The 72,089-nt window shown below is 35.3% G+C and overlaps 3 protein-coding genes and 1 long non-coding RNA gene across 5 annotated transcripts in view; 3 read left to right on the top strand and 1 right to left on the bottom strand.

Annotated features, from left to right (window-relative positions):
• The window catches only part of LOC114267518 (uncharacterized), a 17,163-nt gene extending 7,237 nt beyond the window's left edge, over positions 1–9,926 (top strand). Inside the window, exons 5-8 of the mRNA XM_082890515.1 lie at positions 6,522–7,274; positions 7,360–8,859; positions 8,970–9,568; positions 9,621–9,926. Of these exons, the coding sequence (XP_082746641.1) occupies positions 6,522–7,274; positions 7,360–8,859; positions 8,970–9,568; positions 9,621–9,926 (3,158 nt within the window). The remainder of the gene's footprint in view (positions 1–6,521; positions 7,275–7,359; positions 8,860–8,969; positions 9,569–9,620) is intronic.
• Positions 9,927–25,896: 15,970 nt separating this feature from the next.
• MAP1C (methionine aminopeptidase 1B) lies at positions 25,897–55,017 on the top strand. Of its 2 annotated transcripts, XM_082892645.1 has the most exons (11): positions 25,897–26,072; positions 26,264–26,345; positions 29,018–29,255; positions 32,158–32,214; positions 35,563–35,724; positions 35,801–35,842; positions 40,942–41,013; positions 41,268–41,347; positions 41,919–42,016; positions 52,101–52,148; positions 54,599–55,017. In XM_082892645.1, the coding sequence occupies exons 1-11, from the start codon at positions 25,934–25,936 to the stop codon at positions 54,742–54,744; spliced, it is 1,164 nt and encodes a 387-aa protein (XP_082748771.1). In that variant the 5' UTR covers positions 25,897–25,933; the 3' UTR covers positions 54,745–55,017. The 2 variants fall into 2 exon arrangements, with proteins under 2 accessions (XP_082748771.1, XP_028117438.2); XM_028261637.2 differs by lacking the exon at positions 32,158–32,214 and having other exon boundaries at positions 25,899–26,072.
• LOC145801385 (uncharacterized) lies at positions 50,758–51,188 on the bottom strand. Its single transcript, XR_014342781.1, has 2 exons — positions 51,086–51,188; positions 50,758–51,053 (listed from the first exon to the last, which is right to left on the bottom strand). It is a non-coding gene; the product is annotated as an uncharacterized LOC145801385 (long non-coding RNA).
• A 7,930-nt stretch (positions 55,018–62,947) lies between the features above and the next one.
• On the top strand, positions 62,948–66,653 carry LOC114315068 (transcription factor HHO3). The gene is made up of 5 exons (XM_028261636.2): positions 62,948–63,610; positions 63,774–64,075; positions 64,191–64,479; positions 64,600–64,676; positions 66,012–66,653. The coding sequence occupies exons 1-5, from the start codon at positions 63,457–63,459 to the stop codon at positions 66,375–66,377; spliced, it is 1,188 nt and encodes a 395-aa protein (XP_028117437.2). The 5' UTR covers positions 62,948–63,456; the 3' UTR covers positions 66,378–66,653.
• The last annotated feature ends 5,436 nt before the right edge of the window (positions 66,654–72,089 follow it).

Raw genomic sequence — 72,089 nt, 5'->3', positions numbered from 1 at the left:
GGCCAAGGACTGGTGAGGGGAAGAAGTTCCCTGGCGGGCTGGTGGATCAGATGGGCGAATTTCTGGCATTTTTCGCACTTGCGGACATATTTTTGCGCGTCGGCCTGCATGCACGGCCACCAGTATCCCTGCGAAATAGCTCGGTAGGCCAAGGATCTGCCCCCGATGTGGCTACCATAAATGCCTTCATGAATTTCAAACAAGAAGGCCTCCACACTATTCGGGTGCACGCATTTGAGATAAGGACCGGTGTAGGACTTCTTATACAACGCGCCAGATGGAGAGAGCCAAAACCGCTCTAACTTCACCCGGATTTTGTGCGCTTCTTTCTTGTCTGTTGGAAGAGTCCGGTCTCGGAGGAACAAGATCAAGGGGTCCATCCAGGAAGGGCCTAGCTCGGCGCAGAGTACATCCGTCTGCCCGGCGTTTTCAATGCTCGGCCGCGGAAGAAAGTCAATCAACAATGGGTTTGGAGACGTGCTATCGACCATGGAGGCGAGGCCGGCGAGTTCATCAGCCCGGCTGTTTTCTTCTCGGCCAATCCGTTGGACTCTGATTGCCTCAAACTGCTTGATATGGTCTCTGACCAGAGCTTGGTACTTCGCCATCCTGTCGTCCTTCGCTTCATAAATCCCTGAAACTTGATTAACCACAAGCTGGGAATCACTATATACCAGAAGCTCGGCAACCTTCATTTGAATTGCGCTCTTGAGCCCAGCAAGAAGCGCCTCGTACTCAGCCTCGTTGTTAGACGCCGGGAAGCCGAGTGTGATAGAATGCTCAATGGTTAGGCCGTCCGGGGATATAAGAACGATACCTAGGCCGGCGCCATGACGGTTGGACGCTCCATCAACAAAAAGCTTCCACATGTCCCCCACAAAAAGCTTCCAGCAGTCAGATGGGTCCTGAGAGTTGCGAAGGGCGATGGGATCACAACTGCTCGGCTGTGCGATGTCAAGTTTGGTGTTGACCGGTTCAAATTCAGTGCCCCTTGGTGATTCGACACCGGACTCAGCAAGTTGGTCCGTAATGCCCAAGTCCGTAGGCGAATCACCAGGTTGCGGTGTGAAGTCGGCCGCAAGGTCTGAGCTGCCTGGAACCATTACTCCTCCCCTTGAGGATTCGGCACCGGACTCAGCAAGTTGGTTCAGAATGCCCCAAGTCCGTAGGCGAATCATCAAGTTCTGAGCTGTGCGGAACCATGCCTTCCCCCCTTGGTGATGCCGTACCGGACAGAGTGGATGGGTTGGTGATAGACAACTCCGTCATCGCATCGCCGGGTGGTATTACCGTGCAAAGTGAGGGAACTTCGATGGTGCGCGCTAACTCCGCGGCGCGACCTTCTTCAGCTGGTTGTTCCTCGGTTGGCATTGGGTGCGTCTCATCATCTGCCTCGGCAATGTCAACCGGGCATACCGGATGAGTGCCAGGTGAGAACTCGGCAACAAAATCGGCCAAGGTTTGCGCTTTGATTGCGGTGCGCGGCTGGAACTTCACTTCGAACTGTCCCAACTCGACCGCCCACTTTAAAATTCGGCCTGAAAAGTCTGCGCGCTCAAACAAGGCCTTGAGGGGAAACTCGGTCAGTACGACGATGGGATGGGCGTGAAAATAATGTGCCAATTTCCTCGAAGCCATCATTAGTGCCAACGCAAGCCTTTCTAGCGGCAAGTACCTCGTCTCAGCCGGCAGCAAGGTCTTACTTACGTAAAAAATTGGGAGGTGCTTGATTCCTTCAGCCCGGACTAACACCGCACTTACTGCATGCTGGGAGACGGCGAGGTAAAGGTAGAGTTCCTCACCGGGCTCTGGTGTAACCAACAGCGGCGGAGAAGACAAGTAATTCTTGAGCTCGGCCAAAGCTTGGTCACACTCGTCATCCCATGAGAACTTTGACTTCAAGGCTTGAAAGAAAGGGCGGCAGGGATCTGATGACCGGCTTATAAATCGATTAAGCGCGGCGGCCATCCCGGCCAGATGCTGCACGTCCTTAGCCGAGCTAGGCTGCTTCAATTCTTGCACGGCTCTGATCTGAGTAGGGTCTGCTTCGATGCCTCGGTTCGTGACTAAGAATCCCAAAAATTTCCCGGACCCCACGCCAAAGGCACACTTCGAGGCGTTCAAGCGCAGCTTGTGCTTCTTTAGAATGGCGAACATCTCGGTTAGGTCGGTCAAATGGTTTGCCTCATGTCGGCTCTTTACCACCATATCATCGATGTAAGCCTCCATCGTCCGGCCGAGCAAAGGAGCAAACATTTTGGTCACCATCCTCTGAAAGGTTGCCCCGGCGTTTTTCAAACCAAAGGGCATAACTCGATAGCAGAAGAGTCCCCTTGGAGTCGTGAAAGAGGTGATCTCTTGGTCAGGCCCATGCATGGCAATCTGGTGATAGCCGCGGTACGCATCCAAAAAACTGAGCCGATTGTGTTCAGCCGTCAAATCCACTAGCTGGTCAATGCACGGCAAAGGGAAGCTGTCTTTTGGACAAGCTCGGTTGACTGTCTTGTAGTCAACACAAACTCGCCACTTTCCATTCTTCTTAGGTACCACTACCGTGTTGGAAATCCACCGAGGGTAGTGCACTTCCTGTATTGCTCGTGCTTCAAGCAAGTTTTTTACCTCCTCTGCTACTACCTCGGCGTGATGCAGCGCCGACCTCCTTGCTCGCTGGATGACTGGCTTTGCGCCAGGGAAGACATTGAGGTGATGGCAGATAAAACTTGGGTCAAGGCCGGGCATGTCGTAGGGCGACCATGCAAAGACTTCGATATTTGCCATCAAAAACTCAATCATCTCGGTTCTCTCCATGGCCGAGAGACTTGAACCGAGCAAGAAGAATCTGTCCGGCTGCTCGCAATCAATCCGCACCTCAACCAATTCTTCAACAGCCTTGTCCTCGGCTTTGGTGCCAACATCATCCAGGACACTCTGGTCCTCCGGTCCCTCGATCATTTGAACGAATCCTTTGGCAGCCCGGCTCCCGTTGACCGCCACGAAGCATTGCTTGGACATGACCTGATCACCCCAAATCTCCTCGATTGCCCCCATAGTCGAGGGGAATCTCATCACCTGGTGGTAGGTCGATGCTACGGCTTGCATGGCGTGAAGCCATCCTCTTCCAAGGATAAGGTTGTACGTTGAAGGGACTTGTAGCACCCAAAACTCCACTTGCTTGACCACGGATCCCGCTTTGACCGGCAGGATAATCTTTCCCAATGGCCACTCCGGCTGCGAGTTAAATCCAACCAGTGGCGAAGTGGCCGGAGCCAAGTCTGTCTCACGGAGTTTGAGCTGTTTGAACGCATCATAATACATGATCTCGACCGAGCTTCCCTGATCGATCAAGATCCGTCTAACATCAAATTCTTTGACGCGTAGTGTTACTACAAGAGCATCGTTGTGCGGCGTCTGGATACGCTCTAAATCTCTTGAGGTGAAACTTATCACGTCTTTCTCTTCTGTCTTCCCCCTCTTGATGGCAGGTTGCACTGACAACACTTCCCTCATATGCTCGGCCTTCTTGATCATGCCCCGGAGTTCGCAGACACGCTCCGGTTCCACGATTTCGTGGATGACATTAATAACTCCCTGTGGTGGTGCATCTCGGTCGTCCTGTCCCCTGGGATCGACCGGAGCCTGATTCGGTTTCACTCCGCCATCAATGTAAAGGTCCAGATGCCCGGCCGCAACCAGTTCTTCCAAGTGTTGTCGCAGAGGCAAACAATCCTCAGTCCGGTGGCCCCTCTCCCGGTGAAACGTACAACGATACCGCGGATTGTAGCCCTTTTGTCCATCGCCCAATTTAGCAGGAAACCGGACATACTCCTCGTCTCGGATTTCACTAAGTATGCGATAGATTGGAATCTTGAAGACCGTGGTTATGCCAGTCCTTGCCTTCATTCTTCTGTTTGCGTCCTCAACGTCATCTCGGGGATAATCATCCCGGTCATTCCGACGTCCTCTACCCCGGTTTTTTCGATTTGAACCTCGGTCTGATTCCTCTGCTCGGTCATTTGAGCGGTTGGACTCTTGCCCAACTGCGTGCACCTTGCCTGCTGTCTTCTTGTCTGTTCCGACCGGAGTGGCCTTCACGGTGGAAGCCGACGCATCATCCTCTACTCGGATGTGCTCATTGATGCGCTGCATGAGCTGGCCCATGGAGGTCGGTTGGTGCATGGTAAGCGAGTCCCGCAGTCTATGTCCGACCGGGAGACCGCGCTTATATTGCGTGAGAGCAAGGTTGACCGGGCAGTCTAAGATCTCGTTGAAGGTTTCCCAATACCTTGAATTGTACGCCTTCAGTGTGTCGCACGGTTCCATCTTGACACTTAGCAAGTGATCGACTTCCTTTGGTGTTTTTGTGTTGGTTTTGAAGCGCGTAACAAACGCCTCGGCCAACTGATGCCACCTTTGTATGCTCCCTTCCGGCAACCTCTCGAACCACTTTAGGCCCAGCTCGCCTAAACTTGACGGGAAGATTAGGCACATAAGTCCGTCATTGCGCCGATGTCCGGCCATAACCTGTCGGAAGTGGCTCACATGCATGTACGGATCGGTTTTTCCGTCGTAAAGTGTGAACTTAGGCTGGTGGAAGCCTGCCGGAAGCGGCGTTGTTTCTATTTCCAGGGAAAAGGGAGTGGCACTCAGCCTTGCCAAGTCTGTATCTTCGAATATTGGCATTGCTGGGCGGGGTGGAGGCATTCCGACCTCCTCGCTGCCGTGAACCCCGTAGGAGAGCCGCTGGAAAGCAGGTATTCTCTGAGCTTCGCGCCGGCGAGCCCGCTCCCTTAACACTGCCCGTAGATCCTCTGACTGAGCAGAATAAGAGTACCTCGACGTCGTCGCCGGACGTGAGGGTTTGTAAGTGCTGTCTTGCGCGCTAGACTTTTCTGCACGCATGTCGGAATCACCAACCTGGTAACTCCTGGTGATGGAAATTGACTGAGTACGTCGCTGACTCTGATCGCCTGACCGGCGGGATGGGGTGCGCTCACTGTGGTCTCCCACTCCAGCTACACCTTTCCCTTTGACATGCCGCTTTAGATCCTCCATCTCCGCCGCCATCCGCCTGATGACAGCGTCTTGGTCCCTTAACTTGCTTTCCAATCGCCTGGAGTGTGAGTCTCTCCGCCGGTGACCGTCTGGACTCCGTGAATGCCCATGACTCCTTCCGCGCTTATCCCGCTCGTCACCTGACTGTCCTCCAGTGGGCGTCCCCAAGTCAGCCATTGGATGGACGGCAGGTGGTCCCTCTCTCCTTCGGGTATACTCCGGGGTGGCTCCATCGATGGCGGACAACGGGAACTCGTCGTTGTTCGCCATGGATGGCGATCAGATGAACCTGGAAGACAAGGTTTTGTCTGTCAAGATTCCCACAGACGGCGCCAATTGTACGGGGAGCAAATATTCCGGCGTGCCCATATTCCTTTCTTCCGTGCTCCGTCGATATCCGATCACCTGCGAGCAAATAACGGTGAGCTACCCGGCGGTGTGTGGCCGGAAAAACCCTCCGACGGTCAAGTTAGCACACACCTTAGAGGGAATAGAGAGAAGGGAGAGAGTGTTTGAGTGTAAGGATTTTCTTACAGAGTGTTCGTGTGTTGCGTATGGGGGGCGCAGACATGCTTATATACCTTCTGAGCCCCATATCCACTCCCTGTCATCTCCTGACATGTGGCTCTGCTATCCCATCTGTCAGCATAAACCATGCCATTCATCACCTGCTCTCAACTGCCTGCCAACACAGCTGGTGCTCGGCAGCCGAGCTGCCCTACCCCGGTCGTACCATGCTTCATACCTTAAGCGCCTAACCGGATAAACAAACGGTGGACCGGGCTAAGCGGCATCCCGGCCGAGCCTAGCCCGGATGCTTACTTTGATCGGCCTTCTCGCCGGTCAATCAACTACCTCGGCTGACCGCGCCTTTCCGAGCGCCGGTCTCTCGGTCTGTCTGGTTTCGACCATCCTCGGACCAAGCATCCTGGTCTGACCGGTCACTTCCCGACCGAGCAACTTCTGCACGGTCCGGGGCGGCACACAGTCCGAACCTTGCCCGGCCCAAGTTCTGGTAGCCCATCTCCGGGTGAACAGTTGATCATCTCGGCCCAATGCATTGCTGGGCCCTCAGCTTGCCCGGTCGATACCCCGGCCCAACACCGGATCATAAATCACCCTCTCAGATGGAAAAGTAGATCATTCAGTTTCAGATGGAAGAGGTCCATATGCATTTCGGATTAGCGGGGAAAATTATCATAGAATAGGGTCACTGCTACCAACTCCTGGTCAGAAACCTAAGTTTGCCCAACTGTATATATATGATACAGAGCATGAATCGCAAAATCGTCTTAATGTGATAGGCCAAACCAGTACAAATATTTTGGGCATTAATTTGTCAATATTGGAAGGTTTACAAGAAATGTTAAATGCAGTTAATCCTTATGTGTAAATATTTCGAAGTACTGGAGATTTGTTGCGGGATCGTAATGTATTGAATCTACATGTGCGTATTTTAAACTCCAGAGGTGAACGACAATATATCAGGCCAACTGCAAATGAAGTTGCGGCTATAATCATTGGTGATGATGCTGGAACTGAAACACATCGTGATGTCATTGTTCAGAAAAATGATGGTATATTAAAAAGAATCAGTGAAATACATCCATCATATGTACCATTACAGTACCCATTACTGTTTCCATATGATATAGATGGATGGAGGTGTGGCATCTTTTCTAATACATTCTCAAGCAGATCTCGAAACAATGTGTCAATTAGAGAATTTTATGCATTTAGACTCCAACGTAGAGAATTTGAAGGTAAAACACTTTTAAGAGGAGGGCGTTTGTTTCAACAATTTATCGTTGACTGTTATGCTGCTATTGAGCAAACTAGATTGAATTACATCAAGACCCATCAAGCTGAGTTACGCGCAGACCTATATCAAGGAATAGAAGACGCTGTAGTTGCTGGAGATGTAGATGCGTCAGCAGTAGGGAGAAGATTTGTGTTACCTTCGTCATTCTCTGGGGGGCCACGTAGTATGATCCAACGTTATCAAGATGCTATGGCAATTTGCAGAACTATTGGAGCTCCTGATTTGTTTATCACATTCACATGCAATCCTATATGGCTAGAAATAAAAGTTGATCTTCCAAGACTACCGAATCAACGTGCAGAAGATAGACCTGATATCATTGCTAGAGTTTTTCGGATTAAGTTTAAACAATTACTAACCGACTTGAAGGAAAATAAAATATTTGGAGAAGTACTTTCAGGTATTATTATTCTAACACCTGTGCATTTATGATATAACAAATACTCTTAAATGTCTAATGTATCAATAATTATTTTTATGAACAGTTATTTACGTCATTGAGTTTCAAAAACGGGGATTGCCACATTCTCACATTACAATCACACTGGCATCGGAGAATAAGCCAATCACACCTGAACAAATTGATGAGTTTATATGTGCTGAATTGCTTGACAAAAATACAGACCCATTGGCATATGAGACTGTCGTCAGATGCATGATACATGGACCTTGTGGTGCTGCTAATCCCAATGCTCCATGCATGGTAGATGGAAAGTGTACAAAACATTATCCGAAGAAATTTTGTAATGAAACAACAATTAATGATAATGGATTTGTATCATACAGACGCAGATGTAATGAGGGCAACACAATAAACATAAATGGATTTATAGTTGATAACAGATGGGTCACTCCATATAATCGTGATCTTTTGGTGCGATATGATTGCCACATTAATATTGAACGATGTGCGCACCCGAAGTTGATGAAATATTTGTACAAATATGTCAATAAAGGGCCTGATCGTGCGACAACTGTGATTGAGGATAATGTTATTCATCCAAACAATAATGGGCAACAACATTACAAACAAGTTGATGAGATCAAACAGTATTTGGATGCTCGATACGTGTCTGTGATTGAAGCGTGTTGGAGGATATTTGAGTTTGAAATTCATAAACAAACTCCTTCTGTTGAGCGCTTACAATATCATCTTCCAGGTCAACAATTTGTTATATTTAATGACAATGATCATCTACACGAAGTTATTGACCAACAATGTGTTCATGACACAATGTTGACCAAATGGTTTGAAGCAAATAGAACCCACCAATCTGCAAAGGAGTTGACTTATGTTGAATTTCCGACAAAATGGGTATGGAAAAGAGATAAAAAAGAATGGGATGTCCGAAAATCACATAAATGTATTGGTAGATTGCCATATGCACATCCAACATCGGGTGGGAGATATTATTTGAGAATGTTATTGAATAAGGTTCGTGGTGCAGAAAGTTTTGAGCATATCAGAACTGTAAATGGGGTCATTCATACAACATTTAAATCTGCATATATTGCCCTTGGTCTACTCGATGAGGATAATGAATGGCACGAGGCATTGGCAGAAGCATCAAATTGGGCATCAGCAACAAAACTTCGACATATGTATTGCACAATGCTCATGTTTTCTGATATAACCAATCCAGTCGAATTATGGGAACGTCATTGGAAAAGTTTCACCGATGATATACAATATAGAATCAGAAGAGATATGAGAGATAGTGATCTATATCTTGACGATGAAGACTTAAAAAATTTAGGACTTCTCGAAATTGAGCATATATTAAATAGAAATGGAAGATCTCTCAAAGATTTCCCTCCCATGCCATTGCCATCTTTGCAAGGTGCTCAATTTGTGACAAATAGGCTCATCAGAGAAGAGATGGAGTACGATAGTGTTTCGGAAAAACAATTGTTCAATGAATTACATTCTGGTTTAAATAGTGAGCAATTGGAAGTTTATGACACCATAATGAATGCATACAATTGTAAAAAAGGGGGTTTGTTTTTCCTTTATGGAAGTGGGGGAACAGGAAAAACATATCTGTGGAAAACATTGATAGCAAAGTTTAGGTCAGAAAAAAAATTGTCCTTTCAGTTGCATCATCTGCAATTGCGGCTTTACTGTTACCAGGAGGTAGAACTGCACATTCACGCTTTAAAATTCCAATTAATTTGGATGAATTCTCAAGTTGTAGTATTAATCAACAGACTGAACTGGCAAAATTAATTCAAGAGGCATCATTGATCATATGGGATGAAGCTCCAATGCACCATCGTTATGGATTTGAGGCAGTTGATCGTACTTTCAGAGATATACTAAAGGGTACAGAATTTTGTTTAACTGATTGTGTATTTGGTGGAAAACTATTCATACTTGGTGGTGACTTCAGACAAATTTTACCTGTAGTACCAAAAGGTAGGCGGGAAGCCATAATTGCAGCATCGTTGAAGGAATCGACTATTTGGAATCATTGTCGTGTGTTGCATTTGAGGACCAATATGTGTATTATGGCCCATGATACTTCTATTCAAATGCGTCAACAACTCAGGGATTTTGCTAACTGGATATTGATGATTGGTGATGGAAAAATACCTGGAATTTCTTTCACTGAAGGCGGGGAGACTAATTGGATTGAAATTCCAGAACAGTTCTTGATTAGAAATGGATCACATGCTCTACAGGATTTGATCCATGTAATCTATCCATAATTAAGTACTAGATACAGTGACAGTTCTTACTGGAAAGAACGTGGCATCTTATGCTGATGTTTTTGAATTAAATGTCATAATGCTATCAATGTTGCCTGGAGAATCTCGAAAATACCTAAGTGCAGATACGATATGTCCAGCTGAGGATGAGAACATTGACGAAGGCATGCATCCACCAGAGTTATTGCACTCATTAAATTTTCCAGGAATTCCAAGTCATTGCCTTGAACTCAAAAAGGGAGCACCTATAGTGCTACTGAGAAATCTCAATCAATCTCAAGGTCTATGTAATGGCACCCGTCTTATTGTTGAGAAAATGGGAGATAAAGTGATTGAGGCATGAGTGATTACGGGTTCGAATATTGGGGAAGGAGTCTTCATTCCACGTATCATTTTATCACCATCTACCACACATTCACCTGTTCCGATTAAAATAAGACAATTTCCCATAAAATTAGCATTTGCAATGACCATAAACAAAAGTCAAGGTCAGACTTTAAAAAAAGTTGGTGTATACCTTCCTAATCCAGTATTCTCCCATGGTCAGTTATATGTTGCCTTATCGCGTGTTACCACACCATCAGGCTTGAAGATATTGATTGTTAATAAGGTTGACCAACCGTCAAATTATACAAAAAATGTTGTATATCGTGATGTTCTTGATAGCATTTGAAGATTGAAATAAAATGTCTTTTCAAAATTTGAATGACTATATTTTTTTTTATTCTTTAATTATACAATACTTACTACTCTAAATTCTAAATCTTATCCAAAATATTACATTTAATACACAAAAAATTGGATGATCTAATCCTTTTTTTTTCTTTTTCATTTAATAAAAATAATTTAAAAACTTGCCCTTACAAAATATGTTTGTATAATATTTTTTGTACAATAATTCATTACTTATTTTTTCTATTTTATCATAATGTAAAGTTAACAATTTTTATTTTTTTTATTAAAAATTCTTAATATTTTCATTTTCAAATTTCTTAAGATCTATAGATACATTGTATAAAAATTATAAATTCATATATTGCTCATATGCATCTACATTGTCAATAGGTGATAAAATTATCAGATATCCCTATTTTGCTGATTTACATCCATATGCAAGTAATTGGAGCGTTAAAGCAAAGTTAGTCAGGTTGTTATCTGTGACTAATCGTCCTGGGGGAAATATGACATTCAGAATGATTTTTGTTGATGGACAGGTATTTACAACTCTTATCATGAGATAATTGTTAAATATTTTGTTTTATATTATGTTAAAAGTGTGTACTTATTAACTTTTTTGAAAGGGGGATGCCATGGAAGGAACAGTATGCTCTGAAGAATATGATTACTTCAAAGAACATTTAATTGAGGGAAAAATATATTGTTTTAAAGGAGTTCTTATTACATTGGCTGATGAGAAATTCAAGTTGGTGCCATATATATGTTAGTGTTTACCTTGTTGTAGGACAATATTATTATTCAGCACCCTTGTGACTTTTGAAACATCCTCATGTATCTGAACACCCTCAGATATTGGGAACATAACAATTCATTTATTTGGATTTACATGAATAAAACAATTAGTATAAAATCATTACTTTTTTGAAGTTATAAGAATATTGTAAAATAAATCATAATTGTAAAATTAATATAAATAACATTTCATACCTTCTTCCTCAGATATGGGAGGCATGACTATTGCATCATATAATTTTCATGAAAAATATAAACAATATAACTATTAGCATTCATTATGAAAATAACAAATATTAGTATTTGCAAGTTATAATATAAACGAATCATAATTAGAAAATATTATTACTCGAGGTTCTTACCATTTAGAACATTAGTATTGTTTGTCAATGTGGTGACTCTTGAAACATTTTGGTGGAAGTGAACACCCTCTGATGTGGAAGGCATAAGAACTCCTGTATTTTAAATTGTAGCAAAATATATATATATATATATATATATATATATTGAGTATAAAAACTAATGTTTCAATTAATATATATGAAAATGATAATACTTTAGAGCTTACTTGTGGCATTTTGAACATTCGTTCTATAATGCAATTGTTTGTCACGTAGAACACATACTCTTAATCGACGTGCTTCTTTTTGAAGTTGTTTCAATTTATCCATGAATATGGGATCATCATGATCAGTCTGGCGTGAAATGAGTAATTTTCTTTTTCGACATAGTCGATTGATTTTAGCAGTAACTGAATCACGTTCCATCCTGTAAAAACACAGAGATTGTCACAACGCAAACAAATTTCTTTCCTCATCATGTGATCGAAATATAGTGTAAAAAAACACAATCGGTTAAAATAAATTCACCGTGTGACCAAAACGGATTGTAAAAAGTACAATCACATCACATTTTTCTCATAATAAAAAAATAAATAAAAAAAAGAACCATTAAACTAACTACAATACAATCACATTAAAAAAAGAACCATTGAATCACAATCAAATTAAAAAATTAAATTATCTAACCATTGAACCAAAGAACCATTATCTAACTTCAATCATATTAAAAAATCAAATTATAAACAAAAGGAGATAACTTTAATCATACAAATCACAATTTTTTCAATGCTATTAAAATAACTACAATCACAATAAAAAAAACCATTGAACTAATTTTTGATTAACTACAATATTAAAACAATAAACAAAAGAAAAAGTTAAGAAGGAGAAATTATAATCACATTTTTCTTTTTGTGATGATTTATATTTATCTAACTTTAATCGTATTAAAAAATTAAAAATAAAATTAAAATGGTAAATAAAAAGATTAAATAACATTAAAAATTAGTTCATCACATTTTTTTTAACTATTAAACTAACTACAATCACATTAAAAAAAAGAATCATTCAACTAATTATAATCACATTTTCCTTTTTGTGAGGGTTTATATTTATCTAACTTTAATCATATTAAAAAATTAAAAATAAAATTAAAATAGTAAATAAAAAGATTAAATAACATTAAAAATTAGTTAATCACATTTTTTTAACTATTAAACTAACTACAATCACATTAAAAAAAAGAATCATTCAACTAATTATAATCACATTTTTTCTTTTTCTGAGGTTTTATATTTATCTAACTTTAATCATATTAAAAAATCAAAAATAAAATTAAAATAGTAAATAAAAAGATTTTACATTAAAAAAAGACCAGTGAACTAATTTTTTATTAACTACAATATTAAAACAGTAAACAAAAGAAAAAGTTAAGAAGGAGAAATTATAATCACATCTTTTTTATCTAACTTTAATCATATTAAAAAATTAAAAATTAAATTAAAATAGTAAATAAAAAGATTAAATAACATTAAAAATTAGTTAATCACATTTTTTTAACTTTTAAACTAACTACAATCACATTAAAAAAAAGAATCATTCAACTAATTATAATCACATTTTTTCTTTTTCTGAGGGTTTATATTTATCTAACTTTAATCATATTAAAAAATCAAAAATAAAATTAAAATAGTAAATAAAAAGATTTTACATTAAAAAAAGACCATTGAACTAATTTTTGATTAACTACAATATTAAAACAGTAAACAAAAGAAAAAGTTAAGAACGAGAAATTATAATCACATTTTTCTTTTTGTGAGGGTTTATATTTATTTAACTTTAATCATATTAAAAAATTAAAATAGTAAATAAAAAGATTAAATAACATTAGAAATTAGTTAATCACATTTTTTAACTATTAAACTAACTACAATCACATTAAAAAAAAGAATCATTCAACTAATTATAATCACATTTTTCTTTTTGTGAGAGTTTATATTTATCTAACTTTAATCAAATTAAAAAATTGAAAATAAAATTAAAATAATAAATAAAAAGATTAAATAACATTAAAAATTAGTTAATCATATTTTTTTTAACTATTAAACTAACTACAATCACATTAAAAAAAGAATCATTCAACTAATTATAATCACATTTTTTCTTTTTGTGAGGGTTTATATTTATCTAACTTTAATCATATTAAAAAATCAAAAATAAAATTAAAATAGTAAATAAAAAGATTTTACATTAAAAAAAAATCATTGAACTAATTTTTGATTAATTACAATATTAAAACAGTAAACAAAGAAAAAGTTAAAACGAGAAATTATAATCACATTTTTCCTTTTGTGAGGGTTTATATTTATCAAACTTGAATCATATTAAAAAATTCAAAATAAAACTAAAATAGTAAACAAAAAGATTAAATAACATTAAAAATTAGTTAATCACATTTTTTTAACTATTAAACTAACTACAATCACATTAAAAAAAGAATCATTCAACTAATTACAATCACATTTTTCTTTTTGTGAGAGTTTATTTTTCTCTAACTTTAATCATATTAAAAAATTAAAAAATTAAAAATAAAATTAAAATAGTAAATAAAAAGATTAAATAACATTAAAAATTAGTTAATCACATTTTTTTTAACTATTAAACTAACTACAATCACATTAAAAAAAGAATCATTCAACTAATTACAATCACATTTTTCTTTTTGTGAGAGTTTATATTTATCTAACTTTAATCATATTAAAAGATTAAAAAATTAAAAATAAAATTAAAATAGTAAACAAAAAGATTAAATAACATTAAAAATTAGTTAATCACATTTTTTTTAACTATTAAACGAACTATAATCACATTAAAAAAAGAATCATTCAACTAATTATAATCACATTTTTCTTTTTGTGAGAGTTTATATTTATCTAACTTTAATCATATTAAAAAATTAAAAAATTAAAAATAAAATTAAAATAGTAAATAAAAAGATTAAATAAGATTAAAAATTAGTTAATCACATTTTTTTAACTATTAAACCAAATACAATCACAATAAAAAAAGAATCATTCAACTAATTACAATCACATTTTTATTTTTGTAAGAGTTTATATTTATCTAACTTTAATCATATTAAAAAATTAAAAAATTAAAAATAAAATTATAATAGTAAATAAAAATATTAAATAACATTAAAAATTAGTTAATCACATTTTTTTAACTATTAAACTAATTACAATCACATTAAAAAAACGAATCATTCAACTAATTATAATCACATTTTTCTTTTTGTGAGAGTTTATATTTATCCAACTTTAATCATATTAAAAAATTAAAAATAAAATTAAAATAGTAAATAAAAAGATTAAATAACATAATAAATTAATTAATCATATTTTTTTAACTATTAAACTAACTACAATCACATTAAAAAAAAGAATCATTCAACCAACTTTAATCATATTTAAAAATTAAAAATAAAATTAAAATAGTAAATAAAAAGATAAATAACATTAAAAATTAGTTAATCACATTTTTTTTTAACTATTAAACTAACTACAATCACATTAAAAAAAGAATCATTCAATTAATTATAATCACATTTTTCTTTTTGTGAGAGTTTATATTTATCCAACTTTAATCATATTAAAAAATTAAAAATAAAATTAAAATAGTAAATAAAAAGATTAAATAACATAATAAATTAGTTAATCACATTTTTTTAACTATTAAACTAACTACAATCACATTAAAAAAAAGAATCATTCAACCAACTTTAATCATATTAAAAAACTAAAAATAAAATTAAAATAGTAAATAAAAAGATTAAATAACATTAAAAATTAGTTAATCACATTTTTTTTACTATTAAACTAACTACAATCACATTAAAAAAAAGAATCATTCAACTAATTATAATCACATTTTTTCTTTTTCTGAGTGTTTATATTAAAAAAATCAAAAATAAAATCAAAAAAACCATTGAACTAATTTTTGATTAACTACAATATTAAAACAGTAAACATAAGAAAAAGTTAAGAAGGAGAAATTATAATCACATTTTTCTTTTTGTGAGGGTTTATAAAAAGATTAAATAACATTAAAAGTTAAGGAGAAAACAAAAATAATAGTTACTGTTTGCATACGTAGTCACTGAAGTTGAAAGTGTAGAAGTGAGAACTAAAGAAGGGGAAAGCAAAAAGGAAAATCACTGTTAATATTAAAACAGTAAACAAAAGAAAAAGTTAAGAAGGAGAAAACAAAAATAACACTTACTGTTTGTATACGTAGTCACTGAAGTTGAAAATATGGAAGTGAGAACTCAAGAAGGAGAAAGCAAAAAGGAAAATCACTGTTTACAATAGGTATGTGAAAAGTTAAGAAAAATATGTGTATTGGAGAAGTTATAAAGATTTGAAAGAATTTAATAAGTGTTTTTTTTTTTTCAAAAAACAAAACAAAAAAATTCAGAGGGAAAAAAGTTAAGAGCCATTTACACAATAATTACATGGCTCTCTTGGGGATGCAAAAAGTAATGGCGTGTAAATACCTGGGGTTTGACCGGGGAGTTTGAAAGAATTTAATAAGTGTTTATTTATTTTTTTTTCAAAAAACAAAACAAAAAAATTAAGAGGAAAAAAAATTAAGAGTCATTTACACAATAATTACATGGGTCTCTTGGGGATGCAAAAACTAATGGCGTGTAAATACCTGGGATTTGACCGAGGAGGTAGCCCCAAAGGCAAATGCGTTTTTTATTATCACACATATACACACCACATAGCCATATAGCCCCTCTCTCTCAGTTATTGCTTTATTCTAGTCAGTCGTGCTTCCCCAATAGTGTAATTGTAATTTTTGAACCAATCACCAAGTCAATTTTTTTAAAAAAAAAATAAAAAATCAAGAAATTAAGATTTCATTTATTGCGTTATTCTCTTCCCCACCCTCTATCTCCTCCATTTGTCAATAGTGTAATTATTATAATCTTTGAACCAATCACCAAGTTAATTTTTTTTTTAAAAAAAATAAAAAATCAAGAAATTAGGATTGTCATATTGGAGCTTCCACAGGCCTTGGGGGTTAAAACCCCCTTTTGCTTAATATATAGTATAGATGGTTTTTTTTTTTTTAATTTAAATTTAATCCCGTGCATAGCACGGGTGATATGCTAGTTAAAGTGTTATACTAATGAATATTTTTGGAGTGTTATATTAGAATATTATGTTTGGGAAAAATACACTAAGGATTTTTTGTGAAGTGTTACGTTTGAGTGCTATATTGGAGTATTACAATTTGAAATTATACATTTGTTCAAAGCTTACTAAAGAGTTTTTGTACTCCTTTTGAAATGTTTGAAGAATCCTACATCCTTTTAGAATGTTTGAAGAATATTATATTTCAAGTCATTTTTATACTCCTTTTGAAATGCCCTCAAATGGGATTTTTATTGATAAGTCCAATTTAGAAGTGTTTTAACCCAAGAAGTCCATGAAGGAATTTTTTAACCCATTTAGTCCCATGTGTGTATAGGTTTATTCCATAAAGTCCATTTTCTTGATTTACACTATTTTCTTGGACACTTATGTCCTTATATTTAATTTTGATACCCTTATAAATATTTTTTCAACGATTAGCAATTTAATGATGTGAACATTCATATTTTAAAATTCACATTTGTAGGAATGTAAATTGGCCCGTGGACGGCCCGAAACGCACCCGTGAGCCAGGGCGGGCCCGGCCCGTTGACAATGTGAATATTTACATTGGCATGTTAAAATTCACATTAATAGGAGTGTAAAATTGGCCCCCGTCCCGTGGTGGCGCGAAACTCGCCCGCGGCCCATGGGCGGCCCGTTGACAATGTGAATATTCACATTGACATGTTAACATTCACATTGATAAGAGTATAAAATTGGGCTGCGGCCCATGGGCGGCCAAAAGCCCGCCCGCAGCCCGGGGCGGGCCCGGCCCGGCCCGTTGACAATGTGAATATTCACATTGACATGTTAACATTCACATTGATAGGAGTGTAAAATTAGCCCGCGCCTCGTAGCAGTCCGAAACCCGCGCCACGGCCCGTGGACGGGCCCGGCTCGGCCTGTTGACAATGTGAATGTTCACATTGACATGTTAACATTCACATTAATAAGAGTATAAAACTAGACAGCAGCCCAGGGCGGGCCCGACTCGACCCGGTCCGGCCCGTTGACAATGTGAATATTCACATTGATATGTTAACATTCACATTAATAGGAGTGTAAAATTGGTCCCCGTCCCATGGCAACGCGAAACCCGCCCGCGGCCCATGGGTGGGCCGGGACGGGACGGGCCCGGTCCGACCCATTGACAATGTGAATATTCACATTGACATGTTAACATTCACATTGATAAGAGCATAAAATTGGCCCGCGGCCCATGGACGGCCAAAAGCCCGCCCGCTGCCTGACGCGGGCCCGGCTCGGCCCGGCCCGTTGACAATGTGAATATTTACATTGACATGTTAACATTCATATTGATAAGAGTATAAAATTGGCCCGCAGCCCGTGGGCGGCTCGAAGCCTGACCGTAGCCCGAGGCGAGCTTGGCCCGACCCGTGACAATGTGAATATTCACATTGACGTGTTAACATACACATTGATAGGAGTGTAAAATTAGCCCGCGCCCCGTGGCTGCCCGAAACCCGTCCACGGCCCGTGGGCAGCCCAGGGCGGGCCCGGCCCGGCCTGTTGACAATGTGAATATTCACATTGACATGTTAAGATTCACATTGATAAGAGTGTACAATTGGCCCGTGACTCGTGGGCAGCCCGAAGCCCGACCTCGGGCCAGGGCGGGCCCGGCCCGTTGGCAATGTGAATATTCACATTGACATGTTAACATTCACATTGATAGGAGTGTAAAATTGGCCCGCAGTCTGTGGACGGCCCGAGCCCGATCGCAGCCCGAGGCGGGCTTGGCCCGACCCGTGACAATGTGAATATTCACATTGATATGTTAACATTAACATTGATAGGAGTGTAAAACTTGTCCGCTGCCCGAAGCTCGCTTGTGGCCCGGGGTAGGACCGGATCCAAACTCGGGCCACCCCGGGCCGCCCATGGGACGCGAGCCAATTTTACACTCTTATCAATGTGAATGTTAATATGTCAATGTGAATATTCACATTGTCAACAGGCCGGGCCGGGCCCGCCTTGGGCCGCCCACGGGCCGTGGGCGTGTTTCGGGCAGCCACGGGGCACGGGCTAATGTTACACTCTTATCAATGTGAATGTTAACATGTCAATGTGAATATTCACGTTGTCAACGGGGCAGGGCCCGCGTCAGCCCGGGGCCGGGCTTCGGGCTGCCCACGGGTCACGGGCTAATTTTATACTCTTATCAATGTTAATGTTAATATGTCAATGTGAATATTCACATTGTTAACGGGCTGGGCCGAGCCCGCCCTGGGCAGCGGGCGGGCTTCGGGCCGCCCACGGGCCACGGGCCAATTTTACACTCCTATCAATGTAAATGTTAATATGTCAATGTGAATATTCACATTGTCAACGGGCCGGACCGGGCTCGCCCCGGGCCGCCTATGGGACGCGAGTCAATTTTACACTCTTATCAATGTGAATGTTAATATGTCAATGTGAATATTCACATTGTCAACAAGCCAGGCCGGGCCCTCCTCGGGCCGTGGGCTTGTTTCGGGCAACCACGGGGCACGGGCTAATGTTACACTCTTATCAATGTGAATGTTAACATGTCAATGTGAATATTCACGTTGTCAACGGGCTGGGCCCGCGTCGGTCTGGGGCCGGGCTTCGGGCTGCCCACGGGTCACGGGCTAATTTTACACTCTTATCAATGTTAATGTTAATATGTCAATGTTAATATTCACATTGTCAACGAGCCGGGCGAGCCTGCCCTAGGCAGCGGGCGGGCTTCGGGCCGCCCACGAGCTACGGGCCAATTTTACACTCCTATCAATGTGAATGTTAATATGTCAATGTGAATATTCACATTGTCAACGTGCCGGACCGGGCTCGCCTCGGGCCGCCCATGGGACGCGAGTCAATTTTACACTCTTATCAATGTGAATGTTAATATGTCAATGTGAATATTCACATTGTCAACAGGCCGGGCCGGGCCCGCCTCGGGCCGCCCACAGGCCGTGGGCGTGTTTCGGGCAGCCACGGGGCACGGGCTAATGTTACACTCTTATCAATGTGAATGTTAACATGTCAATGTGAATATTTACGTTGTCAACAGGCCGGGCCCACGTCGGCCTAGGGCCGGGCTTTGTGCTGCCCACAAGTCACGGGCTAATTTTACACTCTTATCAATGTTAATGTTAATGTTAATATGTCAATGTGAATATTCACATTGTCAACGAGCTGAGCCGAGCAGCAGGCGGGCTTCGGGCCGCCCACGGGCCACGGGCCAATTTTACACTCCTATCAATGTGAATGTTAATATGTCAATGTGAATATTCACATTGTCAACGGGCCGGACCGGGCTCGCCCCGGGCCGCCCATGGGACGCGAGTTTATTTTACACTCTTATCAATGTGAATATTAATATATTAATGTGAATATTCACATTGTCAACAGGCCGGGTCGGGCCCGCCCCGGGTCGCCCACGGGCCTTGGGCTAGTTTCGGGCAGCCACGGGGCGCGGGCTAATTTTATATTCTTATCAATGTGAATGTTAACATGTCAATGTGAATATTTGCATTATCAACGGGTCGGGCCGGGCCCGCCCATGGCAGCCCACGAGCCGCAGGCGGGTTTCAGGCCGGCCACAGGCCGCGGGCTAATTTTATACTCCTATCAATGTGAATGTTAACATGTCAATGTGAATATTCACATTGTTAACGGGCCGGGCCGGACCCACCCCGACCCGGGGCTGGGCCCAGGCTTCGGGCTGCCCACGGGTCATGGGCCAATTTTACACTCTTGTTAATATTAATGTTCATGCTAATATTTCAATGTGAATATTCATATTGTGAACAGGCCGGCCCGGGCCCGCCCCGGGCGACGGGCTGGTTTCGGGCCGCCCACGGGCAGTAAGCCAATTTTACACTTCTATCAATGTGAATGTTAACGTGTCAATGTGAATATTCATATTATCAACGGGCCGGGTCGGGCCTATTTTTTTGGCTTGTGGGCCGGCCCAGCCCGACTCCAATTTTTCCGGGCACCCATGAGGATCGACATGAGCTGGGCCCCTGCACATTGACGATATAAACATTTATATTGACGGTGTGAACATTCACATTAAGGGTATTTTGGTAATTATGTCACCTATAGGACTTATTGAAACATAAAAAAATAATGTGAACTAAATGGAACATAAATAGATGAAAAGGGTATTTTGGTCTTCTTATCTCAAATTGGACCTAATGGAATAGTAAAAAAGAATATGGGTTGGATGGAATAAAGGTCTTAGAAAATGGATTTATCAAAAAAGTTCCCATTTCAAATAAAAAAGATTCTCATACAAAAATTAATCCCAAATTTGATTCTCATAAATTATGTCCCTTACCTTTCTAGCACAAAAGGAAAAAATATATATATATAATATAATAAAAATAAGGGTATAATCGTAAATTTAATTTTCAAATAATATATTAAATCTAACTTTTCAAAATTAACGAGACTAATTAAAATTCTTGCAACTAAATAGATCACCATTCCTCAAAATGAGATTTATAGGTAAATTTTTTTTTTTTTTTTGGTCAAATAGATTGAATTGTAATTTCTCCAAAACGTTAAGTGATCATCATAAATGATCCACTTACCCGAAATTAACTTGGACCAATAAAGACTCTTATTCAACCTAAACCATGAGCTTCTTTAATTCAATCCATTTAAATCTGATTTTAAACTCGTCCAAATTAATTAACGGGGTTAAATGATTTGTATATTCAAAACTCATTAAAATTGAGTTTAAATGTACGGTAATGTTATATGCATCAATTACTGTATTAATTAGCATACCAACACTAATTATGATATTATTATTGATTTCACTCATTATATAAATTATAAATACTAAAAACCTTTTAAATTATGTCAAATCATCAATTGATACAATAACTACTACACGTGCATATAGCCTTATTCTTAAATGTATTAGACATGAGTACCCATTTAAATATGTACATCCTCCACCTCCACTACCACCTCCACCTTGTACCACCACCACTCCACCAAATCTCAAGTAAAAGTCATAATATTTAGATAATCCTGAAATTGGGTCTTCATGGAGATATAAGTCCAGATTCATTCATGTACATGATGATAATATAATGGGGATATAATCTTTATTCTTTAATGTTCTTGTCTGAATTCATTATGGTAGCATGATGCTTTTTTACTATACTAATCTGCCTAAAAATGTCAATTTACTTAGCTAATTATGTTGACAATAATATAGTCAAAGTAGACATATATAATCCAAATGTATACTATAATATGATTACATCACTATAAAACAATTACAATAATGTTTCTCATTTTTAATTGAAAAACTCAACGCAGATTACTGTGATTTGAAATAAAATGTTTTGAAAGATTATGTTGCAACATATTCATACTTGAGTCCTCAGGGACATCTGATAAAATTGTAACCAAGATATTGATACTTTAATGATTGATGATGAAGTAGACGTGTTGCATAAGACAATATTGTATTTTTTCTTCTTTTTTTTTTGGCATTTTTTTCCTTAGAACAATTTTGATATTTTTTTTTATTAAGAGGCAAATATTAATAAGTGTTCTATTGTCACGACCCAAATCCGCTCCTATAGGTTTAGCGTCGTAACCGACCAGTAATTTTAAGATTACCAAAAGCCTTTGAGACAGATTCAAAATAAAAGAGACTAGTGGAAGCAAATAACAAATATACAATGTTCATAAAGCTATGCAGACTTCTATGGAACAAAAATTTTGAATTTTATATGCATATATAATCGCATCAATCTTACGTCATCCATAACAGATAAAACAAAAGAGACTTAGCCTTAATACAAATAAACAAAACCTTAGAGATTAAAATAAAAAAATAAAAACTTAAAGACTTGTTCACTTGACATAACACTTGAACACAAGATTTTCGGGAACCTCCACGTGAGGCACATTGGTTGCCTTGACAAAAACAAATCCAGATCGGAAGTCTCAAGCCTGGTCATGCGCCTGATCACCTACATACATACTATAAATAATGAGTTAGATCCCAGTGAATAAGAGTAAAGATTTTATGAATGATGTTCATAATAGATTTAGAAATCAGAATTCAGATCAGAAACATATTTGTATACGTATTCAGATTTTGCAATCAGTCATATGTGGTATGTCCATTAGCTAACAAATTGAATTGGTCATAAAGACCCATATTCACATAAGATGGTCATTAAGACCCACATGCAGATTAGATAGTTCACATAAAACCGTGATACCAGGTAACAGATAACAGATATTAAATATAGATGCTAAGGATGCCACGAATACATTTAAGAGATTGGACAATCATTCATTCTAATCAGAAAATAGTATTTCAAAAAATAGATCATATCATGTCAGTCAGAAAATACTTATAGTTGAACATATCTTTACAAGGTTGTTAATCATGGATAGCTCCAGAAGCAGAACAGATAACTTAGATAGATCAGACAGACGGTTGCCCGTGACCTACACAGACACATAACATATACACATTGAAACACACGTTCCGTAGATACTTAACTTATTACGTTTCTTTCCTTAGTGTGTTTCTAATTCATATCCTCATTATTATTGCTTAAACCATTGCTTAAGAATGCTTAGGATGAGATGAAGATGCAATTATGCACTTTGAAACACTTACAAAATTTTTAAAAAAATGACAGTTCGCTCGAACGAAGCTTTGGTCGCTCAAGCAGACCTCTTCGGTCTGCAAAAGTATTAGATGCTCTAAATTTATGCTCGAGCCAACTTCTTGGTTGCTCGAGCCAAGACTGAAAATAAAAGGTGGTTGCTCGAGCAGTCTTTTGATTGCTAGAGCCAACTGTCAAATTCTGCAAAAGTACAGAGAGCTCGAAATTTATGCTCGAGCGACCAAACGTCGCTCGAGCAATGCAACCAAATTCTGGAATTTCCAAATTTTAACTTAACTCTAAAACACAAATTCAGAGCATCAAAACTCATACTTTTGGGCTAAAACTCAAGAAAACACTTCGAAACTTATATAAAACTATAAAATGAAGATCAATTCACAAAATCAAGGCCCAAAAGCATATCAATTCTTCAAAACCAAGTTGAAACTTTATGTATATTCACATGCATGTATTGATATGAATTCAAAACTTCCAAAACATGTACAAATGTAGTGTTTAAGTGTGGAATCATAGTGAGCTCTCATGATTTGACAAAAATAAACACTTGCATGTAAGAATTGAGTGAAAACTAAACTCAAATCCATGAACTATGTATGCATGCAAAGATTGAACTCAATTCTACATTCTAAGCTCAATTCCTATGCTTAATCTTCTATTTCACTTGATTTATTTCTCTAAACAACTCGTGTTTATAATTTAAAGGTTGAATTCTTACCTTAAATTTTGAGTTTTGGAGGCGTAGAGGTTAAATCTCTCAAATCTTTCCAATTCACTAATTAAGAGTGTATATGGAATGTTCTTGATGCAATATTACCCTTATATAGGCTTATTTAGCATTTACTAATTGAGAGTGATTAAAACTGATCAATCTAGCTTAATTTAATCAATTTATTTTAATTATTTGATTCCGAATTAGTTTCTAATTAAACTTACCATAATATTCTAAAAATCCCGCATAACACATTGACTCAGTCAATTTCATGTTCGGATACCGATAAAACTTTCAATTTTTATATCAAAACAGAGTTCTAAACAGATAATCCTACAACATACAAATAAAACTTAAAATGCACAATTAATACATAAGTCCGCTTAACCACTTAATTAACATTCTTAAATACAGATTAACGGTTAATTACGGATCAATGTTGTTACAACCATGGCACTTGCACTTGTTAATACTGGTAATATGAGAAAAAAAATGTCTTGAAAAAATGTAAAAAGATTATAAAACATTTTGAAATTCATAAAAACTGTATTAAATTTAGTGTTAAGGTTAGGATCTATACATTTATGTTTTTTTTCTTTTCTTATGCCTTAAGGGCACTTGTTAGCAAGATGTTTATTAATATTTGATATTTATTATAAAACTTTATTAATTACAATATTAATGAAAATTAAATATAACATATAATTAATCCAAAAGAACTCCTGAAAGTAGTAGGGGATAGAGAACCAAACAAACATAGTAAATACGAGTCATGCAAATGAAAAATTTTAAATTATTGACTTTTTAACTGAGGCACAAGAGTTCTAGCCAACAAGCTAGGTTGATTTTTCATACAACTTTAAATAACTCAATATTGATTCACACTCGATAATATCTATGCCATCTAGATTAACAATTAGTTGAAGAACACAATGACATTTTGCTCACCTTATTGTCTTATTGTTGGTTCAAAAAATTAGAATTATATTTGGAACTTAGATTTATTAAGAGAAAGAAAAAGAAAAGGAAATTTAAATTACTTATACATATATTCATTTTTAATATGTAACCAAACGAATTTTTTAACAAAAATCTATTTTATTTTTCTAGTCCATCCAAATATTGTGACCAAAAATAATTTTTTTAGTATATGTGCGGCCCCATCCTAGGAGAGAAGGGAAAGTCTTGCTTATGACAAAACTTGAACTGTAGATCTCTTATTGGCACAATGGGGTGAGGGGCTATTTTAACCTCATAGAAGAAAATAGCCCAAAAGCCTCTACTGTGGCATGATAGATCACATGGTTCACAACACTATCAACACAGGTGAGTAAATGTCCATTTGGCCCTTTGAATTGTGCATGCCACGGCAACAAATGCTTCTTTATTGGAAAAAGGATATTTTATTCTTAGGGGCAATTTTGTCATTTTACATCCCAACATCGTTTCAAACACATTTTTTAATACAACAATTAAACAAAAAATCCAACCCATTTTTTCAAACACAAAACTAAAATAGTCAAATAGCCAAAAAATTAAATAAATAATCACTTTTCAAATGAAGCCATTAAACAATAAAAATTCTGATCAATTAAGGGTTCGTTTGTTAGTTACTAATAATCAATAGAAAATACTAATCGGATAGAATTTTTACACAAAATGTTGTATCAAATGGTATGACAGTATTATTTTTGCAATTGAAAGTATCTCAACGGGCTTTTTGTTTTAAAGTGACATGCTCAAAATCTTGCCAAGTCATTATATACAAGTTATGAACATTAATTTTTTATTTGTATTTCACCGCTCAAAACTAATTATTGTCCAATTTTAAATAAGTTTTGGGCCATTAATATAGCCCATTAAATTGTACAGCCCAGCCCAATTGCTACCCCAAATCTTCCTTATCACCTTCATTCAAACCAACCAAACTCACTCACTCTCTCTCTCTCTCTCTCTGTAGAATGGCTTTTGGAGCTTCACTCTCCAATGCAACATCTCTGCAACTCTCATCTTCTCTCTATGGAGAAGCCTTGTTGTCGTCCTCATCTTCTACTCTTCTCATGGGTTCGCCATTGAATTTGTCATCTTCTTCTCTCTCTGGTATCCTCACTCTTAACTCTTTCCTTAACATTTCTTTGTCTGTTTTTCGCTACGCGTTCTTTTCTCATTGTGTAACAATTTAAACTCATAAATTAGTATATTAATCAAAGTATGTTAGTTACACTATGCAATCTCTTTGTTAATTTGAATTATGGGTTTAATTTTGTTTGCTGTGTTGTGTTCTACTTAAGGAAAAAAATCCCATCTTCCAAAGCGTTTTGTTCTTGTATCGAAGAGGGTTTCGGGTTTGGAGGAGGCCATGAGAATTAGGAGGTATATTTTAGCTCTAAATCTTTGTATGCATTCTTCTTTGTGGTAACATTCAAACATGGGTTACAATTCGCTTTCTGATGAATTTGGACAATGAAAATAATTATGTCTATAAATGGACCATGCCTTTGTATTCAGTACTACCTTATTTTTGGAGTCTATTTGGGGGGTATGGACACAATTCGGCAACTTTAGGTTACAGCTAGATGGGGAAAGTGAAAGATTCAATTATGAACTGAATATGGTTATTGAAATTGTAGGTATATGAATACCTTTGACTTGTTATATGACCACTAAGTAGTGGACCCCAGGGACGAGGCTCGCCTTGGCAGGTGCTCAACCAAGTACTTTACACTAATTCATGAGCCTTTCCTCGCCTAAGTAACCATGGATTACCCTTGCTTCGCAACCGTATCCCTATCTCTGTGAGTAGATATGGCGCTCCATGAGCACATTCCTGCTCTGCTAGCAGCCCCTGCTCACCATGGTTCTTCATACCTCATTCTCATAAGAAACGCTCGGTAATGACCACCTCCACTTAGTCACTCCTGCTTAGCTGCAACATAGTTTGGCCCTTGACTCGCCTATGTCTCCCTTATGCACTTACTCCCTATGTTGGGATCACTCTGTTCTAGGGCTGCAAATGAACAGAGTTGTTCATGAACATGTTTGAGTTCGACTCGATAAGGGTTCGTTTGAATTCGGCTCGTTTGAATTCAGTTCGTTAAATTTTTATTACATCGAGCTCGAGCTCGAATTCAAGCTCGTTAAAATCTTAATAAACAAGTCCAAAGATACTAAAGCTCGACTCATTAGTGTGACTCATTAGAGGGCTCATTGAAAATTTATTTAAATAATAGAATAAATATATTATTTATATATTAACTTATTAAGTAATGTAAAAATATATATATAAAAAATAGGATAAATATGTTATTTCTATATTTAAATAACATAAATATAAATAATAGTTAAATTTATTTATATGCAAATAATAGCTAACTATAGATAACATATATAATATTAGTGGTAGTTATTATTATTTTGATAAGATATTGACTTTTTTTTTAGTATGTTTATATATATTGTACATATAATTGTATAATCAAAATTTCAATTATAACTTTAGTCTCATTTGCAAGCATGAATTTATAATTTCCTTGGCTCGTTATGGCTCGTAAACAAGCTCGAGCAGTGAAGCCTAAGCAAACTCGGCTCGAGCTCAGTTTGTTAAATTTTTATTGAGTTTGGGCTCGAGTTCGTTAAAATCTTAATAAACAAGTCCAAACATAGTAAAGCTCGACTTGGCTCAACTCAACTCGTTTGCAGCCCTACTTTACTCACTACTATCACAATCATCACTTGGAAGCCTAGGTTGAGAGCAAGGCCTAGGCATCCACCATTTAGGATCATTGGAGGACTGTGGATTAGAGACTAGATCACAGGTTTGTTAAGGCTGCCTAGTCTCCCAAAGAAAGACAACTCCTCCTTGACCAATCTTAGAGAGAAGGGGCACTGATCTTGTACTCAATCTTGCTGCATGCTGTGAAACATCTCCTGATATGTCATACCTACCTCTACAGCTCCTATGATGCAACCTTCTCGAGGTCTAAATCATTGGACTTAGTAGTAGCGTTGATATCATCACTTTGTTGATTTTAGGAGAGCTCAGCACCTGTCCATAGGTGGCTTGGGCTCCGATACTTCTAGAGCCTATAAAAGGGTATCATGCATGTAGCCAAACAACGAAACAACACTGACATAGCTTGTACACAACAACCCCATAACTAAATGTTCAGGGTCCTTCATTGGCACATTCTCTATTTTTAAGGCTGCCTTGATCTTCACCTTCTATCCTTGACCATCTTAGTGCCTACCATGATTCCTCACAACCGACCACCTCTAAGATTTATTGCACACAATAATTATTAGAGAAATGAAAATTGCTAATGTACTACTTATTTGAAGGTGCAAAGGGGAGAATTTGGGTGGAATTATTTGCAAAATATATGGATTTGTTGTAGAAAGTAGAGTCACAGCCATGAATGACAGTGACGAACAGCAAAAAAGAAAGAGGTTATATGTGAAACATTAAAAAATGGTTCACTTACCATGCAGATGAAATTAGTTTAATTGGTGTGTGCAAAATTGTGGTATGGAATTTTTCAAGCAATATCCAAAAATCCTCACCCAAGTGCTTCAATTAGTCATCCTTGACCAATGACGTTGGTCTTTCATGACATCATATGTTGTGTTGAAATTTAATATCCTGTGTGTTGAGGAGCTAAAATTGGTCCTTTCATGCCGAGTGGTTGAGAATCCCAATTATCTCTACCTCATTTTTCTTTTCTTTTTAAATTCATCTTGTTTTAAAAGCCTTAAATACTCGATGGTTTGGCATGTGGTACAAATGATTTTGTGCCCTTCATGTTGATGTTATCACCTTCCATATATATGATTAATTAATTAATAAATAAAAAGAAAATGCTAAGTTGAAGGATTTAGAGTTTTGGAATATGGCATTTTTTTGTGCATGATATGGTGAAATGAAGCCTTCAAATTTCATTGCATATCATTTGGCATTTGCCACTGTTAGTTTCTTCTATTGTTTTATGACAATTGAGTGATTTGTAAGTTACCTTCTTGATTTTTTTTCTTCCCTAATTGATATATAGAGAACGTGAACTTCGAACTTCAACAACTGCTAAAAGAAGGCCACCTTTGAGGCGTGGAAAGGTTTCCCAACGTCTTCCGGTACCCGATCACATACCAAAGCCTCCTTATTTAGGTTCTAATTTGTTACCAGAACTCTCCAGTGAACATCAAATTCATGATTCCGAAGGCATTGCTCGTATGAGGGCTGCATGTGAGCTTGCTGCTCGGGTCTTGGATTATGCAGGAACATTGATTAGGGTGAGAAATTACAATGTCTTTTTATTTTACTATTGGATATGTTATCTTGCATTCTAATACCATTAGGTTAAATATTTATGTTTATGCACTTCATATTAGTATCTGCAACTATTGTTCCTACATATTGTCAGTAAGGATACTTTTGTCTTCAGATCTGCTCATGGATTTTGAAATTCCCTAAATCCCTGGGAATTATTTCCACTTTTCAAAAGCAACAGAAATATATCTAGAGGTCTTAGTTAAAAAACCTTTTATCCTTGCCTAATAAGCTACTGATAGTTGATTATTGACCTTTATTTATCACGGTAATGATTTAGGAGAATCAGTGTAGTTTGGTTTGTTGTTCTTAAGTTGGGATTAAATTTGAAGGTTCTCTATTGGTGCCAGTAGTTTGTTGTCTATAAATAGAGTTCCTTTGATTTAAGCTTGCTATTAAAGCATACGACATAGGACTTTGTCACATGTGTCCCATACTTTGAGCATGGACCTTTGGTTATTTGAGGATGAGACGTTTAGAGCACTGTTTGTTGCTTGGTTTTTGACCTTCAATGATCAATCTTTATATCATGGTTCAATCAATTGGTAGTTTGGTGAATTTTGTTGCAACTTGCAACAGCCTCTTTTCCTATGATTTTATGATGGATTCATGGTTTCAAACCTTGATGTCATGCTTTTTTCATTCCCATATCAAGTGACGAGCTTGGAATTATTGCAAGTGGCCAAATAATTGACTTATAATCTAAATTTTTGAAGGCCATGATATATAACATTTTTATGCAATAGCTTCATTTTCCCATTACCTTCAAACCAGATATCTGGTTGATTACAATGCTTTGAAGACAAATCTAGATCAGGTGGGCTGTAGAATAGCACCTTGCAATGAAAAATGGACATGTGATCTTAATTTATCTTAGAACGGTTGGTTTTACTGGTTGCAATGTTGGCTTCGCTAAAAGGAATGCTTAGTGCATACAATCATTTGTTTCATGTGAACCTGTGTATAACAGTCTGATCTTGTTTCAACTAGTTATTCTATCAAATGTTTTTGGGGCTTGCCATGTTATTTGTGTGAGAATACTATGTAAATATGTTAGATTGTGTGAATATTAGATTGATTGTAGAATATAGGTTTATTCTTATTTCCTTTTTTAGATTAGGTCTATATAACTTGGTTGTACTCTTTGTATTATTGATAATGGAATATACGAATTCTCTTAGAAAACTTACATGGTATTAAAGCCTGGTTCAAAACCTTAGGTTCAACATCAACCCATCTGGTTTGATTTGTCGACCCGTCTGGTTCGATCAATTCCTCTCTCTTGAACTCAACTGGTTTGTCTGGTTCAATAGAAGCTTTCTCTCTCATCTGATTCGTTTGTTCGCGATCAATATCTCTCCCTTTATTTGGTTCAGTTTTCGATTCGTGAGGTCTCTGTGTGGCTTCGGTTCATACTCGCGACATCTCTCTCTCTCTCTCTCTCTCTCTCTTGCTGACTTTGGTTGGTGATCTCTTTGACTCTCTCTTTGGTCCTCTGGTCTGAAGTAGCAAAGGTCCTCTGACTGGTGGTTTGAAGTCGCAACATTTTAGTCTTGGTTTGATTGCGATTGCGAAGAGTCTCTCGTCTCCGTTCGTTGATCTCTCACTTTGGTTCGATTCTTTCTCACTTGCGAGGTTCACTGATCTCTCTCATCGTAGCCTCATCGTGAGGTCTACTATCACTAGTTATTTGTTACGTGGCTGGTTCTGTGATTCTACTTCTTGGGTATTTACACTTAAAACCCTCTCAAGTTTATTACACTAGAGCCCCTCAGTTTCCTATTTAGTATACTCTGACCCCTGGCTTGGTTATTGTGGTCTATTTTGGGTTTATTACATTTTGAACCCCCCAGCTTTCTAATTATTAGCCTTTAATCTCTGGTTTGGCTATTTTGTTTTATTTTGGGTTTGTTACACTTAGACCTTAGCTTTATAGTTATTACAATGTCTCGAACTTTTGATGAGTGTGCTTTCTACTATCAGAGAGACCATTGGAAGTATCACTGTCCCAAGAAGGGACATTTGCCTGCCTTATCTCCTCAACAATCTCAGACCCAATTCCGAGCTCCTCCTCTAAGCATGTTTGCGTGCCCCTAAATTTCTTGTTTAGTATACTCTGACCCCTGGCTTGGTTATTGTGGTCTATTTTGGGTTTATTACATTTTGAACCCCTTAGCTTTCTAGTTATTAGCCTTTGATCTCTGGTTTGCCTATTTTGCTTTATTTTGGGTTTGTTACACATAGGCCTTAGCTTTTTGGTTATTACGATGTCTCTAGCTTTTGATAAGTGTGCCTTCTGCCATCAGAGAGGTCATTGGAAGTATCACTATCCCAAGAAGGGACGTTTGCCTGCTTTATCTACTCAACAGTCTCAGACCCAATTCCCAGCTCCTCTTCCGTGCACTTTTCGGCCTCTCACCAGTTCTATTGCATCTGCTTCGGCTGCTGATCTTGACTTGGCTTCCTTGAGTGCTCAGATTAGTCAGCTTTAACATATAATGTCTGCTTCCCAGCCATCCTTATCTGCTTCCATTGTTTCCGCTCTTCATTCAGATTTGTTTGGTTCTTCTTCAAGTATCTTTTCGTCTGTTTAGCCTTTTGACTTTGATGCCTCATCATATGACTTCTTATCTCTCCTTACTTCAGAATTGTACTCCCCCTCCCTTTCCTATTACCATTAATGCTGCTAATGAGTCTGATATGTCTGTTATATTTGTTGGATCTGTCTTACCGTCTGTTATGTCTGCTGTCTCTATTCCATCTGTCCTTTATGTTCCTCAGTTATCTGTCAGTTTATTATCTATCAGTCAACTTGATGCTTCCGACTTTGATGTTATCTTTTCTTCTTTTATCTGTTTTGTGCAGGATCAAATGTCCAAGCAACAGATTAGGATTGGCCGTAGAGTGGGAGACCTTTATATAGTTGAGAGCTTGCATTTGCCTATGACTACCACTCCGACTGCTTTTTTTTTTCTTTTCAGCTAGATTCTCTGTCAAGTCCTTTCTATTTGTGACATTCTAGATTAGAGCATTTGTTTGCTAACTGTTTACGGCCTTTGGCTCAGTCAGGTATATTGGGTAAATTCCCTCCTAATCAAATTACCGAGTGTCGGGGATGTAAACTTGCTAAAATGACAGCCTTATCTTTTCGTAAAAGTACTTCTATATCTGATACACTGTTTTCTTTAGTTCATATTGATGTCTGGGGTCCTTCCCCTGTTCTCACCAAAGGGAGTTCTGCATAATATGTGCCATTTATTGATAATTGCACCCGTTACACTCAGGTTTATCTTATGACACATAAGTCTGATTTCTACCAGATATATCGTACGTTTTAGTTTATGGTCACTACGCAGTTTGGGTCTATTATTTAAGTGTACAGTCTGACGTAGGTGGTGAGTATTTTAAAATTGAGTTCTGTGCGTATTTAACCAATTTAGGTACCATTCACTAAACTTCTTGTATTAATCACTTGCCCAAAATGGTTACGCTAAGCGTAAACACCCTCATTTCCTTGAGACAGCTAGGTCTCTCCTTCTCTCTGTCTCTATTCCAACCCCTTTTTGGGGTGAAGCAGTTCTTATTGCTGTTTTTCTTCTAAACTATATGCCTGCTCCTCTACTCTCTGGTCGTTCTTCTTATGAGGCTCTGTTCTCCCAACTTCCCAATTATTTCCTCTTGTATGTTTGGGTTTGCTTGTTTTGTTCTTCTTCCTCGTAAAGATAAGACTAAACTTAGTGCCCGATCTGTTCCGTGTATCTTTTGGGGCTACAGTCTTAACCAAAAAGGTTATCGCTGTTATGACCCTGTTTCTCGTCGCCTTTATGGCTCCCGCTATGTTGTCTTTCTCGAACGTCTGTCTTACTTTCAACTTCCTCCTATCACTGCTTCGGTTCCAAAGAGGATTTGGTTCACATTGATCCATTCCTTTTAAGGTCCCTCCAGATGAGTGCATCTCTACTGTTTCCCATGATCTTGTTCTTTTTACCACCCCTCATGCTGAGTCCCTGTCCACTGACCCCCATGACTCTGTTCTCTCTTCTCCTTCTCCTTCTCCTTATTCTTCTCCTCCTCCGGCTCTATTTCTGTTTCCTCCTCCATTGTTAGTCTATTTCCGTCGCAAGGCTCTCCCTCCACCGCCCTGCCTCTAACGACTCTGATCTTGCTAACCATAAGTATTCCCTTCGCATCCGTGAACAGGTAGTCAAATTTGGTTTTGTTAAAACACGTTTTTCTCCTTCATACTACACCTTTTTGTTTGCTATTCACTCTTTTTCAAAATTCCAATCTTATAAGGAGGCTTGTCAAGATCCTAATTGGGTTTGAGTTATGGAGAATGAGTTGTTTGCTTTGTAGAAGAGTACTACTTGGGAGTTGATTCCGTTGCCTAATGGCAAAAATCTAGTTGGTTGCAAATGGGTCTAATAAAGTTAAGACTCACTTTGATGGTTCTCTTGAGCATTACCAAGTTCGCCTGATTGCCAAAGGTTTCTGCTATTCATATGGTTGCCAAAGGTTTCTGGTAGCCAAAGGTTTCTACCAAGCTCACTCTGATGGTTCTCTTGAGCGCTACAAAGCTCGTATGGTATTGATTATGAGGAGACATTTGCCCCTATTGTCAAGATAACTACTATCTGTATTTTGATCTCTATTGCTGCTGTTCGTCATTGGCTTCTCTATCAGATGTATGTTAAGAATGTTTTTCTTAATGGCTATCTCACTAAGGAGGTTTACATGCATCCTCCCCCTGACCTTCCTCATTCCTCTGGATAGGTTTGTCATCTTTAGCGTGCTCTGTATGGTTTGAAGCAATTCCTTTGTGCTTGGTATATCGCTCTCAAGCCGCTGTTACTCAGCTTGAGTTTCATCCTTATGTCCAAGATTCTGTTTTGTTTCTTCTTCACAGCTCTGCTGGTTTTGTTGCCCTGTTACTATATGTGGATGATATGATCATCACTGGCTTAGATTCTTCTGTTATCTCTAAGGTCAAGCAGCATCTCTTCTGCACCTTCAAAATGAAAGATCTGAGCCCATTGAGGTATTTTTTTGGTATTGAGGTAGTTTCTTCTCCTGAAGGCTCCTTTCTATCTCAGGCTAAGTATGTAAATGAGGTAATTCACCGTGCCGGTCTTACTGACACTAAGATTTCTGATACCCCCATTGAGCTTAATGTGAAACTTAATACTACTGATGGTGTTCATCTGGATGGACTTACTTTATATCGAGAGCTTATAGATTACTTAGTCTATCTGACTGTCACTCGCCTTGATTTTGCCTATACTGTTCATGTGGTTAGCCAATTCGTTTCTACTTCTTGTTCTACACATTAAGGTTGTTTTGGTTTGCATTTTTCGCTATCTCCGGGATACTATATTTCAGGTCTTACTGTTGTCCTCCACTTCCTCTTTAGATTTGGTGGCCTATGCTAATTTTGATTGGGCTAGTGATGTTATTGATCGCAAGTCTACTTATGACTTCTGCATGTTTGTTGGTGATTCTTTGATTTCTTGGAAGAGTAAGAAGCAGACCGTTGTTGTACGTTCCACTGTCGAGGTTGAGTATCGTACTTCTTGCTTCATTGTCTTTTATTTGATTTGGGTGTACCTCAGTCTTCTCCGACCTCTCTTTATTGTGACAATTGCAGTGCTATTCAGATTGTCCATAACACTGTCTTCCATGAGTGGACAAAGCATATTGAGATTGATTGTCATTTTGTTCATCAACATCTGCAGTCTGGCTCCATCTCGCTTCCTTTCATCTCTTCGGCACTTCAACTTTACCAAAACTCACACCACTGCTCGTTTTCAATTTCTTTTTGGCAAACTCTCAGTGTTTTCTGCTAAAATACCTTGAGTTTGAGTGGGGGCGTGCGAATATTATGTAAATATATTAGATTGTGTGAATATGAGATTGATTGTAGAATATAGGTTTATTCTTATTTCCTTTTTTGGATTAGGTTTATATAACTTGGTTGTACTCTTTGTATTATTGATAATGGAATATACGAATTCTCTCAGAAAACTTACAATTTGAAGTGTCTTTTTTTCAGTTTTCATTTGTAAGATGTATAGGAATTGATTATTTAACTTCCCTTCTTTCGGTCTTTATGAGTAAGTTTTGGGTTTTTACGTTTCTTTTTCTGCCACTCTTTTCATTCATGAAATGAAAGTAGAATACTCTTTCTATCTCCTATCAAGTCTTTGTTTGCCACTTGATATTTGCAATTATATTATATGACATGTTATTTACATGAGTTTATATCCTTATCAGCCATCAGTAACAACAAATGAAATTGATAAAGCTGTGCACCAAATGATTATTGATGCCGGTGCTTATCCTTCACCTCTTGGCTATGGGGGTTTTCCAAAGAGTGTGTGCACATCAGTTAATGAGTGCATGTGTCACGGAATACCTGATTCTCGCCAACTACAGGTTGTGTGCTTTCACCGCCTAGAGCTGCTCATTTGAAACACAAACTATTCCTAACAAATGATCATCTTCCATGCAGGATGGTGACATAATTAACATTGATGTGACGGTCTACTTAAATGTACGTTGCTAAGTTGGTCATTTGTTTCTGCCAGTTCAATTCATTCATGTACAAAATGTATTGCCTGTTTTACTGACTACATTTCCAAATATTGGTAGATCACATTTTATACTTTCTCTTATCTTGTAGTCCTGCGTATTCATATATTTCTGTTTCTTCACATATGTTGCATTCTTGTGTTGTAATTTCTGACCCACTTATCTCACTTGAAGTTTAAATATCTTACAGTGCCATGTATTTTGAGATGGTAGATTTCTGATGAGTCATATTCCACAATGTGCATTTATCGGAAAACATCCACAGGATTGATAGAGTTCTGATTGGCTAAAGGACCAAACTTTTATGGTTTCTATGAATATTATGCCTTGGGGATCTTGTATCTTAGGGGGCACCCCAGGGGCTTAGGCCATTCCCCCAATAGAGTGACTCAATTTTGAGTCTCCTTAACTTACCTAATAAAAAACAAATAAATAAACCCTGTGGATCTCACAGGTTCAATGCATTATTGTTACTTGTTATTGTCTAAAATATGAGCCAAACATTTTGATCCAAACACCCCGGTGCCAATCAAATATATATATATATATATATATATGAGCAAAACATCCATGTAGAGTGGATCTGCACAATGAACAGGATAGGCCCAGCTTCAAGTTTGTATTGACATGGATTCAGGTGTGTTGGGAAGCCATATGCATCTTAAAGCTAAATTAGAAGTTTGGAGAGAAGCTCTAGAATCAAGAGTGTTTAAGATAAGCAGGACTTAAATGAACTTGTGGTTAGTATTGAAGACCAAGAAATACTAAAGAGGACTTACGTATAGGTCCTAATAGGTGGATTTATTGTCCAATAGATCGTATGATAATTAATGACATTTTTTATTAAACACTATTAAAAAACGTCACTAATTGTTATTTTTAGCAACATTTTAAAATTTGTCACAAAAAACGTCATTAATTATAAGTTTTAGGGACAGTTTAAAAAAAAAGTTACTAATTTTTAATTTTTAGTGACAGTTTAAAAAATTCGTCATAGAAGACGTCACTTATTGTTAGTTTTATCGACAATATATAAAAATCGTAACAAAAAAAGTCACTAATTGTCAATTTTTAGCTACATATGCAAAAAATCATCACAAAAAATTATTTTAGCGACAATTTTATTGTGACTTATTTTTAATAGGATTTTATGGGAATTAAGTCCAACTATTAGGACCTCTTGGCAATTTATCCAAATATAAGACTAAAGAGTGAAATTTTTTGGCACCTAGGCTTGATTATACATGCGGAGAGGGAGATTCGTATTGATGTTATTTATAGAATTAAGGTAGGATGGACTAATTGTTTTTGGTCTCTTTTGTGATTGACGCATACCCATGTGATTAAATGAAAATTCTAAAGGTTTATGTTACCAAATGTTGGAAATTAAGAAAGATGTCGATAAATAACTGAAGCCGAGATGAAGATATTGAGGTGGATGTGTAGAACTTGGAGAGATAAGGTTAGAAATGAATAAATATGTAAGATGTTAGAGGTAGCACTTATTGATGTTAAAATTGGGGAAAATCGTTTAAGGTGGTTTGGTCATGGATGACGAAGACTGATAAGTTTAGGACGAGTCACACCATCCACATTAAGGGCAATGCTAGGATACAGGAGAGATTGAAATTAACTTGAGTTGATATAAAAAGCAAAGACATGTTAGCTTGCAGTTGACTGAGATTATAGCCCTTCATCGAACAGACTGGTTAAACAAGATAAATTTAGTTGACACGAGAATTGGGAAAAGGATTTGTTGAGTTGAGTTGATGTTAAAATTCAATGTATAAAGAGAAATAGAGAAATTGATGTATTATTGATTGATGATATGTTATAGTGTGTTGAGCTCTCTCCTTTATAGAGGAGAGGGAGAACAATTACAAACCGAAAGTAGAAGCACAAACCAAACAACATTATTAAAGGTACATTATTAAAGCATACTAATTATTATATTAACCTAATTATTAAAGCAACATTTTACATATTATATTCTAATAGCCCCCTTCAAACTCAAGGAGGATAGGAACCAACCAACTTGAGTTTGGAGAGAGTAACAAAACAGAAAAATAAAATAAAATAAAATAGGATATGAGACACTGTATGGTCGTGTCAGACTGTTGTAGAAGACACTGTATAGTCGTGTCGGACCGTTGTAGCAGCTAACCGGAATTAATGTCGAGACAGTTTATGGAGTCTTGCCGGACCCATGTAAAAGCTAACCGGAATCAATGTCGGGACAGTTTACGGAGTCTTGCCGGACCCATGTAAAAGCTAACCGGAATCAATGTCGGGACAGTTTACAGAGTCTTGTCGGACCCATGAAGGAGCTAACCGGAATCAATGTCGGGACAGTTTACAGAGTCTTGTCGGACCCCTTAAAAAGTCGCACCTTCAAAAGGTGCACCCAATTTTTCAAAAGGCGTGCCATCAAAAGGCGTGCCCAATTCATAAAAAGGCGTGCCATCAAAAGGTGCGCCCATGTTGTCGTCGAGCGCCGAGCGGCGCATGATGCGCGTGTCTGCCTTGGCTATTTAACCAAGGTTGAGGCAGAGGCTATGCAAACAAAAAAAAATTGCTAAAAACCTCTGAAAAACTCTTCGTGTTCTGAGAGAGATATTCATTTTCTGAGAGAGATACTCTGTAACACTCTGTTGCCCAGAAAATGGCCTCTTCTTCCCGTAGTCTGCTCACTCTCTTTCCCGACCTCAACGAGTCAACAAGAGAGATAACTGGTGCGGTGGCCCGTGAACCTCAACCAAACACCTCTGGTTTTGCTCCGTTGAACTTTCCGATGCGGTCGGTGGAGCAAAAAATGGCAGTGCAAACGGATATTGAGGCCAATCAGTATACACTGAAGTCATGTGTGGAGACGATGACGGCAGTCACAAACTTGTCGCATCGGCTTCAGAGTAGGACAAATGAGGTGCAGCAGTTAAACGCCCAACTGGCTCTGCTCCAGCGCATGTATAAGGATGCGCGAGCAGAGATAAGTGTGCTAAAGGCGGAAAATAAGGAGCTGAAGCAGAAGGCCACCGTGATGTTCCGATTTGGAGGACCGTCATATGCTGCAGTGGAGGAGCAGGGAGTAGTGATCGTGCCCAGTGGAGTGGGAAACACGGAGGCAACACCGTCAAGGGCCGCCCAGGACGGAGGCAAGAAGAAGAGACCGGCGGCAGAGTAGAGAAGAAAAAATCCCGCCTGTGGATGTGGTTGTTGTGTTTGTTTTGTTTTTTTTTTTTTTTTTTTTGGTGTAAAATTCGGATCGGGATTGATCCCCGGCATGAAGAAATGACAAGTTTGTGGAATGTTTTTGTTTTGGTGTTATTTTGTGTTGTTGTTTTGTTGAAGAATAAAAATAAAATAAAAAATAGATAAAAAAAATTTATTTTTGGATGAGTTATTTGAGAAAGATCGGTGTGAGGTGGATGATGGATGTTTCAAAACAAAGTTGGGGGTAGTGACCCTGCAAAAGATATATTATTATAGAGTGGGTATTTGAAAGAGATTAAAAGTGTTGTGGAGAAAATAAATAAAAAGAAGTGATTTTGAAATCAAACGGAGGAGAGAGAGGGTGTTATAGTATAATAAAAAAAAAAAAAAAGATATATATATATATATATATAATAAAGAAAGTTGGAGAGAGTGGGAAGCATAATAATGAGTCATGAGTCTGAGTTCAACAAGGGGCAGTGCTTTATAATAAGAAAAATAAAGGTGAGGTAGTGGATGTGTTTGGGAACTGCGTGTGAAAGAGTGTTCAGTCTGGGGCAGTCAATGGTCAAAACCCAGAAAGTGTGTGCACGGTGTTGTGTGTAGGTAGTATCCATGCATGCTGGGTCTGTGTATGATCAGAGAGAGAGTGCCGTGGGTGTGTGTAGCTCCAAGCATTTTTGCTTTCTGCAGTTTATCGTCTTGTACATCAACAGCTATGATCTTAGAGGCACCAAATGCCCGTGCTATCTGCAAACAACTAGAACCAACACCCCCATTGCCAATCACAGCAACGGTATCCCCAGGACGAACCTCAGCTGCATGAGCCATAGCACCATATGCGGTAAAAACTGCACATCCCAAAATAGCAGATTCTGTATACGGCAATGTGTCAGGTAGAATGCACAAACCATGTGCTGGCACGACACAAAAATCAGCAAGGCCACCCATGCACACAACACACATAGACACACGGGTTAGGGGGGAGAAGACACACACCCTCATAACAAATACAGCAGCAACAGCAGCAATTGCTCGGACTCGGAACGCAATCTGGTATGCTACAACAATCTAAGGTTTCGATGCAGCAACAAACCCAGCAGAGTTCTGCAATTTTATTGCCAACCCGAGGTCAATAGTCACAACTAGAACAACCAGCAGCAGCAGCATCAATAGGTGGTGTCGGACATCTCTGATGAAATGTTGCCGCCGTTGATGGCGAAGAACTCGAAGCTATGTGTAGAAAATTCCAGCAGGCAGCGAAGGCAAAGTTGCCGGCCGGCTGCCCGCCGGTGAGAAAACAAATACAGGCCTAAATCTTATAGCTCTGATACCATGTTAAAATTCAATGTATAAAGAGAAATAGAGAAATTGATGTATTATTGATTGATGATATGTTATAGTGTGTTGAGCTCTCTCCTTTATAGAGGAGAGGGAGAACAATTATAAACCGAAAGTAGAAGCACAAACCAAACAACATTATTAAAGGTACATTATTAAAGCATACTAATTATTATACTAACCTAATTATTAAAGCAACATTTTACATATTATATTCTAACAGTTGAGTTGAATTTTTTAGGGTACACAATATAATTACATCTTTTTTTAAAACTTGGTTTTCTTTAATGTACTATGTTTAAATGCTTTCAACTTTGTTTCACAGTTTATGTTCTAATGCATTTGTCTTCCAAAAGGGTAATGCATTTTCAAGTTTCCTAAACTGTTAGTTTGGGAAACTGTCGTCAACTTTAGCTATAGATAGATCTGCAGGTCAAAAATGTTTTATACTTTTTCCTTCTTAATGCTAGAAGTTGACTTCTGTGCAATATTCTTTCTTTTGTGTGTTAGGGTTATCATGGAGACACATCTAAGACTTTTCTTTGTGGAAATGTTAGTGACTCAATGAAACGGCTTGTCAAGGTATACTTTTGTAAGTACCTGTAGATTACTCTTTTGTTCATTCCATTCCATTTGTTTTTGTATTGGTTTTATTTTTGGAAAATTCTCACACAAGCCATTAGAAGTTTAGAGCATGATTTTTCTATGCTATTTGGTTTAGTTAAATTATTCAACTATGGTTACAAATCATGTGACTAGTGCTGTTTCATGCATTGCTTCCATCACAACTTTTTATTTAATGTAGATTTCATGTTTATTTTTCCATTTTATGGCAGGTAACTGAAGAGTGCTTGCAGAAAGGGATTGCTGTTTGCAAAGATGGCGCTTTGTTTAGGAAAATTGGAAAAAGGATTAGGTATGTTTAATTTCTTAATATTGAGAAAATTTTGTTGAGGACAATTTTTGATGCTGTATCCATGAATGGCTAAACAAATATGATAGGGTTTAGAATTACGAAATGAAGCTAAAGGTCCCATGGAAATTAAGAAATATTTTTCTCTGAATGAAAATATACATGGAAGCGAGTCAAAATCCTAGTATTATGTTTTTTCATAATAAATATGCCACTAGTCATTATTATTGATTTTCTTGTTTTTTGAGTTCTACGGTGTTTTGTAAGTTCCATGTTTGTTTGAGATGGCTTGTACAGGGAGTCTGTTAATTTTATTTTAGTTTAGATTAAGTTATTCAGTCTTCATGTGTTCTCTTTCGTAGTTCTAGGCTGGTCTTACAAATCCAAGTCCAAATTTTTGTAATCAAAGTCCAAAGTTTACTATGTCTGTATCTTTGTGTAATCTAATGGGATTTTAAATATAAATTTATTTTTCTAAGGTGATTGTGACTTTTTTATAGGTAATATTGATTAATGATTTTATATGGGATGTATTCCCTTGTTCTTAACAATTTATCTTGGTTTATTGTTTCAGTGAACATGCTGAAAAATTTGGTTATGGTGTGGTCGATCGTTTTGTTGGGCATGGTGTTGGGACTGTATTTCATTCTGAACCAGTTATATATCATCACCGTGAGTAACCTCTACTGGCAAAAAACACGCTGAAATATTATTTTAAAAACTCTTTTAAAATTATTTTGAAAAAGTTGGTAATTTGTGAACACTCTTCTAATTAATCTCCCTGACAATTTCGCAGTTTATATTTGATATTAATGAACCAAAATTTACATTATGTCTCCAATATTTCTTGCAAGAAGTTCTTGTACATTAAACTACGACAAGATTCATTAATTATTAATACTATTAGCATAGTTCTTGATATACTTGTTGATTGAATTTGCTGAGACTAACTTTAATTGTGGGAGCTGTAACAAATTTCTGTGGTCCTTGCTATTGAGTCTTACAGTAGACTGAAAATGTTAAATAAAAATTAAAAGGATTAGAACTTATTCCTTGAAGTTTATATTCATGTCATCTCAATGACATATTTTCTATTGATCTTGTTACATACCTGTAGGTTGCCTAACTGTAACAGTGTAAATACTGGAATTTTATTTTATTTGTTGGTAATTTGCTGGAGAGCTGCAAATTGGACATTAGAACGCAAACAAATGCATTCATTTCTACCTATCAATTAAAAAAAAAATGCATTTCTTTCTGTAGTAAGTTACTTCTGGCAAATAGCTAAGATTGAAAGTATCTGTTCCAAGTAACTAAATTGAAAAATACCGAAAAAATTGAGTTTTTTTCTTTCGGGATGAAAGTTAATTTGTAGATATGAAACAATGGTTATTTAACATTCTATTGTTCATTCAGTAATAAGGTATCTTTATGCTTGTCAAACATGTACTGTGGTTGAATTTGAGCTTCTTATGCTTCCTTAATAAAAATTCTTATTATGCGATTGTCAAACATCTAGACTGGTAGAATTTGTGCTTTTTATGTTTCTTTAATATATATATATATATATATACTTAGAAAATATGAAGAAGAAGAACTCCGAAAATATGAGGAAGAAGGAATATATTTGTGTTATATTCAAAACTTCTTATCTTACAAGACCAAATGACACTCCTTATATAGGAGATATTACAAACATCATCATAACCCATTATATGCCACTTACATATTATATATTACCACTATCTACCACTATCATATTATATACATGCCACTATTTACCACCAACACCACTATCATATTCTATACATGCCACTATCTACAACCAACACCACTATCATATTCTATACATACCACTATCTACCACCAACACCACTATCATATTCTATACATGCCACTATCTACCACCAACACCACTATCATATTATATGCATGAACACAATTTCCAGCACTCCCCCTCAAGCTGGTTTGAAGATATCTTCCATAGCCAGCTTGCTAGTCAGCTTATCAAATTGCTTCTTGTGTAGTCCCTTCGTTAGCACATCAGCTAATTGTTCACCTGTTGGAAGGTAGGTCATACAGATTATGCCAGCATTGATTTTCTCCTTGATGAAATGTTTATCCACTTCTATATGTTTTGTGCGATCATGTAGAACTGGATTATGAGCTATAGATATAGCTGCTTTGTTGTCACAATAGACCTTCATAGGTGTCGGGTGAGAAAGCTTTAATTCTTCAAGAATTCTTTTAATCCACATTACTTCACAGATTCCATGGGCAACAGCTCTGAACTCTGCTTCTGCACTACTTCTAGCTACCACATTCTGTTTTTTACTCCGCCATGTAACTAGGTTCCCACCTACAAAGGAGCAGTATCCGGATGTTGATCTCCTGTCTGTAACACTTCCTGCCCAGTCTGCATCTGTGTATACTTCAACTTGAAGATGTCCATGTTTCTTGAATAGTAAGCCTCTCCCTGGAGTTCCTTTCAAATATCTTAAGATCTTATAAACGGCCTCAAAGTGCTCTGCCCCTGGTGAGTGCATGAACTGACTTACCATGCTGACTGCAAAGGCAATATCAGGTCGCGTATGAGACAAGTAAATCAATTTCCCTACAAGTCGCTGATATTGTTCTCTCTCTTTGACTTCTTCAGCCTTAGCAGCTTGTAACTTCAAGTTAGGCTCGATCGGAGTCTCCGCCATCTTACAACCAAGCATACCTGTTTCTCCAAGGAGATCAAGAACATATTTTCTCTGATTAACGAATATACCTTCCTTGGATCTTGCAAATTCCATTCCGAGGAAATACTTGAGGGCTCCCAGATCCTTAATGTGAAATTCTTTTGCGAGTTTCTCTTTGAGGGCTGCTAACTCTGCTTCATCATTACCAGTTAAAATGATGTCATCAACATAAACAATCAAAATTGCAATTTTACTGTTTTTTGAATGTTTATAAAATATTGTGTGATCTGCTTGACTCTGCGAGAAGCCACAACTGATAACTGCCTTCCCAAAGCGTTCAAACCACGCTCTTGGTGATTGTTTGAGTCCGTATAATGACTTGTTCAATCTGCATACTCTGTTACTTCCAAGTCTCTGCTCAAATCCCGGCGGTAGGCTCATGAACACCTCCTCTTCAAGATCACCATTGAGAAATGCATTTTTAATGTCAAGTTGATGTAGAGGCCAATCTGAATTTACTGCAAGAGATAACAGTACTCTGATGGAATTTATTTTAGCAACAGGAGCAAACGTCTCCTGATAGTCGATCCCATAAGTTTGAGTGAAGCCTTTAGCCACCAGTCTCGCCTTGTATCTCTCAACGCTTCCATCTGCGTTACATTTTATCGTAAACACCCATTTACACCCAACTGTTTTCTTGTCTTTGGGTAGATCAACTATCTCCCAAGTACCACTTCTCCTTAAAGCATTCATCTCCTCCATGACTGCTAATTTCCAATTCGGATCATCCAATGCTTCCTGTATATTCCTTGGAACAAACAAGTGTGAAATCCTAGATGTGAAAGCTCTATGGTTTTTAGACAGTCTTTGATAGGAGAGGTAATTTGCAATAGGATGTTTAATGCAATTTCGGACACCTTTCCTAATTGCTATAGGAACATCAAGGTCGGAAATAGAAGGAATAGGATTACCTAAAATTTCGATGCCAGAACTCGGGTGGACATTCGGGTCATTAGGATGGACATTCGGGTCATTATTCCTCAGATGAAATCGCTTCCTAGTATAAACCTGAAGCTCAGGATTTAGATCATTTTGTAGTACTTCTCCCCCTAAACAAGAATCTTCTTGACTAGGCACCATAGAACTTGGTTCTCCTAAGTGATCATTATCAGACAGATGTGGTTTTTGTGTAGGATAAATGACATTGGGGAGCGGGATAGAAATATCCCAAAAACGGTCTTCTACTCCACTTGTCTCCCCCTGAAGAGAAGTGTTGGAGAAATAGGATTTTGTTTCCACAAATGACACATCCATACTCACATGAAATTTCTTGTTTTGAGGATCGAAGCACTTATACCCCTTTTTGTTTGAGGAATAACCCAAAAAAACACATTTTATAGCACGGGGGTCAAGTTTTGAACGAAATTGACTGGGAACATGAACATAGGCAGTACATCCAAAAACTTTGGCGGGTAAATCAGAAAACAACCTCGTGTCAGGAAAAAAAGTTTTGAGACAATCAAAAGGTGTTTTGTATGTTAACACCTTTGTAGGCATCCTGTTTATCAAATAAGAGGCTGTTAAAATTGCTTCACCCCATAAATATTTAGGAACATGCATGTAAAACATTATAGCACGTGCTACTTCAAGTAGATGTTTATTTTTTCGTTCTGCAATGCCATTTTGTTGAGGGGTATCCCGACATGTAGATTGATGAAAAATTCCCTTTTTTTCCAAAAACTCACCCAACTGCTCATTGAAATATTCTGTTCCATTATCAGAATGTAAAATACCAATTTTGGTTTGAAATTGGTTTTCAATCATATTGTAAAAATTTGTGAATAAATTTTTCACGTCAGATTTTTTATTCATCAAATAAATCCAACATAAGCGGGTATGGTCATCAATAAATGTAACAAACCATCTTTTACCAGAAAGAGTAGTGATTTTAGAAGGGCCCCAAACATCACTATGAATCAAATAAAAAGGTTTTGAAGCCTGGTAAGGTTTTGGCAAATAAGTAGAGCGATGAAATTTTGCAAAAATGCAACTTTCACAATGAAAAGAAGAACAATCAATCCCTTTAAATAATTCTGGAAATAAATGTTTCAGATAAAGAAAACTAGGATGTCCTAGCCTATAGTGCCATAGCATTATTTTTTCTCGAACAGAGATTGAACTGGTACTATTAAAGCTCTGAGCTTTTTTATTACTAACAGGTACTTCATCAAAGTAGTAAAGACCTTCAAGCATCCTAGCACGCCCAATCATCATCCCCGAGTTCTGGTCCTGAAATTCACAATGGGATTCAAAAAATGTAACACGACAATTAGAATCCTTAGATAGTTTACTGACAGACAAAAGGTTACAGGCTAAGTTGGGGACGTGAAGAACAGCATTGAGATTAATTTTCTCAGTTAGTTTAATAAATCCTTTTCCTGCAATAGGTGAAAAACTACCATCGGCTATTCTGATTTTGTCATGACCAGAACAAGGGAAATAGGTACTAAATAAATGGGAAAAACTAGTCATGTGATCGGAGGCACCGGAATCTATGATCCACGGAGAGAAGTTTAGGCAAGAGAAGGCTTTAGGATTTCTACCTGTTTGTGCCAACAAAACACTAGGAGTACCGGTTGAGGAGTTGGATTTTATCAGCTTTAAGAGTTGATCAATCTGCTCTTTGTTGAAGGGACCTGAATCGGCTTCATTAGCGGTAGGAAAGCCACGATTCTTCTCTCCTTGTTTGCTGCTTTTCCAGTTGACAGGTTTGCCATGAATCTTCCAACACGTTTCGCGTGTATGGCGAGGCTTGTTGCAAAAATCACACCAGACCCGTGGCTTATCATCAAACCTGCGCTGGTAATTTGCAGCCTTGTTGGCCGCAGCATCGCTAATTAAAGCAGAAATTTCAATTGATTCACCATTACCTTTTTTCTTAAGCATGACGCTCCTTCGGCTCTCTTCCCTTCTGACTTCGGCAAATACTTCGCCAATGGATGGGAGAGGAGGTCTGCCAATAATTCTTCCTCGCACTTCATCGAACTCAATGTTGAGGCCGGCAAGAAACTTGTAAATACGGCTGTCTTCCACAGTTTTCTTGTGGTGGTTGCAGTCGTCAACCGATTTCCATTCGTATGTGTTGAAGATGTCAAGATCCTGCCACAACCTTTTCAACGAATTGAAATATTTGGTGACGGAATCATCTCCTTGACGAATCTCTCCCAACTTCAAAGTTAATTCGAAAACTTGAGATTGATTTCCTAGGTCAGAATACATCTGACTAACATTATCCCACAATTCTTGTGCAGTAGTATAGCACATGTAATTAGAGCTTATATCCTCCTCCATGGAATTGACCAACCATGTCATAACCATGGAGTTTTCAGCGTCCCAATTGTCGAACAACGGATCATTAACAGCAGGAGCCTTCTTGTCACCAGTGATGTAACCGATCTTTCCTTGCCCACGGATATACATCCGGACAGATTGTGACCAGCGGAGAAAATTATCACCATTTAGGCGGATGGTGGTGATTTGGACAGAGTGAGAGTTGGACGTTTTCACCGGAATGGCAGCGGCAGGGGTTGAAGTGGTTCCGGACGTGACTTCCGACATGGCTATGACGGTTTTAGGGCTGCTGTGTTTTTTGTTGCTCTGATACCAACTTAGAAAATATGAAGAAGAAGAACTCCGAAAATATGAGGAAGAAGGAATATATTTGTGTTATATTCAAAACTTCTTATCTTACAAGACCAAATGACACTCCTTATATAGGAGATATTACAAACATCATCATAACCCATTATATGCCACTTACATATTATATATTACCACTATCTACCACTATCATATTATATACATGTGTTAGAATTTCCCATCTTTACCTTCACCTACTCCACTACACACTCCACTTCACCTACCTCTACTCCACTACACACTCCACTTCACCTAACCCACTATCACCTCCACTACACCTACTACCACATTACCTTCACCTACTCCACTACACACTCCACTTCACCTACCTCTACTCCACTACACACTCCACTTCACCTAACCCACTATCACCTCCACTACACCTACTACCACATTTTCTTCTATATATAGATTGTATAGGAATTGTAATTAATGTATCTTGTAATCTATCAATCAAGACATCAATCAATAATACATAAATTCTTACATGGTATCAGAGCAAGGTTAAGAATTTAATATTTTTTCGCTTCACCGGCGGGCGGCAACCTCGCCTTGGCCGCCCGCCGGACCTCAACCTAGTCCGCTAGAATTGTCTACTACATACCTACCTCCTCATCATATCTTCATAACATCTCATTCTCTCTCGGCATCATAGTAGCCGTGATACTGCTCATACTTCTGGACAGCGGAGAGAACATCGTCTTTCTCGATCTTTCCGCCGACGCCGGTGGCGAGATCCAAGGCTCCGGCTTTCGACATCACTCTCCCCAAATAGTCCATAGCAGCTTCTCCACCGGAAAGATACTCCTAACAGCAGCGGAAAAAAGGTGTTTCCCTCAGCCAAACAAGGCTCAATAGCTGTGGTCCTCATCAAAATACGTGTAATTGCTACTCCTGAACTTGGTTTCCCTATCCTTGCTAACAAGCTTCTCAAATGCTTCCGGGCCATGTTCTTCTATGTACTTCTCAGCAGCAGTTAGAATGTCATCTGGCTTACTGAAGATGTCCTTCTTCCTTGGGACATACTAGACGTTAACAGTCTGCTGTGGGTTAAGAAAGAAAGGCCTCAAATAATGCTCATAAACATATGCAGCACCACTGATACTCTTTATGATGGTGGATATTTCAATGCCATTACAACACAGCACCTTGAAATTTATTTTATTTTATTTTCTTATCTCTCTTTCTGACCATTACAACACAGCACCAGCACACTTGTTCCCACCTTTCATCATGGTCTCCACTTTCTTTTTCTTTTTTTATATTTATTTTAATCCATCTTTTTGAAAACAAAACCAATATCACTTTTTTTAATTCCTTAATTTATTTTAATAACATGAGTGGCCTCTCTTTTCCACCATCTCCCTCTTTTTCTACACAATATTTTTGTACCACCGCCCACTCCATGATTTCCATATTAATATTATTATTATTATTATTATTATTATTATTTTCACAAAAAAAAAAAAAAAAAAAATTCATTCCAGTTGATTTTTCTGCCTTACCACACCTACCATTCGAGTTTGCCAAACACACTTATTTTATTCATGTCAGGATCAACCCCGATCATAATTTTACACGAGAAAAAAAAAATAAAAAAAAATAAAATAAAAAAAAAAAATAACACACCCAACACCCACAGTGGGATTTTTCTTCTCTACTCTGCTGCAGATCTCTTCTTCTTTCCTCCGTCCTGGGCGGCCCTTGACGGTGCTGCCTCCGTGTTTCCTACGCCGCCGAGCACGTTCACTCCTCCATACTCCTCCACTGCAGCATACGGCGGACCTCCAAATCGGAACATCACAGTGGCCTTCCGCTTCAGCTCCTTATTTTCTGCTTTCAGCATACTTATCTCTGCTCGCGCATCCTTATACATGCGTTGGAGCAGAGCCAGCTGGGAATTTAAATGCTGCACCTCATTTGTCCTACTCTGCAGCCGGTTCGACAAATTTGTGACCGCCGTCATGGTTTCCACGCATGACTTCAGAGTATACTGATTAGCCTCAATATCAGTTTGCACCGCCATTTTTTGCTCCACCGACCGCATCGGAAAGTTCAATGGAGCAAAACCAGAGGTGTTTGGTTGAGGTTCACTGGCCACCGCACCAGTTATTTCTCTTGTGGGCTCGTTCAGTTCTGGAAAGAGCGTGAGCAGGTTCTGGGTAGCTGGACGGGAAGAAGAGGCCATGTTTTTGGGTTGCTAAGTGTTTCAGCGAAATAGCAATTTCAGACTAGTAATGTTCGGAAGGGTTGGTGACAGAATGGCAACAAAGTGTTCCACAGTTTCTCTCTCCGCAGAGGCAGAGTTTTTTCAGCGAAGGGTTGGTTTCAGAGGTTTCAGAATGGTATGCCTCAGCCTCAGCCTTCGTCTTGGTTAAATAGCCGAGGCAGCCACGCGTATCGCGCGCCTCTTGCCGCCCGACAAACTGGCACGCCTTTTCATGGCACATCTTTTGACAAAGTGGACACGCCTTTTGATGGCACGCCTTTTGATGGCACGCCTTTTTATGGATTGGGCACGCCTTTTGATGGCACGCTTTTTGAAAGATTGGGCACACCTTTTGAGGGTGCGACTTTTTAAGGGTCCGACAAGACTCTGTAAACTGTCCCGACATAGATTCCGGTTAGTTTCTACAAGGGTCCGACAAGACTCTGTAAACTGTCCCGACATTGATTCCGGTTAGCTCCTTCATGGGTCCGACAAGACTCCCGACATGACCCCATAAACTGTCTTCTACAAGGGTCCGACAAGACTCTGTAAACTGTCCCGACATTGATTCCGGTTAGTTTCTACAAGGGTCCAGCAAGACTCCGTAAACTGTCACAACATTGTCTGCTACAACGGTCCGACATGACCCCGTAAACTGTCTTCTACAACGGTCCGACATGACCCCATAAACTGTCTTCTACAACGGTCTGACATGACCCCATAAACTGTCTTCTACAACGGTCCGACATGACCCCATAAACTGTCTTCTACATCGGTCTGACACCACCATACAGTGTCCTCTACAACGTTATGACACCCCATACAGTGTCTTCACCAACGGTCTGACACGACCATACAGTGTCTCCTATCCTTTTTTATTTTTATGTATTTTCTTGTTTTGTTACTCTCTCCAAACTCAAGTTGGTTAGTTTCTCTCCTCCTTGAGTTTGCGGGGGGCTGTTAGAATTTCCCATCTTTACCTTCACCTACTCCACTACACACTCCACTTCACCTACCTCTACTCCACTACACACTCCACTTCACCTAACCCACTATCACCTCCACTACACCTACTACCACATTACCTTCACCTACTCCACTACACACTCCACTTCACCTACCTCTACTCCACTACACACTCCACTTCACCTAACCCACTATCACCTCCACTACACCTACTACCACATTTTCTTCTATATATAGATTGTATAGGAATTGTAATTAATGTATCTTGTAATCTATCAATCAAGACATCAATCAATAATACATAAATTCTTACAACATGCCACTATTTACCACCAACACCACTATCATATTCTATACATACCACTATCTACCACCAACACCACTATCATATTCTATACATGCCACTATCTACCACCAACACCACTATCATATTATATGCATGAACACAATTTCCAGCATATATATATATGTATTAAAATCAAAATCAGTGTTATCAGAAAATGCTAACATCCTAGTAATTTTCGTTTTGGAACATACGTTCCGAAACGTGGTACACTCTTGTTCCAAATCGTGAATTTAACAATCTAAAGCGATCCCATATTTTTTTCTATGTTTTTCAATAAAAGTTCTCCTTGATAGGGAAAAAGTCAAATATAATGAACTAAAATCTAGATGGAGTGGAGTTTTGGATTGACAAAATGTAAAACAATAGGTCATGATACTTATAGAACTGTGTTGTTGAATGATTAATTTGAAGAAAAATACCTACGATATATTGATGTCGAATTAAAAAGTCTACACATATCGTACCACATTTTAGAGCATATGGCATATCACGTTACCGTTACCATTCCTCCTCGTATCAAAACGATCTATGTTCCTAGGTAACATATATCAAAATACTTATGATGTGAATCTTTGTTTGTTAATCTGAGTCTATGAATGTGAGAGATTTGTCTCTTTTAAATATTGCACCTGTGTACTCGGTTCTGGATGTTAGTCTAAAAAAGTTGCAATACCCTAATCATTTTTTCATGTTACAAAAATAATCCAATCTAGTTTTGAATGATTGTATTTAACTTGAACTTCCATATAATTGACAATATGAGCCACACTTCTAGGATGCTAAAGATTTTATACTTCGGCAAGCTGATAAATATAGATTTCTTCTGAATATAGTCCTTAATTCGTTTCTCAGGAAACGACAAGTCTGGTTGCATGGTTGAAGGTCAAACATTTACCATCGGTAAGTGCCTTAACATTTATTGAATATGTCTTCTGTTTTTGTTTTTCTTTTTTCTGCTAAGCCAAGAATGATGTAGCCTAGTTTATGCAAGCTTCACATGAAGATTGTCAATCTCTATTAGGAGTCATATCTGATTATATTGTTATATTTTCTTATTTTTATATGCTGCGTTTTAGGGACGAAATCTTGAAGCCAAAGGATATTACATTATATTAGGTAGGGGGCCGGGGGTAGTTTCCTATTGTAATTACTTGCTATTAGGGTTTTGTAAAGCCTATCAATTAGCCTCTTGGAAAAAAAAATAAAAAAAAAATAAAAAAAATGAGATTATTCCTTTGAGAATGAATAATATTTAGAAGAGCTTCTCTCTCTCTCTATCTCTCTACCCCTCCTTGCTTCTTTATTTTATATTCCTTTCCCATCTCTCTTAGTTTCTCCTCACTTTTATCTCCTCCTATTCTTTTCCTGTATTCTCTTTTGTCTCTCTTTCATAAATAAAATAAAAACAAAATAAAAGAAGAAAAGAATGAGTCAGCAAGATTTGTTTGTCCAAGGCTCCAAGCATATGTTCAATGAAAGTCTCATGAGTTCCTGGTTACATCAAAGAGGGTGACCTATGTCTACCTCTAGAAATGAATAAGACAGGAAGGTCCTGAAATTTTAGGCACAGCTGTATATTTATTTACCACACCCATGGCGACACCTTCTCTTCTCTTTTTGGAGAATTTTCATGTGGACTATAAGCATGGAAAATGCTCCGTTGTTTCTTTCTTCATTATTATTATTATTATTTTGATAAGTGAACTTGTACTACATTATCTAGAGAATTTGCTACTGCTTTTCATGTCACAAAATGGTTTGGTTGGTTGAACAGTATTGTGTCTGGAAATGTTGAACTTATTTTGCTGTTTGAGGCTTGTGTTAGTGTGCCATTGCTTGACAAACTATTCATGCATATTTATAGTTAGTGCTCAATTATGGTGCTTCCAAATATACAACAGCCTTGTCCTGATAGAAGCTATGTTACATGGACTCTTCAAAATAAATCAAGTACCCGTGTCGGACACCCGACACTCGGACAAGGGTATGGGATATCTGTCGGATACTTTTCAACGGATACTTCTTATATAATTGTATATAACACTATTATAATATGTACATATTGTTGTATAATTGCTATAAATGTCATTTTGACACTATAAGTTAAATATAATACCATTTTATCTCACATATTAGATTAAAAATATAAAAATATAACATTTTTTTGCCGAGCCCGTGTATCCTTAAATTTATGATTTGATGAGTCCGACCTCTAGATACATACCCGCACCCGACACCCGTACCCGAGTCCATGTAACATAGGATAGAAGACACTTCTTGCATGAGAGCAGCTCTTGATTGCCAAGACTGGGATTGATCACATCCTAACACTCAGAAAAATATTTTCCATTGATAATTCTAAGGACAATATGAGCCCTATGATGCAAATAACATGAATACATGCACACCTGAGAGGGTAACTGAGCAAGGATCTCTGATGCCTCTGATGGCTGACTGGGTGGTCTTCAACCTGATTCACTACCAGTCTTCTATCTAAACTACCAATCCCATTACACATTCAAACCAATTTTTTTCACACATAAATAGCCAATATCTATATCCTATCTCACCTATTATTAGTGAAACTGCCTGTCCAGTAGCATCCATACGAATTGCAGTGTTTTTTGATTTGGGATTTTCTAAGGGAATAGAGTATTGTGGGTAGAGTTGGTGAATCCGTTCCGTGATGGATCTTGCAATTTCTTGGCTAATTAGGCTGTATTTGGAAGGCTACTTTCTAATGGCAACGTGAACGAAGTAGTTATTTGTGTGGCTATCATGAGACCAATGTTCGATGTGGTTCAAATTTGCGAACAGATAGAGTGAAAATTGAGAAGTGGATATCCTTGCTTTTCCTGAGAAATTGAGGCCCCAATTAGAGAAGCCGCAAGAAAGATGCTTGTCACCATTTTTTTAATGGACATTTTTTTTTTCTGATAAAGAACATTTGTGAGAATGAAGCTAATTTTTTTCTTAAAAATATCAACTTTTTTTTTAACGGAAGGCAGTATTGTTTTTCATAATGGTAAAAGCTTGGGCCGCCTTTGCACCTGTATCACCTCCTGAATCTGATCCCTACCTGAACAGTATTTGAGCTAGTACATCTATACGAGGAACAGCCTCCTTGATGTCTCCTGATAGAGGATCGTCTTTGATTTGCTTGTGATGTTTTTAACAAATAAAGAATTATTAATTAAATTATATGGTCTTTTTGTCTTCTTCCTTTGTCTTTCCCTTGGTGCTTTTCCATTCTTTGTTGCCTTCTAATAAATTAATTCCTAAAAATATATTGATGTTGAAATCCGATACACAAATCCTATCCTTACATTTAATTCTTACGTTTACTGCAGAACCAATTCTTACATTGGGCAGCATAGAATGTGTAACATGGGAAGATAACTGGACTACTCTTACAGCTGATGGAAGCCCTGCTGCCCAGTTTGAGCATACGATTTTGATTACCAGAACTGGTGCTGAAATTTTGACGAAATATTGAAACAATTCATAAGATTTTTTTATTTTTGTAATTGTGTATATGACGGAGAATAGAGGAAGTCTCATTTTTCTTCATTTAGAAATGGAATTTTTATGTTGTTCTAAGGCCTTTTTTAATTTTTTTTTTTTTTTTTTTTTTTATAAATTCAATAGACGGTGTCATTGAAGAAGTGAAATTCCGAGATGGGAGTGAAAAAGTCATTAAAAACTGTAAACCATTTGCAAAAGAATTGTGTGATCCTTTGTAATAATATTGATTTCTTCAGTTTGTTTAGCTGTTATGTAAAATATTATCTAGACTTGCTTTCTTGTGATAAAAGTGGCATTGATAGTCATTTGTTTATTTATTTCATGTTTTTTTTTCTCATAAATATATAATTGAAAAATCTTTCCATGGTTTAAACATCTCTCTGTTTTATTTATTTATTTATTTTTGTGTGGATTTCTTACTTCATATTCTGAACACTTCCAATGTCATTCTCCATTCTTAATTTTTTGAGCCTTGGAATTCTCCACTCTTGTATTTATATTTTATACTATAATTTATAATATAATACGTGTCTATTTCATAGTTGATTCACAGCCTAATTCATAATTAATACAGTCAGTTCAGAGTCAATACTAGTTTGATTTCTATTAAACTTTTTGTTTGGTGATTGGTGAATTTAAAAAATTCATGTTCACCCAATAACTAACACTTTTGGCTTTGGTAGTTTGAATATATTACATTACGACCAATACAATATTCTATCAAAAATTTTACCAAATATCTCACATAGGTGTGAGATTCACACAATGTGGGTCCCATGTGGGTCTCACACCCATGTGAGACATTTGGTAAAATTTTTGATAGAATTTTTGGGGCCTCTAGTATTTTTTATATCAATTTGTCTATGATATTGCAATTATTTTGCAATCAATACTTACAAAACAGTGTGGGTTAACTAAAAGATATTCCATAATTTGGAATATTTACCGAATGTAACACCATCACGTAAAGTCAAGGTGGTCGTGTGATTTATGTTTGATTTTGAATTTTTAAATATAATTTTTGGGTTTTTTTTATTTGTGTGTATTTTGTTGTCTTTATTAAACTTTTCATATTTTAATCAAGTTTTTTTTAAAGGTAAAATATTTGTAGAGAAATAATAATAATAAAAAAATCAATGAATACAAAAATTTTAAAACTATAATGAATTTTTTTATTTTTATGTATTTAGAAAATTTTTTAAATAAATATTTATTTTTTAAGTGCATTTTATGTTAGGTGCATTTAAAAAACTAAAAAAAAATTAAAACGTTTTGTTTTTGTTTTTGATTGAAAGTAATATATTCTTTGTTTACTATTTGAGTTAATTTAGTAAAATAATTATAATAGGCTATAGCTTTTTGTAATTTAAGAAAATAAAATTAAGTTAAAATCAAATATTCATATGAATAATTTTATTCAATGGAAATTAGTTTCATTAAATTTAATTTGTGAAGAAAAATTTTAACTTTCTTTCATATACTTGATATTTTTAGTTAATATACTAACACGTTAACACAATACGAATCGATCATGGACTAAAAATAACATAATACAATAATATAAAAAAAATAAACAAATTAAATTAATTTTAAATAATTTTGATACGAATCTAAAATGACACGATATAATAAAACTCAACAAAACATAATCCTTAGCAAGGAATCCGTATAATCCACAAAACCGAACCAATCCAGTCCAATTTGGTAGGTTTGGTTTCGTTTTTTAAATTCGTGATTCGATTCTGGATTGAAAAATTAAGAAACTATAGTTCATGGATTGGTTTCAATTTTCAATTCACAGTTCCTGATTAGAACCGATTTGAACCGTTTGTATTCGATATCTTTTTTACTTAAAATAATTATTTGAAGATATAAGTTTTATGATTTCCGCATCTCCTATGAAATCCTATTTCTTTAATTTTTAATTGGTAAAGTAGAGTGAAAATATTTGCTCATTTTGCTATATTTAGCCAATTTTCTATTTGTTTGCTCCATGCATCACATTCTATTCTAGTTTTTTAGTAGGGAAGTTTGTAATTTAGAGTAGTTTTAACAAATTTTCTGTGTGTATGTTGAGATTATGTGAAATTGTAATTTCAAATCAATCTAAACCGTGTTTAAATGATTTAATTCAAATTAATTCCATGATGTAAATAGATTAATTTTATTCTAATTTTTATAAAATCATAAACAACAAATTAATCCTAATTTTATCGCATCCAAACTAATCCAAACAATATTCATCCCTAGCAAGACATGACTTCCACCCTGGTCGGCAGGCTTGGTACAGCGCTCTCTCTTTGAAAGATTCCATTCCCCTAACTTGAACGCTCTCATGATTCTTCACCTTCCAAAGTATATTCCCATCCCACCTATGAGTTCTAGAAATGTTTAAAGAAACAGTCTACGGTGAGATAGAGACCATGGTTCTTGTCACAAACTCACTTTTTAATTGGTCAATTTGTACTTTAAAAAGAAAAAGAAAAAAAAAAAAAAGAGTAAATTACATTACCATCCACTGAAGTTTAAAATAAATAAATAAATAAATAATTTAGGGTTTAAGGTTTAAATAAATTAGGATTTAAATAAGTAATTTTATAGTTTTAATATAATTATACTGATTTTTCATTTAGTAAATTTAAAAAGACTTAAATTAATACAAATAGTATAAAAATATAATGGATTATTTATGAAAATATAACTAACTATTATGTGAATTAAAATTTTAAGAAAGTTTAATATAATTATTTTAAAATTGTAGAACTTATTGTAATTTTTTTTTTAAATTTCAAGAAAAATTAGTGTAATTTACCCAAATAAAAAATAAAATAAAACAAAACAAAAGTATGGACAATGAATCCCTTATGATCTTATGGATAAACCCAAATAAGGTCTAATCAAGTTAGGTTAAGAAAGACAACCTGCCTATTTAATATGCAATTGAAATTGATGTGAAATTTCTTTGCAATTATGGGGGTTTAAGAGCAATTGTTTAGGCTGATTATGGGGTGTTTGTTTCAGTTTTTCAGAGTTAACTTATGGCTTTTAATTTTGAAAAAGTTATTTTGAACTGTTTGGTTAAACTTATTTCAAACAGCTTCTGATTCTAACAGCTTATTTTAACTCAAAAAAACTGATTCTGAGAAGCTACTCACCCCTTGCTTTTGATTATCAACTTCTGCTGTAGACATGTTAATTTATGGTTATACTATTAAATTTTTTTATTTTTTATTTTTTAAAAAATAAAAAAAGACTCAAATGGACTATAGATTATTATTATTTTTTTTTATAAGAAATGTAGACAAAAAAAATTAAAATTAATTGAAAAAACTATTTCAGAGCTTATTTAACAAACACTACTCAGCAACTTAAATTTATAATTCAACAGATATACCAAACAGATTAATAACTTTTAATTAAAGTTATAATTTATAATCTGTTAAGTTATAATTTATAAACTATTTTAATAGTTACACCAAACGGCGCTATAGCTATGACTAGTGAATTGTGGTGATAACAAAAAGCTTTAGCAAAAATCTAGGTGGTAGACAAAAATGGATTTTTGGACTTTTCTACCTAATAATTAAAGTAATATTACATTTAAAAAAAAAAAAAAAAAAAAAAACCTAATGTAGCACTTCTCATGTTAGTTCAATGGTCCCAGTTCACTTGTATTTTATAGAAAAAATTATAAACACACCTCTTGAGATTTATTTAAATTATAAATTATTTTTGTGATTCTAAAAATTATATTATGTCCCATAAGATTTCTAATTTCATAATAAATAGGCTATTTTATTAATAAATCATCAAGTTAATTAATAATTTTTAATGATGTTAAAATTTTATTTCAATTAATAATTCAGATAATTTTATTATTTTATAGGAGAATAGTTAAAAATTTTATTTTTTTCAATTAATTCTGTTAAATAAAAAGTTTGGACAGACAGGTATTTGTAATTTTCCAAACCACATAGGATAATTCATATTTTAATCAAATATCAGAGAGTGTACGTATAATTTACCCTATTTTCCTATTTTATATGAACAATTTTTAAGAAAATGTTAGTTTATATAGTACTTTTCTATTAATTAATTAAAAATCAATTTTTTTAATAGTAATGTTATATAGATTCTTAAAATATCACGTTTAAATTATTACCTACACTGACGTGACAAAGAATTGGGCCTTGGTTAATTCATAAACAAATTAGCATCTAACATATAATAGTTTACATCATTAAAGATAAATTTAAGGAGTAATTTTTTAAGGGTTTTAAACTCCCCAACCCCCAAACCCCCCGCCCCCCCCCAAAAAAAAAAAAAAAAAAAAAAAAAAAAAAAAAAAAAAAAAAAAAAGTGATTCATATCTCTCTTTAAACCTCATACATTCTCTTTATGAAATTAAATAACTGTCATTAATTAATTTAAACTTCCCCAAAAAATAAATTTCAAAAGCATCTTTTTATAAAAATATGTTTGTATAGCTTTACTTTTGAAAAGTAGTTGGTTAAGTACAAAAAATAAATTTTTTGTTATTTGTCTAAATTTTTTTTTCTTGCATCATTTTTATTTTACTCATACTAACACTTACCATTGTTATTACTGAAAAGTTCAGCTAACAAATAGGAATTAACAAAAATTATATGCATGTTTGATGTTATTTTTGTTTTTTACGTTCTCTAATTTTTTTTATTAAAAAAATGGAAAAAGTAAAGGCTAAAATGAAAACTTATTTGACAAAATAGTTCTTCAAACTTAAAAAAACACCGCTTTTTAATGGAAACGGTTTAAAGTTGTTTTAAATTTTTTAACATTGTTTTTACATGTCAAGAAAAAAAAAAAAAAAAAAAGAGAGAGAGAGTAAATAATGATGAGTATTTCTAATTTTGTATTAAATTGCTTTTGGATACATAAAAACCAAAAAAAAAAACAAAAAATATTAAAAGTGAAAATGATACCACGCCCAAACTATTCTAACATTAGGGCCGAGGTTTCCTTTGGTCTGAGTTTGAAGGGTGCTATTGGGCTCGTAGGGGTTTATTATAGGTCCCGTTTCGATAATTTAAATTGTTCAATATATAGAACTCGTTGAGTACTATATACTTGTAAAAAATCAACGTTAATCAAATATCAATAACTATCTCATCGAATCAGATTTTTGTCAACTATTTATTTTTTCGCTGTCCATTTTTTTATACAAAATTGATTTGATCACGTAGTAATCGATATCCGATCAACGTGATTTTTTACAAGTATATAATACTTAACAAATTTTACATATTAACAATTCAAATTATCAAAATAAAACCTGTGATGAACATTCACAGACTCAAGTATCCTCTACTCCGATCATAAACTAAAGCATTTGTCTCCATGGGCGGGACCCAATTTTAAGTGCACAACAGAGGCACAGTTCACCCGATGATATCCATTTCTAACTAGTCTTATATGTTTGGTTTTATTTTTTAAATAAAATATATATATATATATATAGAAATTAGTTGGACGAAAATAATATCAAAAAATTATTTTAAAATTATTTCCCACCCAAAAAATGTGAAATTATATGAAGATGATGGAAAATTTTCAGTAACGTTTGATAGAGTTTTGGAATTATAATTTGATAATATTGTTATATTTTGAGTTTGTGAGTTTTGAAATTATAATTTGAGTGTGAAAATTTTGTTTGATTATGAATTTTCAAAAGAGTTTTAAAAAAGTTTTGAATTGAATTTGAAATTTTTGATATGATATATGATATTTGATTCAAAAATTTACAACTTATAGCCAAACACACAACTCAAAATTCTATTCAAAATTCATAAAAAAAAATTTTAAAAAATCCGAAAATATTTTTATTTATAATTTAAAAAATAACGGGTGCCAATTGTAAAAAAAAATAAATAAATAACACTGTTCTAGTCAACCAGTTGAACATCCGGGGAGACGTCCGGGTATACCTATTTTCAAAAGTAGGTGTGGAATCATGTTTTCAGAGCTCAAACCAAACACAACGTTCAAACCAAAGGCTGGAATCATAGTTTTAGAGCTCTACCAAACATAGTCTTCATTTTTATTTTTTTTCTCATGAAATTAGTTTTTATTTTTTTTAAAAAAAATAATTTTTTTTTACTAAAGTATGAAGAAAAAAAAAAGGTAAATTATACTTTACCCCCTAAAGTTTCACCCAATTTTCACTTTGGCCCTTTATGTTTTCAATGATTCTCACTTTGACCCTTCATGTTTGCAATCATTCTCACTTTGACCTTTTAAGTTTGATTTTTTCCACTTTGACCCTTCATATTTGCAACCCTTCTCACTTTACTCCTAGACTAACCTCCATTAAAAAATTAACAAAACCTGCCACATCAGCTCCATGTGTGATGCAAAAAATTCACTAAATATACAAAAAAATAAAAAATAGAAACAAAAAAATGGAAATTTTTTTTTAGTCTTCAGTAAATCTTTTTTCAAATTTATTCATAAACATTATTACATTATAGATGCATCTAGCTCAGATGCACTTAAAAAACTAAAAACAAATTTAATTAAAAAAATAAAAAAAAATTCATTAAAGACGAAAAAAACGATTGTAAACTTTTCATTTTATAATTGACAATATAGGTGTTTGACTCGGTATATTGTCATTTTTTCATCTTTAATAAACTTTTTTTTAATTAAATTTGTTTTTATTTTTTTAGGTGCATCTAATGTAGATGCATCTATAATGTAATAATATTTATGAATAAATTTGAAAAAAAAAAATCACTAAAGACTAAAAAAAAATTCTATTTTTTTGTTTTTTATTTTTCATTTTTTGCATATTTAGTGAATTTTTTACATTACACATAGAGCTGATGTGTTGGTAATATGACAAATTCTATTAGTTTTTTTTGAATGGAAGTTAGTTTAGGAGTAAAGTGAAAAAGATTGCAAACATGAAGGGCCAAAGTAGAAAAAATCAAACTTAAAAGGTCAAATTGAGAAAGATTGCAAATATGAAGGACTAAAGTGGAAAAAATCAAACTTAAAAGGTTAAAGTGAGAAATAGGTGAAACTTTAGAGGGTAAAGTGTAATTTACTCCAAAAAAAAAGACTGTCTAAAAATAGTTTTTGAAAAATCAAATCAAACAATTCTCTAGGTTTGGTTTGGAGTTTTCAATAACAATTTTTTGAGTTTTTAGTTCACATTTTTTTTATAGTAATTTTTAACAAATTTAATTAATTTTTTTTATAGTAGTTTTTACTTCACTTAATCTAGATGTACTTAAAAAGTATAAATTTTGGGCAAAATTTTTTTTAAAATTTATTGAATACAAAAATATTTAAAAATTTAGTACATTTTTTATGTTTTTTTTAATTATACTTTTTAAGTATATATAAAAAAGTAAAAAAATAGATTAAAATGTTAAAAAAGTTCACTGAAAAAAAAAATCGAATTAAATACTTAGAATATTATTTTTAAAAATTCCAAACTAAACATCGGTTTTCAAAATTTACTAAAATATAAATTAAAAAAATTCATTGGAGACAAATAAAAATTTACATTTAGATTAGATGTATCTAAAAATTTTAAAAATGAGGAGAATCCTTTCTAGTTCAAGATTCATTGGAGTTCATGGGACCCGCTACGAGTGTTATTTTGATAATTTAAATCGTTCATTTTATTAGACACTTTATATATCACAAAAAAATTATACTGATTCATTAGTCATAACCGATTGAATTCATTGCATTTTTAATCCAAAAAATTAATGTTTTATTTTTAAAAACACAATTATCATTCCTTTTTTTTTACAACAAAAACGATAAATTGAATAAGTTACGATTATCAAATGTGTCATTAAAAAAAATTACACAAAATATTTAATAAAATGAACTATTTAGATTATTAAAATAAGACCCGTAGTGAATATCACGGGCCACAACAATACCTAAAAAAATTGATTAAAATTTACTAAAAATAAATAAAAATTATTTTTAAAAAAATTTTGTTAAAAAAAATAAACAAAATAAATAATTTTCCATAATTCTAGAGAGAGAATAGATGAGAACATGATACATGCATTTGAGAGAGAGGGTCATCGATCTTATCTCATTGAAATGGGTGATGTCATTACCGGCCCACACACAAGCGACGACGATGGAATCAGTCCCTCGAATATTCAACCCCCCACCACTCCCCACATAATTACACTCTCTCTCTCTCTCTCTCTCTCTCTCTCCTTCTCTCTCTCTAACACATACATATTCATACATATATACATACATACACTCTCTCTCTCTCTCTCTACCCCCTTATCCTATCCTACCCATCAAAGATTCATTTTTTGTACGCGACGCCCCGACTTCGACCCTTCTCTCTCTCTTCTTCTCTTCCTCCCTCATCCACCACCCTCCGATCTCTTCCTTCCCATGTCTTCTTCACCTCCATCTCTCTCTCTCTCTCTCTCTAAAATTATACATATTTTTTAATATATATTTGCTTGTATCCCAAGTTTATTCCTTTTCCTGATTCTACTTAGATCCCTTATTCTTCTCTCAACACTTTCCCTTTCTCCGGATCTCTCTATGCTCCTGACAAAAACACCTCTCTCTCATCTCAATTTCTTTCTTATAATAACTCTCCTCTCATCTGAGAAAAAAACTTCAAACTGAAAATCATTACAGACCAACCACAATGATCAGCGATAGTCACAATCACAATCAACATAATAATCATGCAGAGAAAATGCAGAAATGTCAAGAATATATTGAGGCTCTTCAAGAGGAGCATCGTAAGATTCAGGTGTTCCAGCGCGAGCTTCCTCTGTGTTTAGAGCTTGTGGCTCAAGGTATGGGGATCATCAAGATACCCATTTGGGAATTCTTGCAATTTTTCTGAATTTAATGGGTTTTTTATCTCTCTTTTTTTTTTTTTTGTGTGTGTGAATTTTGATGGGTTTTTGTTTTCTTTTTTGTTTTTGTTTTTGTTGTTTTTTTTTTTTTTATATAAAGCGATTGAGGCTTGTAAGCAACAGTTGTCAGGGACAAGCACAGAGTGCTTTCATGGCCAATCTGAATGTTCTGAGCAGACATCAACTGAAGGCCCTGTTTTGGAGGAATTTATACCAATTAAGAAGAATTCATTTTGTGATTGTGAAGATAATAATGATGATGATGATAATGAACAACAATCTCAAAAATCAAAAATCAATAACAATGATGATAATAGGAGCATTGACAAATTATCAAAGAAATCTGACTGGCTTAGATCTGTCCAGTTGTGGAATCATACCCCAGATCCACCCACCAAACAGGTACTTAAAAAAAGAAAAAGAAAAAAAATATATATCAATTAATCCAATTACTTTTTACTCAATTGGGTCTTAGTTAATTTGGCTTTAAATATTTTTGGAAAATTTATTGTTGTAGGAATCACCAAGAAAGGTTTCAATCATGGAAGTGAAGAGAAATGGAGGTGGTGCTTTTCATCCATTTAAGAAAGAAAACAATGTTGGGACTATCCCAACAAAAGATCCTTCTGTTCCGGCCGCGGCGGCGAGCTCCACCGCAGAAAACGGTGGCGGTGATGGTGGTGCTAGTGGTGGTGGAAAGAAAGAAGAGAAGGAAGGACAATCTCAGAGGAAGGCTAGAAGGTGTTGGTCCCCTGAGTTGCATAGGAGGTTTTTACATGCTCTTCAACAGCTTGGTGGTTCTCATGGTATGTACATCATGTGATTAAATTAAATATATTTAAATATGATTGTTTATATATTTAATTGATTTTGTGTTTGTGTTTGAAATGATTTGCTGACATGTTTTGTGATTAAATTTTGGGCAGTCGCAACACCTAAGCAAATTAGAGAGCTTATGAAGGTTGATGGGCTTACAAATGATGAAGTCAAGAGCCATTTACAGGTTAGTATACAATTGCTTTGATTTGCTTTGTTTTTTTTGCTCAGTTCGTTTCTTTGAATGTTGTCATCTTCAATGTTCATTAAATTCATCATCAAATTTAAATTTGATAAAAAAAAACTTACTTTTTTGCTCTTCTAACGGGTCATCAAATCCAGAATTTTGATGAAACTACAAAACTCTCTGTTGGAGCACTTGATATCAAAGGAAGTTTTATTAATGTACGGTGAAAATGCCTTTACATACTTGATTTAGTAGAATTATTGTTTTTTTTTTTTAACGAAATTAAAACATTCGTATTCAACATAGTGGCGGAATTTTCAATAGTGGTTCCATAGAATAGTTGTTTTGGATGCTAAATTTTTATTGTACAATGTATTTTTGGATTTATTAGAATTATGATATCTTTTTTTTTACAGAGATATAAGATATTCGTATTCAACACAACGGCAGAATATCCAAAGGCATAATTCCCAATAGGGGTTTCATAGAATTATTACTTGGGATGTCAAATTTTATTGGATAACATATCTTGATAGTAGAGTTTTGGTATTTATTTTTTCTAAGGTAAATGACATTCGTATTCAATACAGGGACGGAATACCCAATGGGGGTTTCAGTAGAATTGTTATTCGGGATGTCAAATTTTATTGGATAATATATATGAATTTAGTAGAATTATGGCAGTTTCTTTTTCACAGACACAAAAGACATACGTATTCAACACAGTGACGGAATACCTAACAAGCGTGTTATAAAATTACTTTTCAAGATGTCAAATTTTATTGGATAACATATTTTGATTTGGTGGAATTATAGTAGGTTTTCTTTTCACATAGCTAAAAGACATTCGTATTCAACACAGTGACGGAATAATTAATAGAGACTTCATACAATTATTGTCGGTAATGTCAAATGTTATGTAGTTTTTGTTTTTTACCAAGTTAAAAGACATTCTTATTCTACACAGACGAAATACCCAATAGAGGTTCCATAGAATTATTATTAATGATTTCAAATTTTCTTAGATGGTACAAATTTTATTGCTGCTTGATTACTTGAATTGGTTTTGCTATCTATGGATAAGCTTTCCTTAGTTTCATTTGAACATCAATTTGTTTGTTTACACTAGAATGTGACACTTGCCTTAGCTTAGACAAACTTCTCAAGTAGCATCATACAAATTTATCTATTGTTGACAATAGAGGTAGCCTAAAATTTGAATGACTTGAACAAGTAACCATATCAAATGATCAAGTATACAATATAACACTTTGTTATATATATCATTGTGCAATTACATTATCAATGCCTAAACCTAAATTTGTTTGGTAACAGAAATACCGGCTGCATTCAAGAAGATCACCTACTCCTTCAATTCACCATAGCAATAATCAACAAGCTCCCCAGTTTGTGGTGGTGGGAGGAATCTGGGTCCCGCCACCAGAATACACGGCTGCGGTGGAAACAGCTGCCGCATCAAAGGAAGCTTCCGGAGTTTCCAGCCCGAATAGAATCTATGCACCAATAGCTGCACCACCACCCCCACCACAAAAGCAGAAGCAGCAGCAGCAGCAACAAGAAAAGCAATCAAAGCAATTGCATTCAGATGGAAGGGCAAGCCATAGTGAGGGTAGAGGTCATTCTAGTTCCCCGGCTAGCTCATCCTCCACGCATACCACCACGGCCTCGTTGGCATTATAATCTTTGTTGTGTGAAGAAGATTGATGTAGAAATTTTGTAACAAATCGTTCAATGTTGTCTGTAATCTTCAGGTATTTGACATAACAGTAGAGAGACATCGACGTAGTGAAGTTTTTTTTTTTTTTTTAATCTCAAATTTTAAAGGTTTTGTGTTTTTGTTGTAACATTTAGAGGATGTTGGATACATTTGACAGTGACAATTAAATATTGAAGTTGAATAATCCAAGCTATGCTGGATATGAGAATAATATACACTGATATATTTTGTGATTAAAAGCTCTGATAGTGTCTTGTCTCTCCTTTGCTGGTGCACCATAAATTCTCCTTTTCTGAACTTTTATTTAAAAAAATTAGAAATTAATTTGACTAAAACAAATCCCAAAAACTAATTAGAAACTATTTTTTTTTTTATTTCTTGGAAGGTATAAAAAAATTGAACTGTTAAATTGTGCCCAACCTTTAGAGAGAAACAAAACAAAAATGGCAAATGAAGAATGAATAATGAATAGTGTTATATATACAATATATATATATATATATATATTATAGAGAATAATATGACTTTTTGTGCCCTTTTTATTTTAAATGGAAACATTCATCATTTTAGCTCATAATTTCAAAATAACACATTCATACAATTCTTTTTTGAATGAAAATTCCATTTGTGTGTGATTTTCCTATTTATTAACATTACATGAGGAACCATTCTAACAAAACTCTGTTATTTTTCCTTCAAATTTTAGTCAAAAAACTAGTTCTTTTAAAGAACGACATATCCAACCAACATTTCCAAAAATGTTATTTATTTTTTCTATTTTATTTAAATATTATTTTTAAAAAAATTTATTTGAATGGTGGAAGTCATTATTTAATTGGATATGGTTTTTAAAAAAAAAAAAAAAGGGGAAAATTACACCCCCAAAAAATAGAGTTTGACCTTTATAACTAAATAAACCCTGAGTTTTAATTTTATTAATTTAAATACTAATATTTTTTTATTTATTTTCAATCTAAACTATCGTGCTATTTTTGTTAAATAAAATTGATAGAAAAATAGCATTTTAGTTATTAAACTTAATTAGGTATATATAAAATGTCTAAAATATTCTTTTTGTTGAGTTAAACAACTAAAATATTCTTTTTTTTTTATGAGTTTTATTTAGCGAAAATAGACAAATAATTTGATTAAAAAAAATCAAAAGTTTAAGATTTAAATTAACACATTTAAAATTTTGAAATTTATTTTGTATAAGAGTCAAAATTGAATTTTTTTTTTTAATAATAATTTTTCCAATTTTTTAATATTGAAATTTTTAGGAAGTGTGCTATGATGACTAGTTACATTTGATGAGATGCAGCGATTTCTTATAATGGGGAGATCCTTAGGGAAGCTCCTAGAACGGTGTTTTGGAATGGGACTTCAAAATTGGCTTAAAAAATAGAAATAGATAAGTCGTTGGTGGTGTTCTTATATATAATTTTTTTTTTTTTTTAAAATTATGCTAGCAAAGTTTGTATACAAATTAATGTATTTCAAAGTGAAAAGTTATTTAATAGGTTTGACTACTAAAATGGTTGTGCACTCATCTTATAAGGAGAGGTGCAAAAAAAAATAATAAATAAATAAAAAATACTAATCACATGTCAAAATATTTAGAAGAACAAAAATTATAGCCTATTTTGACAATTAGAAAAAAAAGTTAACTTATTGATTTATTTGAGCCATATTGTTTCTCTTTTTTTTATATATATATTTTTTAAAAAATCAATTAATAAAAAACAAGTCACACTACGTCAAAACAGGGCATTAACGGCGATTTTTTTAACGGCGGTTTTCGTTATTGTCTTTTACGACGGTTTACCTTTTCCGACACGAGTATAAACGGCGGTCCTAAATTACGGTCGTTAAAGAGTTTAACAGCGGTTTTACATCCTTTAACGGCAGTAAAAAACCGCCGCTAAAGCTCAATTTTGACGTAGTGTCACCTCCCCAAATGAGACTGCGTAAGATATAAGCCGAACATAGAGGATAAATATCTGCCATAGTGAAGGCAAGTGTTTGGTTTACATTAAAGGCAAATTAGGCATGTGTTTGGTAAATAAATGGCAATATCTTACATTTAACTTTTGGTTCATATGATTCATATGTTTCTTTACAAGGAAGGATCATTCTCTTTTCTTTTAGACTAATGCTAGTGGTTAAGAATTTAACACAAAAAACAAAAAACAAGAATTAAGAAAAATAATATGTGATTAATGGCAAAATGGACAAATTGAAATGTCAAAATTAAATTTTAGTATACACGGTTGAAATGTTATTATTGTATAATGAAAAATTAGGAACAATATAAAATGAGAACAACTCTTTGAAATTTTATTACTCAAAATCAGGCATCGTTTGAGAATTAAATTTTTAGCTAAAAAGTCAAAAAATTATTATAAGTTATCACATTACTTTTTCTATTTTTATGCATATCTCTTCATAAAAAAATACTAAAATACTAAAATAATTTGTTCCTAAACAAGGTTCTTAAGCCTACATCTTAATTTATAAGGAACATTGTTCGGTGATTAAACCACTATTCATGTCTCAAATTGGGCCAAGAATATATAAAATTAGAAAATTGCCAAAAAATAGCAAATTCGAATTTGGGATCTAGAATGTAGTAGAAGCTTCCTAGAAAAAACCGTGAAAAAATTAAATTTATTTATATTCCAAAATTAGTCTTTAAAATTTTTTCAAATATAGCAAATTTCTTGATTCGGAAGCTTTAAGGATGAAATTTATTCATCTTTCAGCGTATGTCACCTCAAAGCAATGAGTTTAACTTGCTGGGCCCTTTTAGATCAAAAATGGTTGTTTTATGCCTAATTCAATGACTTTACAAAATCAATCGAATTATTGTTTTGCCATTAAATGGTCAAATTGTCTCATGAATTATTTTCGATCACCTCTACATTGTAGGTATAAAAGAGAGAGCTTTGTCAAATTGCTCCATATTTGACACAAAGTTCGAGAATGTAAAAATTTTAACAAAAGTTTTGACAAACAATAAAAAAATTAACCCAAGACAATTGGCGCAATTGGTAAAGGTTTGAAGGTTAAGATCTCAGATCTTAAGTTTGAAATTTCTTGGGCCAATCTTCTAGGCGTAACGTAATTAGTTAGGAGGTTAGTCCCAAGTTATTGTTACTATAATACTTGGTGTGAGTTTAATACTTCACGCGATCCTGACTTAAGCAAAACTTGTCTTGGAAGGTCGGGACAAGTTCTCAAGTTATGGTCTCTGACTCAGAACGAACAACAAGGCATCTTGGTGGTCTTTGCAAAGAGCGTTGTCTTGAATTTACAGAAGAGAATGAGGATTTTCTATTTAAAAAAAAAAATTGTGAACAACTAGTCAAATTTTAATTTTGAGAGAAAGTAAATATTGTAAAGAAAAGTCTAGATCCAGCATTTCACGTCCATCCAGCAAAGAGCAACCAACGACCACATGAGAATCCTGACTATCTGGCATTCTTGTTCTGCAAGTACATACATATAATTCAAACATTTAATAAGCAATGAAAAAGTTTCAGATCTGATGACTTATTATTCTTATGTTTTTTGTGGGTGCAAATATTAGGTGTCCCTACCAAGAAAACTCGGTTGCTTAATTTTTCCTCCAAAAGGACAGCTAAAACCATGCATCATTCTTTCCCGCGTTTTGGTACCAAGCTCGTAAAAGCACCGGCATGTAGTCGGTGTAGAATCGGCCATAATTTTCTTATCCATCTCGGTGTAGAGTTAGACATAATTTTCTTATACGAGATAGATGTCATCAAGTTTGTGGGAGGTATGTCTCAATTGTATTTGACTTTTGATCAGATTATGTGCAATTAAAATTTTTATATATGAGTGTTATTACAATATTAACATTACTCATTTAATTAAATATGTTAATTATTATGATACTGACCTAATTTACTATTAATCATGTCAACTCAACACAATACACTTCGCATGGTTAGCATAAGAATTTGTTTTAAACTATAAATTGTTGACAAATCATGGTTTCACCCTTTTAGTGGGCATTAATTCTTTTTTTTTTCTTTTTTCTTTTTTTTTGGCCTTTTTCCTGGATTGTACTATAACAAAGAATTTTAAGGACTAAACTTTTTTGTCCCCTAAAATAAACATTTGTTGCAAAAAATATTTGACATAATTCAAGAATGGTCATTAAAATATCTTCTTAAAAAGTTTTTTTTTTAAAAAAAAGAATAAGTCTTAGCAATAAAATTTTTAAAATGTCACTAACGGGAGAAAATAGTTTCATCCCAAAAAAGTAATATTTCATTACTAATATCTAATTTAATCGTTAGAAATATAATAATAATATCTTTAATAACAAAAATATTTCATCTTCGCAAAGTAATTTTGTCCCAAATGCATAATATATACTACAATAATGATGCTTTTGTATTACTTTTACTATTTGTAAATTGCATATTACTCAAATTTGCTTGACAATTTTATATTCAGAAATTTGGATTGTCATGATGATTATAAGATTTAATTTGCTCTTTTCTTTGTGAGTGCATTGACTTCACTAACTTTACATGTGAATTGTAGAATGCCTATGGCCTATTGTGACTGGGGATGGCATGGGGCGTTTTTGCTTCCGCGGACAAATTTCATCCCCGCCGAATATTCAATACTCGCAGATTTCTGATCGCATTTTAAATAGTTAAAAAAATTAAAAATTATTCAAATTTTTAACATATTAAATAATTTTTTTTATTTTTATATATATAAACAGTGAGAGTTTTAGAACTATTATTTATTTATATTTAAATAATGGGAGATGCACCAATGAATCTCAAATTAATAACTTATACACTGTTTAGTCCTAAAAGTTTTCTTATAGACTGAAAGGTCCCATTACAATGTTTCAAACATCAGATTAATGTTTCGAACATTAGATTTCGAATATCAGATTAATGTTTCGAACATTAGATTGATGTGCAAATGGGACTAAATGGAGCATAAGAAAACTTTTAAGACTAAATGGTTCAACTTTTCAGAAACTAGGACTTATGGGTAAATTTTCCTTAAATAAAACTACAAGCTTTTAATATTCCTTTTTATATCTAACGATATTATATATATAGATATATATTATTCATTTATATATTATTAATTCTATCGGGTCAGGTTTGGATTGGTGGAGATGATACCTGCCCCCGCCCCCGCCCCCGCCCCACTTCCATTGCCGGCACCCCCGCCTCATATAAGTGTCGGAGCGGGTAAAATCCGCCTTATTCTGGCAGGTATATGGGCAGGCCCCCTTAGATCGGATTAAAATGGTCATCCCTAATTGTGATACATGTTTGATTATTTAATATTTAAAAAAAGAAAATTTTTCTCAAAAGATGCATATCATATGTATTTTGTTATATATTTTTTGTGACAATTATTACGTATTCCTTTTATAAAATTGCGATAATTTGTGATTTATAAATAAAATTACATATTTTTGTGATATTATTAAGAATTTTTATGATAAAATTGTCCTTAACAAAAAACATAAAAAGAATAGAAGAAGAGAGGTGGAAAAAAAAAATTATGTTCATGCACATTGTCGTCTTTTACATAGAAAATATATTGGGGTCAGTATAATACCCTTGGGTTTAATATTAAAAATTTGATGGAACAACTATTTCCTTAACGTT

The sequence above is a fragment of the Camellia sinensis genome, chromosome 10 (genome assembly GCF_055761805.1).
Source record: "Camellia sinensis isolate YWXY chromosome 10, ASM5576180v1, whole genome shotgun sequence".
Lineage (NCBI taxonomy): Eukaryota > Viridiplantae > Streptophyta > Magnoliopsida > Ericales > Theaceae > Camellia > Camellia sinensis.
This window is presented reverse-complemented; position numbering and strand designations above follow the sequence as displayed.

Excerpts from the sequence above, each read along its gene's own strand:
- MAP1C (XM_082892645.1), top strand. The coding sequence starts at position 25,934 with ATGGCTTTTGGAGCTTCACTCTCCAATGCAACATCTCTGCAACTCTCA. Across the intron at positions 26,346-29,017 it reads GAGGCCATGAGAATTAGGAG|AGAACGTGAACTTCGAACTT; the intron begins GTATATTTTAGC and ends ATTGATATATAG. Across the intron at positions 29,256-32,157 it reads ATGCAGGAACATTGATTAGG|GATCAAATGTCCAAGCAACA; the intron begins GTGAGAAATTAC and ends TGTTTTGTGCAG.
- LOC114315068 (XM_028261636.2), top strand. The coding sequence starts at position 63,457 with ATGATCAGCGATAGTCACAATCACAATCAACATAATAATCATGCAGAG. Across the intron at positions 64,076-64,190 it reads CAGATCCACCCACCAAACAG|GAATCACCAAGAAAGGTTTC; the intron begins GTACTTAAAAAA and ends TTATTGTTGTAG. Across the intron at positions 64,480-64,599 it reads ACAGCTTGGTGGTTCTCATG|TCGCAACACCTAAGCAAATT; the intron begins GTATGTACATCA and ends AATTTTGGGCAG.